Source organism: Archocentrus centrarchus, chromosome 7 (genome assembly GCF_007364275.1).
Source record: "Archocentrus centrarchus isolate MPI-CPG fArcCen1 chromosome 7, fArcCen1, whole genome shotgun sequence".
Taxonomy (NCBI): domain Eukaryota; kingdom Metazoa; phylum Chordata; class Actinopteri; order Cichliformes; family Cichlidae; genus Archocentrus; species Archocentrus centrarchus.
Window position 1 is genome coordinate 28,417,884 of NC_044352.1, and position 72,089 is coordinate 28,489,972.

At 41.4% G+C, this 72,089-nt stretch overlaps 1 protein-coding gene across 1 annotated transcript; it reads right to left on the reverse strand.

The window, feature by feature from the left end:
* Positions 1-10,180: 10,180 nt before the first annotated feature.
* On the reverse strand, positions 10,181-53,391 carry tafa5l (TAFA chemokine like family member 5, like). Its single transcript, XM_030732579.1, has 5 exons — positions 52,218-53,391; positions 39,490-39,639; positions 28,462-28,589; positions 13,853-13,896; positions 10,181-11,547 (listed from the first exon to the last, which is right to left on the reverse strand). The coding sequence occupies exons 1-4, from the start codon at positions 52,312-52,314 to the stop codon at positions 13,873-13,875; spliced, it is 399 nt and encodes a 132-aa protein (XP_030588439.1). The 5' UTR covers positions 52,315-53,391; the 3' UTR covers positions 10,181-11,547; positions 13,853-13,872.
* Positions 53,392-72,089: the final 18,698 nt, after the last annotated feature.

A 72,089-nucleotide genomic window follows, 5' to 3' on the forward strand; every position in this document is an offset into this window, starting at 1 on the left:
CTGTAAAATAAAAAAAATAAAAAAATCTATGTGTTGATCAGTGTGAATAAAAACAGTTTTACACCCATGAAATAAGGCAATCATGGCCTGCTGTGTAATCTTCTTTGGCTCAAATCTTGTACCTTCTCCATATGCTAATAAATCTCAGAGCATAACGACACCTGATATTCTATATACTTGTATCACCTTTAATACTGCAGGAAACCATCAATCATTCAAATTACAACAAATTAAACCAATCTACAAATTGAGGAAAAGATTAGAATGAGCAGTGTGACTCTTTAACACAACACATTGGGAGATTTATTACAATCATTATCATCTATTCAGACCTTTTCATCACCTTGGGTGCTTACCTTCTCAAGTCCCGACTAATACAGCTCTAGATGGTGATATAAAACGATTACGGCCGATATGGACATTTACGGTGCCCACATTCATACAGAGAACAGACACAGATACCTGAAGGTCAAGTGAAAGGGGGGAGCAGTCAATTTCAAGGAACCTTTTGTCAAATCCTTATTGAAATTCATCAATAAAAATGGGTTGCCCTAAGCCTTTTCAGAAATAAAATTGTCATGCTAATTCATTTTGATTGCCACATCGGAATGGCTAAACAAAATGAATGTCGGGGGCCAGATGCGCCCACCGAAGCGTAACTTTGGATATTTCATAGTAAATTACCCTTGATTGACTTGCCCATGATCTTGGTGCAAATTCTGATCAAATGCCCACATGTGAGGAATTCCAATCACCGCTTTGCTAACTCATTGATTTGCATGTCAAAGGAGCACATGTTAAAAAACTTCAATGAAAAGCAGCAGTGCTGAGTGAGATGGATTTTTTTTTTTTTTAGAGCTGACATTTGTGGTAACATGTGATTTTATATCAACACACCAAGGCTCTGTAGATGCTATTCTGGTTGGGATTATGGGCTTAAGAAGAAACACACAGCAAGTGATGCAAGCTCAGAGCGAAGGGCTATTGCTAGGATCAGATACATGATGGGTCATATAGATTAAAGTCTACAGACCTTGGAGGAACAGTGAAAAATAACAAGCCCTCTGTGTTGTATGACTCTTGTACTCTTGTACAAGAGGCTTGTGTGTGTGTGTGTGTGTGTGGTGGGGGGGGGGGGTTACTTTCCAATGAACCATCTGGACATGGGCCTCCCCAGGGGACAGAGATCAAAACATGCTTGATCTGTCTTTCTCTTCCTCTCAAATCTATCTATCTATCTTAGATAGATAGATAGATAGATAGATAGATAGATAGATAGATAGATAGATAGATAGATAGATAGATAGATAGATAGATAGATAGATAGATAGATAGATAGATAGATAGATAGATAGATAGATAGATAGATAGATAGAAAGAAAGAAAACACTGGTAGCTGTTGTTGTTTTCACCTTGTTACAGTAAATGTTTTATTGACTCATCCATCAACCCTAACCTAATTTATGGATTTTGTGACTCTATAACTATTTCACCTCACTGCCTACTTTGCTCATATCTTAATTACTGTGGCCACTGGATGGCACTGTCACAAACGACCTATGGCACAACTGTGTTAAAACTATGCATGGCATTGCTTCAGGTCCTGCAGAGATAATACATTCCTGTTTGAATAACAGATCTGGGCATTATTGTGGCAGCTAAAATTTAGTTTTGTGTTGCATTATTTAGTTATGTTTCAAATTGTGGATTTGCGTGTACTACTGATGGCCATGGTAGTGTTTCGGATACCATCCAGCCAAGTTAAGAAAAGCATGTCTGTCTTTTTATTTTTATTTTTCGCTGGAGCCTCCCTTTTTTGGCAAGAATGGGAATGTTTTTTCATGCACATTTAAAGTTGGTGTTTGTGCAGGTGTGGCTGCCTTCATGTATTCCGGTGTAGAAACAGCCAAGCTGCTGTGGATTTTTATTTTTTTTTAATCTGATCAGTTTTACCACAGGCAGTCCAAAAAATGTACACCCAGCAGTTATAGAGAATTAGAATTTTGTGTTTTTTTGCAGCACATATAAGTTTTGAACTTTTTTCTCTGTTTTTGGTCTGCAGCAGCATCTAAAAGAAACAGTAAAGTGGCAGTCCTGCAAAGAGTTTCATGTGGAGCTGGTGTGAGCAGGACTTGGGGGCAGAATGTTCTTTAAAGATTAAGGTTTTTGTGTGCATTTTCTCTGGTTATTGTCAGAATAGTGGTGCATTTGTCAAGACTAGAGCTCTGGGGTTTCTCTATGATTCAGGCTGTAGCTTTTTTTGTAAGTTTTTCCAGGTTTACTGTTATATTTCAGTACACAGTTCTATCTGTGCACCAAATTTTATTACCATGATTATTATTGATGCCATTTGTCCATACTTTGTCTTCATTATCCATTTGTTTGCTATAAATTCTATAGTTCTGCCAAAAAAAATAATTAGATCTGTAAATGAAAAGCTCGTAAGTGTGTGTATCAAATATAGGAAGATAAATGAGATGAAGAACAATTTAGCTGCAAAGTAAACATGGGCTTGAAGTCCTATCCATCACTGTATAAGTCATTTCTCCAGCACGCTCTCTTTATCTCCCCTTCTCACCCTTCCTCAGTCACCCTCTAGTGTGTCTGTCTCTCTCTGTGTCGTTGAGTTGCAGGGATTGGAGGCCCTCAGGGTATTGATTGGGCTCGGCTTAATGCTGTCAGACTGATGGGAGACATGTGATTCACAGATGAGATCTTGGCCCTGTACACTCAGCCTCCAACCACAGTCTCACACACACATTTTAAACAGCACGTGCATGCACTCACCCTGGCAGTATGTGGAAAGCAAGCACACAGGCTACTGTACACACATCATGATCATGCGCCGATGCACAAAGGCAAATGCATGCACATACACTGAAACAGCTATCCTGCTCATGTACGAGTGTGCACACTCCCACACACTCCTACTCCCACACACACACATACAAACACAAACACACACACACACACACACACACACACACACACACCCTTGGGAGTCCCTCCTGACACCCTCAATCTGTCATAGCTAAAACCCAGAGGACCTCGTCTTCAAGTCAGGATGGCCTGGACAGTACACTGAGCTCAGCAGAGTTTGAGTTAATCAAGACTGGCAATGACAGACTGCCTGCAATGACAGACATTTTTTCGCTTTTACATATTTCACAGTTGAGCATATCTTGTTTCTTTGGTTGGAGGCATGGAAAAAGGAGTTTGTCCTGGTGGGCAGCTATGGCTCGTGCCTAATCACCGTCACAACACTGAGGCACTGAAGTCTGAATGCACAGAATCCTCTGGGTTATTCAGTCATATTTAATGATAATATGTACATAAACAGTACAAACCATATTTTTATCACAGCATTCTTTCTGGTTCAGAGACAACAAAGGAACATATTTTATTATCACACCAGGTCAGCACCGCAAGCTACATGGTGTCATTTAATTGTGGGGAAAAAAGGGGAAGTTATGGGCTTTCACTAACAGCAGAACAAAGACCGATCATAATACATTCAGAAAAACATTCATTTATGCCAGTTAAAACAAAAAAAAAAATGAAAAAAAAAACCCTCAAGGCATATGTTACAATATACAACCAAGAGAAGAATGTTAGCACATAGGATAATAAATTACCATAACAAATATAAATATTTATGAATCCTATATTAGGCCTAGGCAACAAAAACAACATTTCATTGTTGGTTTAGGTCTTTCCATGTGAATGGATGCTTTGGGATTTTCATGTGAAATTGAAAAATTTAGAAATGGTCGGACTTATCTTCTAAGGGTCCTTTACCCTCCACTTCCTTAATAACTAATGCAATCACACAAACAATGCACTGCAGCTCCAGCGCCGCCTATTTGCCTTTATCCATAATAATATTCATCATGCATCTATTGTGTTTCATTTTCTAGAAAGAAATACATTTGCCTGAATGCTGTCCTTGAATAGAGTGTCGTGCTCCTGTTCTGCAGATGACTTTTGCGCCTCTCATGCTGCCCTAATAAAACATACATTTGTTCTTTCCTTGAGCGAGTACTGACCGTCCTCTGTGACATCTGGATGTTCTCGGTGTTTGGTCCCAAGGATGAGTAGCCGCTGTCAAGTCCAAAGGCAATAAGTGTTCAAATAAACAACAGGGTCGTCAGCGTTAGCTGATAATTGACTGGATGCAGAGCTTGGGAGCAGTGAGACAGATGTGATGGGAAGTAATCATGTGATGAATTGACCTCTGTGTTAAATGGTGTCACTCAACCTCTTAAAATGTGATAAACAAGTCAGTAGGCCTGCATAGAGATCTATAACCTCATCAGGGTGATTTTCCTGCTGCCTAAATAGGTCAATGGCGAAATGTGACCTCTGACTTTCTAATAAGAAGTACGCCTTTCACTTACAAGTTACCATTAATGTTGTATATCATAGCTCCACGGTGCTTTTAGATCTGACTTTGGACTGTTACTGTAATGTAAATTCTTTTTCTAGTAAAAACATATATTTAAAAAGTGAATTCCAAACCTATATTGTTGTTAAGTTTGCCACTATTTCTTTATGTGCATTCAGCTTTCTTTCATAGCTGCATCTATGCAAGAAACTTTGCAAGCCTGTAAGTAGACAAGGTTGTACTTTTTGCTTAATGGTAATAAAGCTAAGTTAAGCTGCTGTAATGTTTACCAAGTTTACCATATTAGTTTAGTGTAAATACTTTGTAATTGGTGATAAACATAGCTAAGCCTGGAGGGAATTAATTAAACTGAATGACGGTGAAATTCAAAGTCAAACCCTAAAGAGGACATAAATCTAGTCAGATCTGGCTCCAAATAGTTGCTGAGACATTTCAAAAAAAGCCAAAACATCATCCTGCCGGAGGAACTAGGAGATTACCTCAGTCATTAAGCATCATCCTCTGAGAGCTACAAAGGTCTGGCCAAAATTTCAGTGCAGTCCATCAACCATTGATTGGGACATTTTGTTTGTACTGAAGGTGCCATCAGTAGAGCCATTCAGCTAGCACAACACAGCAAGATACACCAAGAACACTGGCCATCAAGAGGAAGAGACTGAATTATGCGGCTATAGTGATAATGCATGAGAGTTATAATATGGTAGCATAATAACAGTCAAATAATATTAGATAACATAAAAGTTGGCGTGTACAATCTGAGCATGCAGCACAGCTCTTCAGAGGACATGAATGACTCTCATAACTTTTCCAATACTGTCAATATTTCACCTTACTGAGTGGTATTAGTGCAAGAAACTGATGACTCCATTGGTTAAATTTGGCTGCGGCCCGTCTCTCCTTGACTCACTAAATGAGCCGAGTGAAGGATGTTGTGCTCTTCTGCATAAATGCTCGCAGCAAAATAGAGTTTATTAAGACCCATAAAAAACAACATTAAAATTCACAACCAAGAGAGCGTCGCCTGACCCCTGGAGAATGATAAATTAGCTTGTGTTGCTCTAGTAAAACGACCATTTTATACCTTTCTCCCCCCCGCCCGGAGCTGCTTCCCCTTCAGTGTGGAAGCACTGCAACAGGGCCTGCACCGAGAGGCTTTGGAAATGAGGTTTTTCTTGGATGATGCTAATATCATTCTGCTGGCTTCTCTTGTAAAAGGAAATCAAGTGACATTTTATTCAGCTATATGTCTGCTACTCACATTCATACTGTAAGTGAGCAAAGTGAGCAAACACAGCATGTTTCTTCACAGTGTTAAATTAGAAACTAAAACGTCTGTTGCTGTAATATGGGAAATCTCTCAGTTGATATTATCTGCTTAGGGTTCATTTCAGTCATACCTTTGATTGCATTCTACCTTTAACTTACCATTGAGAAAGGGCTTTCTGCAGCCCGTTCTGCTCTGCTTACCTGGCACAAGCTGCTGAGTACAGCCACCTCCTCATCATTAGTTTGAGGGATGGTTAAATAGATTTCCTGTGACAGTAGCATGCCAATTTCCCACAAGCAAAACATGCAGGTGTCTGAGCACCATTTGACAGGGGATGGGGGAGAAAAAAAATTGGCTCTTAATATTATAAGTTGATTATATATAATAAAAACAAGGTTATTAGTAAGTCGTGTTATTCTACAGCCCTAGCAGTGTACTCTCTCAACATGTGGGAAGCTGTTATTTTGTAAGAGTCTACCTTTAATGACGATTCGCTTGCTAACCAAAGTCCCATGCGAGTCATCACTAGCAACTCATTAGCACTATGCTAAGCTAATGGATCAGTAAATGGATTTTTATGTGGGCATAAATGCTAATTCGCTACACTGCGACGCTGTTCAACAATGCTGTGTTTAGCAAGACAGTCTGAGCCTCGAGGGTGTGTTTGTGTCTCATTAGGCTCGGCCGGGGATCCATTGTGGATCGGGAAGACTCAGCAGCAAAACTGAAATACAGTGACGAAGGCCCGCAGTGCTGAAGCACTTATCCCCTGTGCTGGCCCTGATGGTCTTATTCAAGAGGAAAAAGATATCCCACAAGTGCTGACACAATTACTTTTTTAAAAGCAGAAAAACAGCCAGTAAGATCAAGTGTCAGGTATTATTGTGTTACATGATGGTTGCTGCTAGCCGGGATTCACACAGACACAAAGTGAAGGTGCTTGATAACACTCGAGCTGCTATGTAGCCCGGGAAAAAAATGCTCTCATACAAGCATGACAAGTTTCGCCCCTCCACTGATCCCACACTAGTATTATTCCATGATTGGCAAACATTTACTGTATGGTCGTCCAGCTGTAGCTACAGCATATAGTATCACGTCCTTTTATTTGTCAATTACTGTGTGATTCCCAGAGCTAATTGGGAATTGTAGTCATATTTTATGGAGGTAATCTGTGGAGGGCAGTGATCTTCTATGACGTTGCCCGATAACTACACATTTTAACACACATACAATTAGATACGTGTCATCAGATTTTCTTCAAATGTTTATAACACTTGATTTCTCTTTCTAACAAATGTTGGATGCCAGTAGAAGATGATCATAATAATAATGTAAAATTCAGATTTTTATATTAACATAAGGTTGAATGAACACTATGGAACACCAGAATTCACAGTACAAAGAGTTTGGTTTTAGTTTGTCATTGTAGCCTGCTGACAGCTCACTGACTGGTGAAGTAAAGGTTTTCTGATATCCAGTGAAATACCGTAGTGTAGATGGAATGGAGAAAAAATACTACGTTTGTTGATCCTGACAGCAGCCTACATCCAAAACCCTGAGACAGCAAGACATAAATTCAAAATGGAGCGGGCCTTGTTGAAAGAACATCTCTGAGTGGGAGTTGAGTGGGAGTACTGGCTCAGCAGCAACCACAAAAACCACATGCCTCAGTTTTTACAGCCAGGTGGAACACCCAATATTCCTGATGATACTAGTGTTATATTATGACCTAGAAATATCATTTGCTGTTATGTTCTAGAGACAGTGAACCAGTAAGAAAGAAAACATTGTCCGTCCATTAATCAATAATGGCAAGGGAGAGCATTTTATGAATACCTTACTTTAACATTTCCTGGAGAGAACTCTGTAATTTGGGAATTATGCAGGGAGGATACAGTAGAGCTGCCTGGCTCAGGAGACAGAACGGGGTGTCCGCTGATTAAAAGGGTGGTGGTTTGATCTCCTGCTCCACCTGTCCGCATGTCAAATTCCCCCTGATGCATCCATCACTGGGTGAATGAAGAATAAAAGTATGTAGGCAGTAGCGTAAAATGTTTTGAGTGCCCAATAAGATTGGAAAAAAACAAAAAAAAACAAAACAAACTAAATGAATGCCAGTCTAGAGCCATAGCAGTATAGTTTAATTAGTAGTTCTAATTAGCAGGAATGGCTCGTCTTAAGAGAGATTCACTATAAAAAGCTGTTACATTTAAACTTTACTCTCCATATATACTGAAACATACAGTACGGTAGACAAATTATCAAATAACTGGCTCTGCTCCAACCAGTATACTCGAGGTCATGCTGGCTTTGCAGTTAATTAAAAATACTTACAGTACAAGCACTAGAATTTCAGACTGTCTTTAGTTTTACATTAATGAGGACATTTTATAGACCTGTTAAAGAAAGCAAAAACCTCATGAAATTTATAAAACTGTTTAACCTTTTATACAAAATGGGTTAAGTGGCTCTCAGTAATTAAGTTAATTGAGTAGGCACTAACATTTGGTAATTATATATTAATCAGTGGTGTTGGGCAGTATTTAGTATAAGGGTATAGCCACACATCTCAGTAAATTGTCACCTAGAATAAATTATATTTACTCTGTACAGTATGTTTTAATTGTAAGAAGTATGGGAAAACTTCTGATGTACGTAGCAGTTATGTGCAATTATAACTTATATGTCAATACCCACATGACATATTGTGTAATAATACTTACATAAAGACCTAAGACACTTTTTGTAAAGCAATATACTGCATAATGCTATATAATGCATTACTCAGTAGTCCATAATGAAAGGTATCTTATACAGTGACTTCAAGAACAGTATTACACAGCTGCATTTCAGTCTGCACAAAAACTATTGTTTTTTTATTCTACTTTATCTCATATACTGTTGTGTGTATACTGTGTCATGCTTGGAGAATAAGAAGCCTGTATTTTTTCAGCTGAGATATGAAAATATAGTATCGATATTCAGTATAGACATGTGTCGCTGGGTGAAATCAGTCACAAAGCGGATGCTGCACCAAAAAACTCCTTGGTATTGCTTTGGCTGCGAGAAGGTTGTAGCGGTCAAAAGGTACAACTTTTACTTTGAAGAGAAATGGCCACAAAAAGGTGTACGGTGATGCACCAAAAACCTCCTCAAAATTGTTTTGGTCGCTAGCAGATTGCTGCAGTTGCCCATAGTTTGTATACACAACACCAGTTTGTCTGTAAACAGTTGCCAACTACTTGCTAAATGGTAGTGAAACTGTAAGAAGTGCAACACAATATGGAAATGGAGACCATTTACCATCAAAGTAAAAGCGGCACCTTTAGAAACATGTTGTTTTCAGAGTAAGGTAGAATTTTTACTTTGAAGGCGAATGTTTTCCATTCTGCTTTGCACTTTTTCAATGCTCACTACCACTCAGTGGTGAGTTAGCAAGTGTTTGCAGCCAAGTTGGCATCTTCCACATAAACTATGGGCGACTGCAGCAATGTGATAGTGACCAAAGCAATCACGAGAAGGCTTTTGGTGCAGTACCCTCTTTATGACCAGGGGATTGGCAACCGGTCTCCAGGCCTGTGTGACTGAGGACTTACTTTGCTGATATGTGATGGAATAAATACCCACCAGATGTGGCCATTTATCAGACACAACCCACTTAACAGACAGAGGTTTGTGTATCTCCAACTGTTCTTATCTCAATTTGACTAAAATTCAGCTATGCTACCATCCTGTTCAGAGTGACTGCAGCAGCTCCTGAACTGACAGTAAGTCAACTCAAAGGGACAATTTACTTACGCTGAATGCCAACCACAGAAGCGATAAATAAAGGCAGCGTGAAATCAAAAAAATGGGATCAGGTGGAAATTGGTATTTTCTCACAACACAGAAGACTGTGTACTAACCTGGAAAACACACACACACACACACACACACACGCACACACACACTCACAAATGCATGGTCCACAGCTTCCGGGAGCAGACGCTCTCTTTATATCCTCAAATGCATACATTAAGATGGAGATGTACAGACCTTTGTAGTACAAAGAAATGAAAAAAAGGGAGCAAGGAGCAGGCACATTAACCTGAACACCTGCACATTATAATGCAACCAACTGCAATCACGTTCAGTAAAGTATCACTGTGAGGGTTATTATTTTTGAGACTGACTCAGAGAGATATTAATTATTCTGCAGACCGTGGCTTGATGTGTTTGTAATGTGTTCTATTTTGTTTTTATACTTTCGGAAAAATATTACTGGTGTTCATGTTACTGTGTCCACCTCTTCTGCTTCTCTCAGACAAATGCTTTTTGTGCTACTGCTTCTCTATAACTCCTTAGAGTGAGACCCACAGAACATAAAATACATCAGTTGGATATATATCTATATATCTATATGTATGTATGTACATAATTTCAAATATATCAAGCGCTTATCTGCAAATAGCACATCCAGCTGGCCAAAACATTTCATATCAAAATATAGTCAGTTTAGACAAGGATTCGGAAATACATTTAATCACACATAAATTGATTTTAATTACAGAATTTAACTTATGTGACATACTGTTTCAATTTCAGTTTCAATTATATTTTATCTCCCATATAAATATCTCTATGTACTAAAGAAAAGACAAGAAGGAAAAAAGGAAAAGGCGAACCCAGGATTAAAATGAGATCCAACATCTGTAAAATCCCAAATGCTTCCTTTTGCCAGATGGTGAGCTCTGGTCTGGGCGTGTCCCAAAAATATACAAGAGTATGAATAATGCATTGGATATGACTTATTTCACAGTGTATCTCTGGATGTTCCTACCCACTCACGCATACAGAAACGCATACACGCATACACACACATACTCACATATTCACACATGGACAGATGCAATCATGCACCCACGTACCCCCCCACCCCCACCCCCACACAAACGCACAGTATAGATCATTAAAACAAGCCAGGGGTCCACATTTGCTAAATGCTCCCGGTTATGTGTACAAGATGTGTGAGGTTCATTGACAAAAACTACTTTTCTAGTCTATGTTGGCACCACATAAAAAAACAAAAAACAAAAACTAAACATAAGATATAAGCTAAGTCATCCAAAATGTCCACATTTCACCATCTTGATCTCCATTCAGTGAGCAAAGACAGTCAGCTCATTTGTCGTCTCTTCTCTGACTTTCATGCTTTGTCGTAATGTCTGTCCTGTGTGTGTATGCAGAGACATTGGCGGCTACGGCCTTGTAAAAATTTCACCCAGCCAAATGAGACAAAGGTGTTAAAAGCTAGAATCCAGCGGACAATATGGCCTGGCTCAACCTCAGTAAAGTCACGACTCGAGCGATGAACTGTCATTAAAGAAACTTGGCTGGAATATAACCTTGGATGGGTTCATGGCGGCGACTGTAAAGAAGATGAAGGGGCTGACTTTTGAAAGGCCTTGTGACAAGCCTAAATCAAGCCACAAAGGTATAAAAAGAATCTCGACGAGCCGTCCCCTGCAGATTGGGCAGTTGCAGACAAAAAAGACACACACACACACGAAAAAAAAAAAAAAAGGGCCAAATGCTGCGATGAATCTTCCGCTGCTTGTTCTGGGGTTCCTCACGGGGATTTTGTTCCAATGATTAGTCCATGAAGTTGGTATCGATGAAAGTCCAATGCTGATGTTACCATGCTGCTCCCATTAAGCTGTCAGGCGTGTCACTGGAGAAGGTGTGCGTGTGTGTGTTTTTCAATTACTATCATTATCATTATGATTGAAGGTCAGAGTCGATGTAAGTTTTGGGAGCCTCACTGGTGAATGGGCAAAATATTTGGGTGTAGTGAGTGGCCTCGGTTTCTTTATTAACACGGATGTCAGTGAACCTGCAGCAGAGGAAAGAAAGACAAAGAGATACTAATCATGAACTTTTCATGAGCTCCTCTCAGACATGCACCTTGTTATGCAAATGTAGAGACAATTTTCCATGCTGTGCAGTGCTTTGACTTTTATGTCAAATTTCAACATTTTCCATAACACCACTTCCAACTTAATACTATCACATTAACATACTACAGTAGCACTAAGCAGCCTTTAGTGCATCCTTTGCCTTCTTGGGAAAAATTAACTTTTTATTTTAATAACCTAAAGTAATTAATGGATCCATAATGTAGAAGTTGGCACATTTGCCTAACAAGCAAAAGGTTCCTGATTCAATCCCAGGAGGAGACACAAATCCCTTTGGGGTTGTGTCAGGAAGGGCATCCGGTGTAAAAAAAAAAAAAACCTGCCAAATCAAACATGTGGAGCTACCTGCTGTGGTGACCCCCTTGTGAACAAGCGAGCAGCCAAACGCAGCTTTAATTAGATCACGGTTCCCATCCACAAAGAAAAAAAATAAACACGGTCTTGTTTTTAATCGCGTAGCAACTCAATTAGCTTTTTCCTCTCTGGTTACTTGATTTACAGCCTAACTGTAAGTATCAGCAACATGTTTTTGTCAGATCCATGTAGCAGCTCCTCATTATTTTTTTAATCAAAAACAAAAGCAGTTTAATTAACCACAAAACAGCCAATATACAGATTTTAAGGTGCGGAAGGAAAAAAAAAAAACTGCTTAAAATCAAGACCAGCACTCCAGCCTCACACCTCCACACTTTCATTTACATTTGTATCCATGCCAGCAAAACACTTTACATACAGAATCTGAGCAAATTACAAATTAAATGAGAGACTTAAATTAAGGCCTTGTTATTCGTTGCTCGTGCACTGTCTGACATTATAAAACAGGCATCAGGACTCTGCTTTAGGCACACTTCAACATTTGTTTTGTTAATTCCATCAAATAAATGACAACATTAATGAGTAACGTATTAACAGAGTGCCCCTCACACTCACAATGCTAACTGATTTATGCTTTGACATCTATCACTACTGAAGCTTGTAAGAGAACAGGAAACACATCTGTACCTGCGTTACCTTTTTAAAGTTTCTGAATAAACGAAGCACTAGTGTGACTTCACTGTTAATCATGTGTCTAAAAGGCAAAAAAAAAATTTTTTTAAATCACATTTTACGAGTTATGTGAAGGAATGGGTTCATATGTCATATATTCTTTTCGAGCTGGAATACATTTCACGAAATCCTGCAGTTAATGACTAATTTAGCCATTTGATCATTTGATCAGAAAAACCATTTGAATGATAATAGAATTCTGCCATGAATATGTTATACGGATGAATCCATAAATGTTAATATATAAATGATTCAGGGTGACAGTGGACAAATGTGACACCCCAGGACTGACCATATAAATCATTCAGACACTTAAATACGAGTTGCCAAATCCACACAGGATTGCACAAATTCCCAGGACTGGCAAATAAATATTTATGACGCCCCCCAATTCCCCCTTTTTTCCCAGTCCTTGGTAATTGTGCGTGATTCATTTTGTTTTCTCGGAGGAAGAGGGAAAATCAATCTTAGAATATTGGCTACGAGACATAAGGCATGCAGATTCCAGATGCCTGTGGTTTTTGCAGGATATAAGAGGTTCACAGATATTCAGTCAGTGTTCTCCAGAGAAGAATTCAGTTTAGTCTTTAGTACATTTCCTTGTTTTTTAGAGGAGAAAAACATGTTTCTGGAAGTGAGGTTAACCTGAGCCAGGTTTACCTGCTGACTTTAAAACAAGTGGATGTTGAATTATAAGAATTTAAAGTGGAATTTTTTTGGAATCTGTTGTGGGATCTTTTGTAGCTTTTTAACAAAACATTCCCCCCCATTGCTGGCATGCTTTCCATTCGTGTCCTGAGAGAAAACTGGACTTGAACCTGAACCTTGAAGTATCCTCTCCGTTTGATGTAACTGCAGAGGAGCTCTTTAGTTTCAGTTCTCATGCATTTCAAAACTGCCAATAACCCACTGCATTGTTACATCAAAGTGACTTAGAAATTCTACCAGACCTGAACCTTTATTTAAGCTCAGTATTGAATGTAGTGCTGGAAAATACATGAATTGTGTTTGAAGCCGGGCTCTTTTAATTTGCTGTTTATTTTCAAAGTTAGCATTTCTGCTTTCTACAAAATCCAGCAATCCAAACATGCTTGGTTTCTTCAAATGAACTGGAAACAGGGTTATGCACTCAGCATGCAAATTATGCAAAATAGTAGATCATTACAAAAATCATACTTGCTGTTTTCCTCTGCATCCTACGATGGCTCCTTGGGCAAAGGCTGGAAAAGAGAAGCAGAAGGTCACCAAGGAAGGAGAGGGCCAGCCTTCGTTTTATTCAGCTTTCCCTCAGCATATTGGCCTTAGACGCAGAGCAGCATATGTCCATTTAAAAGCACAGATGGCACATCTTCCAATTATATCTAAGGCGAGACGAAGGAAGCTGAAGGTTATTTTGTTCTCTACCAGATTTTATGACCTCTGAGGACTCTGCTTCTCCCCTCAACCAGAAAATACGATCAAGTAACGGCCAACACATCATCTGCATTAACGAGCACAAGACCTCTCTTTTCTTCCATCAGTAGCATCACACAATTTTTTTTTTATCACATTAGCTGTGAGGCAGGGTGATAAACAGTGTTCCACTTTATTTCTTTGTGAACACAACTTCTAGCCGCCCACATTCATCTTAAGGAGGACAAAACAACATGCTGTTTTCCCCTCGACCGGAGGAAGAATACAGCTTCCTTGCTTTCTTAATATTGGTGAATGAGCCACTTTTGTGTAGATAATGACTCGGCTAATCATAATCAGAAAGCTAATGGTCTGTTTAGCCAATCAGAGGAGCCAAGGCAAGACGGCTGTCTGGGCTGTGCATTGGCATTCCCAGCAGCCGCTGCGCTCCCCTCGGCTGTGCCAGGCTCTCTTTCGCAGCACCGAGGCAGACTTGGTATTCCGCTGCCTGCTCGGCCCGTCCTTCTGTGATCTGTCTCTCTGTCTGTCCGACCGGCCGACTGGCCCTCATGCCGTCGAAGAAATTCAGTCCTCTGAAGAGGCGCTGATCCATCACACCTCTCCAGCAGCATGTCATCTAAATGCTAAGTACTTCCACTGCATCTTTAAATCAAAACAAGAAAAGAAATGAGCACAGGGGGCGAGTGGTTGGAGGGGATAAAAGCTTATAAGGGCACAATAGAATCTGCCAAGCAAACCCTTAGCTTTTTGATTACATTCATTTTCAAAGGAGAGGAAATGTGGGAGGTGAGAAGCTGAATGAATAGGCACGACAAACCCAGAGACCCTGTTATACCTTTAAATGTTCAAGGAATGTAAAGAAGGCACGGTTATTGCCCCAAAGATTCCTTCAAAGAATATAGTTTGCTGTTTGATTTCCCTCCAAACATCATCATATATGTGCCCGAGCTGCTCCCACAATAAGCACTCCCTCCTGCTCCCCTGTCTCCCCGTCTCAGTCCAAGTCTTAGCTATTGATTGGAGCGGTTCCTGAAGTCAGAGCAAGTGCTGAGGCGGCAGAAGCGGTCGACACTATTAACTGCTCCTACTAATTAAAAGGGTAACAAGGTGAGTTTGGCCCCACGGGACAACTGTGCAAGAGATGGAGCCGGCTGTTTGCCTGCCATGCACACCGGTAAACAGTGCTTAGCGCCTATGGTGTTTACAAGACAGAAATCCAAGGACATCGAAGACATATTCATCTCCCGCTGGCACAAGGGATGGGGGGAGATTTACAGATAAAGAGTGAGAGGGAGAAAGCACACTAACAAGCGCTTTGCTAATTGCTTATGTTGCAGTGAAATTGAAACATTTGGACCTTGTCTCTGAGCTTGGGGTGCCCTCGTTTCATCATCGCTTGTAAACACTGAGCTCTGTGCATAAATGATAAAGTTTCCCCGTTCAAATGAGGTGCACAGCGTGGATCTTTGAGAGGGTGCCAGTGGAGATTGGCGGAAAAAAATATTAAGGGATTCAATTAACGCCGTTCCTTATCATCAACACAACATATTTTAGGATCAAAGTATTTTTGAGATACAGTACACCTCACATTACACAAATAAAATCCTCAGCCAAGGTAGCATTACAACTCGCAGAAACCTCTGTAGCTGGGAGGAAAAGCCACTGCAGGTACGGCAGACGGCTTGTTTGCTCAGTGCTCAAGGGGAAACAATGCAGAGACTGCATATTTGGTGGCACTTCAAGCTGCAAAATTGTCACCAACAGCGCAACCTGCCATTAAAGAGAGAGGTGCTGTGCTGCGCCATCTCTGCAGTAACTAAAAATCTTTCCCCAGGGGTCCCTCTTAACAAGTGGACTCCTGCACAGGACTTAGCTGGATTCATCAACTGGAGCCTCAGAAAGGTCCCAGTCATAACAATTCACTAGAGCTGCTGCTGTTATTAGACTAAAAAGTAAAGCCACAGCTTACTGAAGAACCCGAGTGGATGGTTCACGCTCAGAGCATGAGCCTGATGCACCGAAGCGTCAGAGCATCACACCCAGAGCTGTCTCAGAGGAACAAAACCCGATTAGTTACCAGGCAGAAGGTTCTGTTTGCTGCTTTATTTCTGAGGTGGCATCTACAGAAAGAAAAAATCTCTATATTTCAAGTCTTCTAATAAAGTTTCTGCTCTTTAAAGCTGAATTTATTGATCCTATACACACTGGAGGAACAAAACAAACTGTAACCACAAAACTGGCATGATCCAGGAGTTTGAGCCATGAGTTTTTTGTATGACATATTCATGTATATCAATGTTAAATAAACAAACAAATAACACTTGAAAATACTTGAAAAATTATATTCTGTGCTACTAAATCAGCATTTGAGAAATTGTATTTGCTTTCTACCACTGGAAGCAGGCCTGGGGTTTGTTTTGAGGATGACTACAGCATTTTAAATTAGACAGAAATGTTAGCTTGTAGCTGGGTGCATCATGGGGCTGCAGCACTGAACAATTTATTAAAAATACATACACTAAAGATCCAAAGGGCTCAAAAACATCCCAGCTTTGAAACAGGACGCTGCTGAGCATGCATGTCTGGTCTACATAAGGGCTTTTCTGCATTATTATTACAAAAAAGCTGTGTTGGGAATGTGCCCTTCGGCTTTGACAAATTTACACCAGACAGAACTCTGGAGGCAAGCAGCATGCAGGCTAAAACACAAATGGCAGTTCAAAGCTTGGCAATGACAGAACTTCAAATGGAGGAACTGGGTACACTGTGCTGAAAGTGACAGCAGAAGGGACCACATTCACTCCGGGTCTCAGACTGAAAAGCGAAGGGGGCAACATGTGCCTGGCAAAGTCAAACTGACAAAAGAACTCTTTAATAGATAATGGCAGTACCAGAGGAGGCAAAAACAAAAACACAATGTGTTACTTTATTACAGCATGTAAATGAATACCACAGGAAACACTACAAACTGAAAATGTGATCATGGAGCTTCCTGCAGAATGCCCCTGCAATAACACAACACCTATGATAACACAAATGGAAAAGGAAATGGAATGGCGGGAATATATTAGCTGTTTCGCTGTTTTCTGAACATCTCTATCAATCCAACCTATTTCAATACATTTTCGGCATCACTCCCCATGCTATCTGCTCAAGACTGATGATCATGCAACAGCATGCGACAAACAGATGAGGAGAAACCAAAGAAGCACATTTTTCTTTTCTGCTTGATAAATAAGAAGATCTGCAAATGAAACTGAAATAAATAGTATATTTGCTTATCAAGTGTAACCTCTGTGTACTATATGCGTCTGCTCGGCAGGGGCACGCAAGCGTTTGAACATCAGTCATTTTATAAATGTGCATCCAAAGGCAAGCAGGCCGGCTACAGTATGTTATCCTCGATGATCCAGAGAGAGGCTGTCAGATACAATATGACGGGAGTGCTGTCAATTCACAAGCAGAAATGTGTATGAAAGCCTGGACGTGGGCCAGTAAAACATCAAAGCTGGACCCGTGCTCTTTTGTCTGACGACTGTATCAAAGAAATAACGGTGGTGCGTTCACGTCATTTGAATTTGAGTGAATTCAAAAGATAGTTTTAGTAAATTGCAGATTTGTTGTGACAGACAGCAGTACTACTACTGCAAAAAAACAAAAAAAAAACAGTAAAAGTTAAACCCTGTTTCCTTCAGCCGAGCACGACTACAATTGATTTCAACAGTTTGTTTTTGCATTATTGTTGGCATTTACTTGCTGGTGCACAGAAATTAAATAATTTCAGCTCTGAATGAGACTGAAAGCCAGCAGAGCAATGAGGGACATGGTGCACAGCATGCATATCTAATATCTGCAAATGTTCCGGGCTGGGTTTTTATGCATTTTGAAAATGCAAACATTTTTCTAATGACAACCAAATTGTGATTTTCTAGTCATTATTTTCTCTCTGTAATAGAACCAAGACCATTTCCTCTTTTTCTGGGAACATTTTACTGTATGCATCCTTTGGCACAAGCAGTTGCTATTAAAAAAATAACCTACTTTACTTCTCTTATTACGCATTTTATTTGGGCTAAAGTAATGCTGCTGGTCACAGTGCTACAGCACCTAATCAGAGATTTCATCATCACAGACAGACCACCTTTATCTAAAGGTGGTACCCCACTGAGACTATAAATCTGTTTGAAGAGATTCCAGAGGCAACAAAGAAATAAAACAAAAAAACAATAATTTACATAACCTAAAAAAAATCCAATCAAATCACATAAAATATAAGGGCAAAGTTACATGCTAATGAAACTGCAAGCAAAACTAAACCAAGAGAACACTAAAGGACCTCTTGAAAAGGAGTGTTTATTCTCAGTAGGGTTAGCAGTTTTGATAGAGGTTTTATAGAAACTAAAGAGGTTATAAAGAGGTCTTATAAAAATATAATCATATGTACAGATGAAAGATGGGCGGCTAATATGAGCCTCTACCACAGCAGCAAGCTCTGCAGCATCTACTTGTCTTTTCAAAACTAGTTTACACAGTATTATGGCATAATGCAGCTTGAATGTTTAACATACACTTTTTTCCACAGAGACGGCACTTCGGTATAATAAACCAGAACAGCCAATGTTTTGGGTTTGTTCTTGTTCTTATTAGTATCATTATTGTTCTGGAGACAGATATGACAATTTTAAAGAAGGCTACATGTAAAATATTCATTATTTTAAAAAAAAAAGACTTCTATAGCTGTTGGTTCCAAATGAAGACATAAATCTCAAAACAGTTCATTGTAGTTTTTAGAAAACCTTAACCTAAAACAGGAGTAAAACATAGACTGTACAGTATATTGAGGTTTTGCAGTCACATGACTTTAACTAGTTTGCTATTTTGGATGTGTGACAATGTAGAGTCAAGTGAATAACCACTCACACGGGCCTAGGACCATCCGGTAACCAACAGTCATGAGGGAAAAATGAGTACTCCCTGACCAGTTGCCCTTGTGATTGCATTGGTCTCTAGCAGATTGCTGCAGTCGTAGTTTGCATGGAACATGCCACCTTGTCTGTGAACACTTGCCAGCTACTCTCTGAATGGTAGTAAAACTGTGAAAAGTGGGACACAAACTGGAAAAGCTGATGGTTTGCCTTCAGAGCAAAAGTTGAAACGTGTTGGGGGCAGCACTAAGGCACAACTTTTACTTTGAAGGAAAAATCTGTTTCCAGGTTGCATTGCTTGGCTAGCAGTTAGAGACTGTTTGCAGACAAGTTGGCATCTACCATGCAAATTATAGGCAACCACTGCAATCTACTAGTGAACCAAAACCATGACAAGGAGGTTTTTGGTACAGCACATCTTTGCAACATCAAGGAACCACTCACCAACCAGCCAGGGAATACATATTATTTCCTTGCAACAGACAAAACTAGACAAATCTCTAGCAAAGTGCGCATGATGTCACGCGAGAAACCTCTATAGAAGATGAAAATGTGGCCATGGTGAGGTTATTCACTGGTTAGTTTTTTCACCATTCTGAGTTTGGAGCTAGAACTCACCACACATCAAGGAGAGCACGACATGCTAAGTTATTAGCTTACACTAGTTAGCTTGGACTGCAAGGTGCAACCATAGACTCCACGGGTGCATCACAAGCCTGCTAATTAGTGCTAACTAATTCTCATAAAATACTAGAAGTGTTCTCACCAAACTAGAGTACAAATTTCTTGGATGGGCTGTCAACTGCTCAGCAAGTGATATTAGCCTATGCTTCAGATAATTATATCAACAACTGCCCAAAAAGGCACCCATAGCACAACACATTAAAGAGATTCAGTTTTCAGATTAGTTCAGATGAAGACTTGCAGATAGCAGACTAGTTGTAACCTGCCTAATAAACACATAATTTGGGGACTATTGTCATTGTTGGCAATCTAGTAAGTATTTCTGGTTGTGGCAAGGTGGTGTATGACATGTTGACTCAAAACAAAATTCAATGTTTATACTTGTGATAATGAAAGAATGCAGTGCCCAGAAAAAAAAAGTGTGTGATAACTGACAAGTTGATCATTTTAGGACAACAATGGGGCTCTATGGCACAGATAGATGACACTTAGCTGACTTTAGTTTCACTTATTAGTGGGATAATTAATTTTTGGTGTTTATCACGAGATTCATCATGAGTATCACGTGCTGCCTGTGGGCCTGAGATGATCCCACCTGCTCTTTGTGTAATTTGAATAACTCACTAGTATAAATTAATTCTAATACACCCAGAAGAACTGTATTTACTGGAAAGGATGTCTCTGCAGTATTAGTTTTCACCAGCTGTTTTGAAAAAATAGAACACCATTTGAGATGGATGACATGCTTTGACATTTTTTTGGCAGTACACCTGAGGCTCAGTTGTACTATTTTCTGTTTGTTACTATTTGGACACAACATCCTTTCCTGTCCTCTTACACTAATGATTCCAAGCCATACAGAGAACTGTCATCTCTACCGTGGGTCTCCCACCTCACCAACTAATCAACAATTTATTTCAAGATGCTGCAGAGAAATTGTTGTGTCCCTGACAGAGCTTGGGAGTGTGTTGGGCTGCCTTTGAGAAGCAAGCTCATTAGAAGTCTGTCTCTGGTCAGATGGGCTGCCAGCACAGCAGTGACCATGGCGACACATGACTTGGCTGCCTGGTCCTTTGTCGTAGACACTGAAGCCTTTATAACTGAGGTGCTAGCAAGTGTTACATAATGACGCTGTGGAACTACATCATCTGTCCATGTAATTTTCTCACTTCTTATGAAAGAGGTGAGAATTTCATAACTTCTTCATAACTGGAAGGGAACATTTGCACTGACACGGTGCCATAAATTCAGTTTTTATCTGTTTCTTTTGCCCTTTGGTATCACATTTGGAATGTTTTCTATCCAAACACCTGTTTCTCTTTGCTCTATTTCTCATAAAGGTACATGTTTTATTCTTTCCTGTACAAATCAAGATTTTTGTGTCATGACATCCGTTCAAAAAGTCCGGAGTGCTAACTGGCTATGATGTCTTCATGTTTACAGCAGCACTGGCAGGACTACACAGACTCTACTCGCTTTTTGCCATGGCTGACGCTGGAACAAAGAGCACATAGCTGGAGGAGGGCCACCCGAGCAGAAAAAAAAAAAAAAGAAAATGCTAAAAAAGAGCATGATGCAAGCCTCTCTGACCTACTGCGTCGCTCGGTGTGTGTACGTCTGTGTGTATGCCGTTCATTTTGTAACCCTCTTTGGTTTGGCAAAAAATGCCCAACTACAACTGTTCTGTTCCCCCCCAGGCCACACACTAGCCCAGCAGTGGCATTTGTTGTGTGGGTGTAGGAAGATTTTTTAATTTTTTTCCCACCAAGCATCGAATATTGTCTGTGGGACGAAATGTGTATGAAACTGCAGTCTGAATATGATCAAATCAGGATTTCAAGTACTTACATTTCATACTTTAAGCTCCCTCTAGCCTGTGAAGTAACAATATTCAGGAAAATAGTCCTATCTTTTTCCGCACTGAAGGAGCATTTCTGATATGCAGAATTTCAATTTGAGCCCATCACTTTGCAAACTCAAAGCATTAGCAAAGGCTGATATTAGAGCTCAGTAGTGCTCTCCACAGAGCTCTCGCCGAGCAGAGAGCAAGTGATGCAATCTCACAAGCCTCTCACTTGCCTAAAAGGAGAAAAGTAATTTCACTGTCCTAAATTCTCCCTGTCTGTCTTGTCAATTTTCCACCTTATGAACATTTCCAGCTTCTGTTCAGTAACACACACCCAGCACACAACTGTGCTCTTGTGTAACCTAGCAATTCAAATCCACCCCACCCCCCACCCCCATCCCCGTCAAGTGTATGAAACCAACTTCATAACACCCCGCCCCAGCCCTCCTGAATTGCGCTTTCCACCTTGGAGAATATCATATGTAGACCTTTCAGCAGCTCACTAGTGAAGACAAATTGCAAGCTTGTTTGGAGGGGCCTCCAGAGAGTGATTCATATTAATGGCTAGCTGGCAGTGGAGAGCGGGCTGCATATGCAAACTCCATTAGCAGGTTAGGCTGGAGTGTGTGACCTGGCAGTGCCACCGTGAGCTGCACTCACAAGAGGGCGGGTGGTGAGGAGGGAGCTTGGGGGGGGGGGACTGTTTATAAAGAGCTCAGGTGCAGTGGCATGTGTCTAATATGGGTGTGTCTATATAATTCCTTTAGACTGACAAATCACTTAATCAACATTTATTACAATATTTGGAGTTTTTTCAAGGTTTTATTACACTTGACTCCAAAAATGTATTGCATATAAGGAGTATTTAAAGGTGTAATAAACAGTTAATTAACATACACAATAACTTTATAATCAGTTTATTTTGTGTCTATTAACTGCTGCTGTGGAGGCTTCTTTACATACAAGGAAAACATGTTGTCATAATGACAGAAAAGAGCCACAGGTCTGCATGGTTAACGACATTATAGTGTGTTGTAAACTGTTTATTACATATTCATATAGTACTTAATAATGCAAAATTGTAAGGTTAAAATAAGGTGTTACAAAGAATCAACTAGACGTAATCTTGCAAAGGGATCACCCCCTGCTGGGGTGGCAGTAATCTGTTGGAACGCACCCTCTTTGATAATATTATATGTTATTTCAAATGAATTTGTGCCATGCTTCTACACTTTTAAAAACAAGGCATGCACAGTCCAGCTCAGCAACACCAAAAGGAAGACCAAGGAAGAGGATGATCACAGAATTATTTCCTTGGTAAAGAAAAAATCCTTAAAGGAGGTAGACGTATCATTGTCGAGGTGTACCATCAAGAGACGCCTTCATAAATGAAAATACAGAAGATTGACAACAAGGTGCAAACCACTGGCTGCACTCAAGAACAGGAAGGTCACATTAGACTTTGCCATCTAAAAAAAGCCTGCACAGTTCTGAAAAAATGAATTCTTTGGACAGATGAAACCAAGATAAACTTGATGAGAAAAGTATGCTAAAACAGAGAAACAGCTCACGATCCAAAGCATACCACCTTATCTATGGGCATGTATGACTGTCAGTGGAAGTGGGTAACTAATGTTTATTTGATGATGTGACTGCTGCTAGAGGTAGCGTAATGAATTCTGACCTGTACAGGGCTATACGCTCTGCTCAGAAAGCAGCTGAAAGTAGCCACACCGCTAAAACAACCCAAGAGTTTCACAAAGCAGAGAAATGGGATATTCTTCAATGACTAAGTCAATCACCTGACCTCAACTCAACAGAACGTGTTTTTGAGTTGCCAAAGGTAAAGAGACTCACAAGCAAGCAGCGACTGAAGGCAGCAACAGTAAAAGCCTAGCAGAGTACCTCATGACAGGCAGCACAGCATTTGGGGATACCCACGGGTTGTAGACATCAGGCAGTCATTGACTGCAAAGGATTTTCATCCAAGTATTAAAAACAATATTTATATTTAAAATTATGTTAATTTTTCTAGTTAATTTTAAGTCTCTGAAAATGGAGGAGTGTATATGAAAATGGCTATAATCCATAAATAATTAATGCAATATTTTTGTTAAGTCTCTTTAATTAAAGCTGAAAGTCTGCACTTCTGTCACATCTTGATCGATAGTGGTGGTGTACAGAGGCAAAACTGCAAAAACTGTGTCATTGTCTAAAAAACTGTACATGGAGCATTTTTTTTTTATATCACAAAGTTCTTTTAAAATTATTATTATTAATAATAAATAATTATATCAAACAGGAGGAAATTTATGTTGTCTTTAGATACTGCACTCGCAGCAAAGAACAAAATACTCAACAGCTAGATGGCCCAAAAATTTCAAGTACTGAAAGCAGGAAAGGCCATGAGGTTGTTAAAATAAAAGGAGTTTATCCTCATGGGAGCTTCAGTGCGCTGCATCAAATTCATGGCAATTTGCCTGTTTGATTAGATTTCTGGTATGCAGAGTTTGTATTTTGGCCTGAGGGTGGCTCATGTCCAGAATAGATTATAACATTTATTATCTACATTTTGGCCTGATAGTGGAACTAGAAGAAAGGTCACAGAGTACACTCACACTCACAGAAAAAACAAAAATCACAGGAACTCACAGGCCTGCATAGACGCGTGACATGAGTCAAATATGTATTGAGATGTCTTTCTCTGGGCCACAGTGATGGGCTGACAGGTTGACATCTCCATTGTCAAACCTCCACCCAGAGAGATATTATTAGATGGTCTTGCTTTTATTAATGAAAGCAACATTCAATATAAACTAACTTATGCTGGCTGAGTGAATTTATATAGATTTGATAAGTCATTAGAAAGGGATTTCATACTGGACTTGGGTATGAAAAAAAAATCTGTCAGCTGCAGCATATAATTAATACAACCACATTGCCTTTTATTAGATACACGACTTTCTGCATAATTTGCCACCATCAGGCAGATTTGTCACTTTATTGTATCTGCTAGCTCCGCCTATATCAAACCTGTGCACCTCAGCATGAATAAAGAAAGAGCCATTATCAGCTTTCAGAAAACCACACTGTCTCACTGAAGGCCAGTGTGTAATATGATTATTAACCACGTGAAGACAGACTGTCGCACAATTAAAACCTCCTCTCTGCACTCGCTTTCTCCCAGCTACTTGCAGATGTGGACAGACAGGGCTTGGCCAGAGGCCGAGAGGCAGCCAAGTCCTCCATCCTGTTCCCTCTCTCCATCCTTCTGCCCACCCTCCAGCCTGATCAATCCTCTTTATAGATTTCTCATTTTCATTTATCTTCCAGAATGTGCTTTCCTCCCATTTTAGGTCTTACAACAAATACCTCTTGATATCTCCTCTTTTCTACTGCCAAATCCTTCCAATCCCTGCCCCCTCAGAAATACAAAACAAAAAAAAAAACCAAGCAAAAAAAACAAAGAAAAAACAAGAAACCCACCAACATCAATTCAGATTAACTTCTTCAATAAAAATCTGCTCAGCAACAACTAATTAAGAATGTGCAGAGGAACACATAATTTGCATTTTTGTTTATGTATGTACAAAAGCAAAACTCTAACCTAAGTGTGCTGTCAGGATACATTACAGCACGGTGGGAACGCATGCGTGAAATCTGTCACAGCTGCCCAGGGCTGCTGGACGGAGGAGGCAGAGGAGCGAACAAGATGAAGAGACATCAAATGAGAGATAAGAGAGAGCGAAAATCAACAGACCCAGTCAAAGGCTGACCTTTGGCCTTGTACCTGACGGCAAGGACAGCAGTCTCTCCTGCTCTGTCCATCCTGTCATCTCTTGCTGACAACACCAAGCTGTTTCACTTGCACTGTCTCTGTAAGTTATAGCCCTCTGTTTCTTCCTTTAGTCTTTTTATTTTGACATCATCTTACCTGAGGCGGATCCATGTATCTCCTGCCAATTGGAAATATCCATTCACTTTACTGACATGAAGATACAATCAAAATAGTCCTTTGGTTCATAAATATTAGGCCACCTCTTGATATATATATATTGAACCATTTCCATTTATTTAAATGATTCAGTGATTTCATGTATATTCTATCAAGCGGAGCTAGCCCATGTAAATTTTGCTGGGCCATGTTCTTATCGCAGGGTGTCAAAGCAACTGGCATTTCACAGATACAGCGTGTTCTTTGGCAGTGGGTTTATGGCACTAGAAAGACTTCCTACAGGCAGAACTAAAGTCGTGAAGCCAAAACAATGTTTTTTGATTGATGCCCACCGATAAAAAAGTTTGTTTGTTTTTTTAATCGAAAAGAGAAGCTATTTTTCTGTGAGTGCCTGTATTCCCTCTGTTTTCATACTTTGATACTTTGATACTGTTACAAAGTTTAAGAGCTAGATCTACTTTTTGAAAAAACAAACAAACATGTTTTCATCCAAAGCACTATCAAGCTCTGCTGAGTTTTTCTTGGTACCCGACGCTGCAGTCATACTTGGGAAAACAACAGTTGAGACTGCAGCATGACCAAAATTATTGCAATAATCAACTTGTGATCTCATTGCCTTTAAAATGGTTGCTTTGAACACAGGGGCCAGGGTCTGCAACCATTCACAGTTGCTGTCTTCAAAGGACTCAAATGGATTGCAACATGTTGACAAGTTATCTGCATTTATAAATTAAAATTGGCAGTTATTTGCAAATCTTCACCAATCTGAGAGCGGCTCCAGTCAGTCTGAGTCAGACGGCAATGATTTGGAGACAGGTTGTCTTCTCCCCCAGGCAACCTGTGCAATCGCCTTGCGATCACAAATTGTGTTGCACCCTCAACCTCTGGGTTACTGCAACTACTTGCAATCGGTCTCCGACAACAAAAAGATTTGACAACCACAGATTTTTTTTCTAGTCGCAAGGAGGTTGCTGTCCTATTTTTACTCTAGAGTGACTGAACCATTAATCTAACCCCAAACATGTCACAAACTCCAGACTAACAAACACACTTTTGTCTCCCTCCACCACCGTCCTTCTGTGGACTTTATCGCACATTAAAAGCAGAGTGTTAGCTCTCGGTGTGTATTACTGCTGGAGCCAATGTCATTAGACACCATGTACAGATCTCTTGACGGAAAGGTCGTATTTGACACCCTGGGGAGGCTGGGCAGGCAAGGTGATGTTGGTAACACAAATTACTAACACAAATTTAGTAGAGTTATAGTCAGCCAATTGGCTTAGTAATTTAATGACCACAGTTTGGCTTTTTGGGCTTGCTGTTCAAGGAGCAGATGACCATAACAAACTGTGTCCAGCTGATGTCCGTTTGTCAGAGCGGTCAGTAAGCCCCCTTGAAATTTTTCATGAACACGGGCAGTGAAAGCCTTTCTAAACAAAGGTACATGCTTGCAGCATAACAGGGATTGCTTGACATCTTCGGAGGAATTGTATTTGTTTCTACGACTTGTGAAAGGCAGGTTATCAACACCATATCACCACAAGTCATTGCAGGAAGGTGGCCACCTGCTGAGAGAAATGCATTACATTGAATTGTACAGAAAGAATACAAAATTGCTCCATTTCCATGGAGCATAGAGCTGCACAGTGTGAAATTGCCAAGAGGTATAGTGCGAAACACACAGTGACAGAGAGACCTGTATCCATGGTGACTCTGACGCTCACTAAACAAGCAGAATTATCTGGAGGGTTTTTTGTTTTTTTTTTTAACTCGTGGCTTTCAAAAACATTCATAATAATTCTTCTTTTGTACTGATATAAAAAAATATATGAAGTTAACCCTCATGGAGACCGGTAATGCTTATTGTGCAGTGTTTCACTGCTTAATCAAATGAGAATTAATCAGAGCTCAGTAAGCGCTGCAGCATTGGCAGCTCTGAGGCATTGGATGCATGTTGCAGTGTGAGAGGAGCCTACAGAGGACCAGATGACACCATATTGAGGGTTTTAAAAATTCAGCATGTTTTGTATTCATTTACATCTCTAACAAAGTCAGGGAGAGGTCAGACACTAATATTATCTTTCTTCACATTGCCTAATGCTTTAGTCAACATTATGCCTATCTGCTGTTGAAGTGTTGCATTTGTGGCCACGCACCAACACGTGATTTCACAGCAGATTTTGTATGATTCCCCTCAGCTTCTCCCTTGTCCATAAAAATGCACAAAAAAATCACTTATATATAAAATAAGACAGAAACTTCATTTGCAGTTCCCGACTCATGTGACTTGGTATCAGATTGTGCAGATTGGCTTCAAATGATTTGTTTTAGCTTTGAGAGGAGATAATTGTTAGTGTATTTAAGCCATTCTGAAAATAATCCAGGATATAAGGAAAGTAAAGGTAGCCAGAATAATATGGAATGCTGCGTGCTTTCGGTGTGAATGTGATACGGGCAATGCTCGGCTAATCCAGCGGCTCTGTAACTGAAGGCTTCGTATTTCTTTCTCAGGAACTGCATACCAAATGTAAGTGAGTAAAAACTGGTGATGATTTCACTATTTTCATGAGTTTTCTATTACTTCCATGTCTTCTCACCATTATTATATGTCACAGATTCAGGCTTCATTGAGTTGCTTCAGAAGTTTTAATTAACAAATTCAAAACTCCCATAAAACCACAAACCAGACTGTGGAATAAATACATATAAAAAAAAATTCTTCAAAGTTTGATCCCACAGAGAGCAGTGCTGCATGAATTTTCTGCCATTTTTGTTCCAGTATTGATGCAGTGTTTGAAACCTGGATGCTGACCTGCTGTTTGACTGAAATGTACTCCCTGTAGCCCAGGGCTCAGGCTTCACCTGACACTATCGGCTGGCGGGGGTTTGCTCATGCTGAAAATGCAGGCGCAATGCTGTTAAGTGCATATGGCGTATATTAATGTCACGTCTAGTAAATTACCGTGACGGTCTTGATGCGACCACTGCCCCTGGTGCAGGTCCAGCCGGATCTGTTGAACAGGAGGCTGCAGACCTCCCCCTCCATGCAGGGAGCCATCTCACACCACTGACGGCTCCGAACGATTCGCGCTGGGAGGGGGGGGGGACAACAAGGGCAAAGAGGTAAATTAGACAGAAAGACAGATTCACAGAGCGAGAGAAAAACTGCAAAAAAGTCAACTTTTTCCCCCCCTTAACAAACAAATCTGCAGTTTTTCTGCTCACCAGACACAAAAGTACCCTTATATGTTGATGTGTCTAAAAGTCTGTAGTATTTTAATGAGGTTCTTGTTGAACTAGCATGTCAGAATTGCCTGTGGTAGTAACCTTTACAGACCAGCTGGTGGTCCATAAATTACTCTCTTGCTAATGCAAGCTTTCACTGCAACTGCACAGAAAGATTGCTTTTCCCCCACTTTTTGTCACAATTAATACTCCTGAAAGAGTTTTCTGGGTTAAAATTACAACATAATAATGTCAGATTTCATTTGTTTAACTGTAGTCTTTATGCACCCCTGAGAAGTTGAGTGTCCAGTCCAGTTAGAGCTCTGCTGTGACTTTTTCTTTACACAAACATATATGTCTTCAGTTTGGTTGGCACCATCAGAGCGCTGATAAATCCATCTTTTTACCCCACTGAGGTCCTAATAAGGTGGTGGTTGCGGTGTAGACAAAATATTAGGAACATTTAGCAATTATTCATTTTTAGCCCAACAAGTATACTATAGATATTTGTGAGGACAAATGAGTAAATTATGCCTATCACCTATGGAGATAACAGTTTTTATATCATATTAGAAAGTGACAGTTGGTCAAAACACAGCAAAGGTCTTGACCAGATTTGAATCACACATGTCTTGATATCCAGTTTCTGTGGGAGGAGGGAACTGTATTCATTTAGCATGGACAAATGCATTAGTAAAATTGATGCTGCAGCACCACGGCTTTTTCAATCTACACATTCCTCTTGTCAAAACCTGATGCCAACAAATCCACAATGCAAATTGAACTCTAACAGATCAGTGACAGATTGGGAATTGTTGAGGCGGCGATGCTGAATAATGGAGGGGTAAATGGATTGCAGATGTCTGGTTAGACAGCTTTTTTTTTTTTTTTTTTTGTACCCAACACCCCCAGATTTACACTTTCAAACTTGTAGTCTTCAGCCCCGACGGACAGTGACGTAATTTGAGCACATTTCGCAGGTTTCACTCTAAAAAAAGAAGAATAAGATGTTTCTTTTAACGTAGGCACTTGGCTCTCCAACACTTGTAAACCCACTCATGGAGACATTTAGTCAACATGTTATTGGCTACAGTTATTATTTCTGATGTCAGTATTGCTATGCTGCTGGACTCATTGTTTTTTAAACTTTATACAGTTGTGATACAAATGACATCTGCATCGGTCTGCAAACCTTAAATACATTTTCAGGAAAATTTCATAGATAGATTAGAGGGTGCAATTTACATATGAGAAAGGCAATAAAAATAAGCCTTCCTGCAGCCTTCTTATAGTTATGTGTCGACAGAAGACGTCAGGCTGTCACAGCGCAAACTAGTGATGCTCTCATTCTCCCACTGCAGCCCGACTGCATGACATTGAATTAACATTCGCCTGTCGTCGAGGTTGATAAGCACTGATTGTTCTTTACACAGCCTGCTAAAGCAACACTGAAAGGTTATCAGCTCTCTGCGGACCTGGCTGGGGCCACCGCTCCTGCCTACCCACGATCCCCTGGGGCAGCACATTGTGGAACGAGGTAACATGGTGGGCAAATTGAAAGAGAGGAACTACAATTCACTGAATGTCCGGAGGAGAGCTGATGGTGGAACGGAGAGGGAGCGGCAGAAGGGAAAGAGTAAAGGGGTGTGGAAAGGGAGGCCTTGTGACATTTTGCTGTGAGGTATTCCTGGTCCAGGCCTTGTTAACAGTCTGAAATTGGTCTTTGGAGTGTCAGACCCCAACTGCTAGTCTGCAATAAAGATCTGCTGTCTTGTGGTATTTATCAATCTGGCCGAATAGCACCCTCATGTATGTAACACCACACACACAATCACTGCTGTGTAAATACAAAGCCATTCTCCCTCAGCAAATAATGGATATTATTTACTCATCGCAGAAAGAGCTGTGCCTTTTTGGTCTGCTCTCACAGTGTTGCCGTGCAGCCAGGGAGAGACAGCTGTTAAACAAAGCAATACATAAACCTGTCGTCGCATCGGGCAGAACGAGCTTAAGAAAATAGTTAAGCTTTGCAACTGGATTCTGAGACAAAATGGTCATTTTGGCATCACCCTGAGTGGGGAAGAGGGAAATCTAAAGTGACCTTCCTCCTGACACAGCAACGTGCCGTGGTGAATTTTCATTTTCACAGCCATCCGTCAGGCGCAACAAAACGTAGATTTATCAGTCAGTTGCAGATGTAGGTTTGAGTACATTACAGGGCCAGCAAAACTCAATTTCCAGGGCAAGGAATAAAAGCTGAGCTGGCAAAGCGGCGGGAGTGCTGACTAACCGTGGAGTGCATCAGGCTAGCCAGCCCAGAGTCATGGAGGTTGGCTAAAATAAATGCAGTTTTCAGCTCCTGCCATACTATCCAGGCATTCAATAGCTTGCCCTTGTTACTTTTTCAATGCCATCCATGACAGCATGAGTTGATCTATGATGACTTGATGAGTCTCCTGGTGCCGAGAGCTGTGGATTGGTCACACGGCGTTGGTTGGGATGAGAGCAGTGCTGTGATAACCTCATCCACAGCAACATCATGAATAACAAGCGGCAACAAAACGGCAGCACTGCAGTTTGGCTTCAGCCTGTCTCCATCCATCAAACCTATCTCTCCAAAATGCTGGCAAGCGCAATTGTAGACACATTAAAAAGCTTAGACGTTACAACCACCCACACACATCAACAGTATCCAGAGCAGACTTTAAGCTTCTGTGCTAAAGCTGTCTGAAAATATCTGTCTGCTGCTTGATTTCACCCTTCAGTATGTTTTACATGCTGCGGGTATAATAAACCTGGCTTGTTGGGTTAGTCAACTGGTGCAAATTGCTGGAAATATTGTGGCTATCTTGGCATTATAATTTTATCATGGTGTTTGAACAGATTTTCAGGCCTGTTTTGTAATGTTTTTCTGTTTGTTATGGTAACAGCACAGATGAAACAGCTGGCTGTGGTGGTTGGAGGAGAGGGAGAGAGAGCGTAAGAGAGTCTCTGTCTGTCTGGCTGACACCTGGGTGGCCCGTCCTGTCGCAGTCGCTGTCGGCGTCCCACCCAGGAACCAGGGACGTCGAGCCAGCCTTATCAGCTGCCAGCGTCCCTGTTGGGGTACGGCTCTGGACCTCCAACTAGATCACACGTAAGACCATCTGTCCCCCTGTGCACAGTGCCAAGCCCTGCCCAGCACAACACAACACCGCCAGACGAGACTCTGGCGGTGTTGTGGGGCAGGGCACAAGGCACAAGAGTGACTTCTAAACCAGACGCACTGTTAATCTGATGAAATTCTGCCACCGCGGAAAGACAAAAATAACATCAAATTTTTACTCAAGCCACAGGCAGCTCATTTAAAATGTATTTAGATGAAGTGCAACAAGAGAGAGAGATTTTCTCATCAAGGACACACCAAAGGATTGAATGCATTGAAAAAAAAAAAAAAAACAATGTGAAGAATGAATCACCACAACAATTAATTACGGGTGTCTTTTGAAATGTAATAATGGAACTAATACTGATGCTTCTTATGCAGCAGTAAGCACCCTACAAGATTACAGCCAGTCATTAAAGATGGGCACCAAAAACACTGTAACAGGTTTTTACAGGCTTTCTGGCTCATGTTAATTACGCTTCAATCACGAATCAGTTTGCAGCGGGGGCCCTTTATCCTGACAGCAGAGGCCTGATGATCTGATGACCATACTTAATCATATGCTGTACTGTAAGCTGCGTTTGTTGAGAAAGCAGTTATTTTCCTGTTGTATTTTTTCAGGGGGGGTTGCTTAGTGTTTCTGGTGGGTAGTGTTTTCTTTGTTTCTGTTGACAGAGATGGGGAAATTTAGGCTCCGTTGATCAGAAATCGATAAGCCATCTGTAGAGATGTGCCAAGTATACTATAAATTCTTTTAAAAAAAACATCAAATAATGAATGAAAAATTCTATTTCAATTCAATTTTATTCATATAGCACTAAATTCACAGTCCTTTAACTCTGCAGAGGACAAGGATACAACAGGACTTTTGTCAATTGTCAATTTTGTCAGTTGCCTTCCATCTTTTTTCTAAAGCTGAATTTTGCCACTGCTGCAGGAAGAGACAAGACTGCACTGGATCTTTCTCAAATTTTTGACAGTCCTGTCGAAAGCAACGATACATAAAAATTTAATTCAAAAGTAGTAAATTGCACACTTAGGTGAACTTACATTCAAACACTTATATACTGGAGAGACTCCATTTCCAAAATTCTCCTGAATTAATCTGTAAATCATTAAATAAAAATCCTTCAGGAAAAGTTGTTTCTACTCTGAACTGCCTGAAGGGCTTTTAATGTGAAACATCTGCACAGTAAATGTTGGGTTTTATTGCTGGCACATTAATTGCAATTGCAAATAAAGGAAAAATTTGAACTCACTACTGAATAAAAATAATATTCCTCCTGAACAAAAAGAAAAACAAGTACAACAAATTCCATGAAGAATAAATTCATTTATCCATTAGGAATTTCTTTTGTGCCTATGAAACACAGAACAGGCATGAGTAAGACATGGCTGTGTTCCTGTACTCAAGAAACTGTTGCTGTGAAATGTATATTCACTATCAATTTAAATGATCAAGACAAGGTAAATATGGAGGGAGTATTGTTAGTATTGTGAGCAAAGAATACCAACAACACCAGCAAATGATCGTCTGATCAGACTCGGGCATATTTTTCAAAGTCATGCATGTTTAAAATGAGGGCCTGTTTCTGTCTGCAGTTAAATTAAAGAGTACATCTAATCCTCTCAGCTATGCGTCTGCAAAATAAATCTGAAAAAAAAAAAAAACTCCTCTGCTATTGTTTTTGTTTTGATGTCGCTTTCAAATCACTTTTTTTTTTGCTCATTTATTGTCACTAATGATTTGACTGAGCTTGCATCCAGCATATAAACAGTCTCCCTGCAACCTCTTATCATGGTAGCCATCAAGCTTCATACGATTACAGTGTGATGTGGTGGCATGGCAACAACGGGCCAAGCAGAGAAAGGGAGCAGGAGAGACTCGGGGAGCAGATTAGAGTGAGAGCGGGGAGACAAGCAAGGAAAAGCACATAATCCTCCTGTGTACAGTGCGGAGACTAAACCTGCACAACAGTGACATACAGCAGCACAAAAAGAGGGCAAAAAAGCTTGAAATACACCTAAAAAAAAGACTAACAAAAGAAGCAACTTGCAGAAAAAAATGCACTGCCCTTGCCGCATCGTGTTCAGTGAATTAAAAAAAAGAAGAAGAAGGAATAACTAGGTAATGTGTCATACTGCACAAGCGATGCAGCTGCCATGTAGGGTAATCAGCTGATAAATTCACAGGTAACAACAGACTCTATTCACTTTGAGGCTTAGGTAGGCTTGTAGTTATGTAATTACTGAAGGCAGAATACAAGCAGGATGGCAAGGGAGAGAAGAAAGACGGTCCAATTGTCTCTGTTAAGCCATCAGCTGCAGATTGTAGTAACTTTGAAAATCTCTCAGAGGTTACATCAGACTAAGCCGTGGATTTTGGTTTTGATTCATTACAGGAAACAGCAAAGGCTCTTAAAATCCGAGAGCTTTTCGTGGTGATTACAACTGTGCACATGACTTTATCCAATCTGCGCTCACAGTGTAAAGTTGGACGCGTACACTCCAAGAGGTCAGCTGCTAACATGGTCAAACATCAAACGGTGCACTTTATCAGTGTGTGGTTTTGAAAAGTCAATCTGCCAAAGTTCTGTTCACAGCAACCAAAGCTGACTGGCATCTGTTCTTTGAAAATCCAATAAAACATAAACACAAACAAATATAAATGACCCTTCTCAGTGATTAAACCTGTAGGGCAAGAGGGGATGTTTATCAAAGTTTCAGTTCTGACTATAATCACCTTACCAGACTAGAACTTACTAGAACTGACAATGGACATGGAAAATCAGAGTTTTATTTCCATACTTTTTTGAGTGCATTTAACTGTCACTTATCCAGTATTAAAACACTATATATAGAAGTTTGTAAAGGACACATCTAAAGGCTGAATTCACTCAATAAAGCTGCCTTGACCTCTGTCCATGGTGCTGATCTTTGAGTCTTGTTGGGTGTTTGAAAAACTTAAGAGGACTGATAGCTAGCTACTCATATTACCTCATCTGTTTAGCTCCCTATGTACTGTACACATCATATTATGAATATCCTGGTACTGTAGCTGAATTTTTGGAGACATCCAAGAAACCGGCCTTTGTTCTGTGAGGTCAGTTGCCGAACGCCTGCAGGATCTTTGGGCCTTCCATAGAAAAACTCTGTTACTTGTGTGCTTACTTGTGCAACAGCTAAAGTTTTGAAGGCATAAATAACATTTGTAATGCCCTCTCCATACTCTGGACATATTTAGCAAAGCTAGAGATACTGTAGCTGACAGCCTCTCAAAAAATCTGATGCCTTTACCAGCTTTAATCACACTGCTGCAAATAAAGATGGACTGTGCAGACTGTGACGCTATTATAGTATCTGTCATTGTTACACCTGTGACTCACAACTTTACAAAAATGCTCTATTACTTCTGAAAGATACAAATTATTTATTATTTATTTGCTTGTTAGATAATGACCATGTAGATCCAGCTGCAGAAACCAAGGGAGCTGGAGATGACTTTAAAATGGCAAAAATATACCCTGCCAGAAGTGTACCAGGGGAATTGCAGTTATTTGGTAATCATAAGTCAGCACACATTTTAATTCTTGAATCCTTGGTCTAAGCATTTATTATTAATCCAGCCATAGTGAGTCATGGTTTAACTCACACATAATAGCTATTGGTATTATGCATGAGCATGCTCTTGATCCTTTTACTTATAAAATGAAGAGTTACATATTCAGTTCAATTCAGTTTTAACTACAGTACATACCACTGTTCACAACAACAGCCATCTCAAGGTGCTTTATATTACAAGCTAAAGACCTTACAATGTTAGAAAGAGAAAGGCAATGATCCGATGATTCTTTATAGGCAAGCAATTTGCAACAGTGTCCTCAAGATGAAGAGGCCTCTGCTTGTTACAAAAGGTACCATCCAATCTGTAACACAGAAATGCACACTTCTGCCTCATTTAGTGGCCTCCTTTAAGTGTGGATCCACAAATATATAGAAATTAATGCCATCTCCTCTCTTAGCCACTTGTCCTCCACTCTCCCTCTGACTGTGAGCGCAACACTCACAAGTTCTCTTGCAAGACGAAGGAAGACACAGCTCCAGTCTGGCCAGATATCAGAAAACAGTGCTCAGCTTCGCCATCAGCAGGTTCAGTCATAAAAGGTGCACAGTTCACACAGGTCAGGGGAAAGAAAAAGGTATGAAAAAAACATCCAAACAGTGCCTGGAGCACACTGGATGATGGACAGGTGTTAGCTGCTATCAAAAGTACAGCTTTATAGTGATTAATACGTGTTGGGAAGCTTTTATTGCACATACAGTAACATAATTAGTTGAAATCAAGTCAAGTAACCTGTCTCTCCTCTCGTCTGCTCTGTGTGTGTCTGTTTCACGATGACGCACAGACCATGACATACAAATGCTGAAACAGAGAGCAGAGGATAGCAAAAAAAAAAAAATGCAGCACACATAAATAGCACAAGCTTCTGATTTGACTATGTAATCAAGCAGCTAAAAATGCGCCAATGTTGGATAAGCCTCGTTCCTGATTTCCAGCTCTACCAAGCTGCATCCATACGACTGGTTCCTTGGTTTTGTTGTTTTTGAAACCGCACTGATACACTGCAGCTTGCAGGCAAAAATGCTCAGCAGTGCAGCTGATTGCTTGTCTTCAAGCATACAAAAGAAACACCATATGGATATGCATATAAACCACAATACTCCTTCACAAAAAGGACTATATGTAGTTATTCTTTAACCTGAGAAGCAAACATGATTTTGTGCTTCGTTTACCGTATGTTTCCAAAATTAGTCATAGCTGTAAACATCCACTATCAGCCAGGCTTCCACGCTTTTGTTTACATCCCACAGACACTGAGTCAGTGATGGTTTCTACTTTCATTAAAGGTCACTGTTCTATCACAGGATCACAAAAGGGCAGTGATCCCCTTCTTTTGCAGCTGTGGAAGTATTATATTAAATTGATCAAAAAGAAAGTGGAACAGTGAAAGTGTACTCCACAGCCTCGTGAGATACAGAAATATATTAACGTATTTATAAGTCAGTGAATTGTTTATGTGTTTAGAAGGGCAAAGGAGGATTTATGGGAATGCCCATAAAAAGTGAATGTAAATGAATATGCTCTCAGCTAAAGGTTAGAGAGGGTATGCGAGCAGAGGCATCATTAAATCCACTGCATTTTGCTGCAAATACACACAAACTCCACTTTAAAACCTGGTAATGATTGACAAGTTCCGCTGCCAGGAGCAAATCTTAATATGACCCTGCAAGCAACAGGTTCCATCTTTAATGTGCTGGCTATTAATGGAGCATAGGGTGTGGTGCGGCAGGAAGCCAGTAATAATCAATTTCCTGCTGCTGTAATCATAGCTCTCTGTAAATTAATTAGCATCTGTTGAGTGTTATAGAAAAATGTCTGCAGAGAGGGAGAGGTGGTTAAAAGCAGTGCGTGGAGAGGAGGACGACACGGACTGTGGGACTCTGGGCTTGTGTCAGGGATATTAGATTAAGGCCAACATGACTCATCGCATGATGGAACTAATGGTGCATCTGATTGTGATATTGTGAGATCCAATCACACCCCTCCCATCCTTTCATCTTTCTTATCACCCTTCGCTACTGTCCAATAACACAGAGGGGGCTCTAAAGTATCAAATCTTATCTACAAAGTGGATGAACACTGCAGTCTCCATTACAAGTGATCTTTATTAAAAACCCAGGTGGAGGAGGAGGAGGAGGAGAATTCAACCTGTTACACGCTGGAGACAATGAAGGAGGCACAAAGCAATTGCTAATTTGCTGATGTCACAGTGGCTGACTGAAGAAGGCCTAATGCAGACAACCGATCACACAGTTAGGAGTAAAACAGTCTAAAAGGCATCAAAAGTCAGACATGCAAAGTGATTATCGATTGGCTGGTTAAACAACCAAATTACATCGGCACTTACTTTTAATGGAGAGAGAAGGAAGCCCATACATTTTGTTCACTGGACTTATTGAGGAGAGGTTGCGCTCTGATGGTGTTGTTGAAGTCTGGCTTTTTTTTTACCCAGTGTCGAGGGGGGAGATGCTGCCTTACATAAGGGTATTTTTTGACATAAATAACTTATCCGTAAAGCAGTTAATGGCTCTTTGTCCCCCTTACTTCCATTCTCCGTGGGTTTGACGGCACTTTTTCTGACTCGTACTGCAAAGTTTCGTGACTGCATGCTGCAAGGCTGCAACCCTATCATCTCGACAAACAGTAGCCAAACTACACAAACGCAGTTCTGCCGTAGTTCCTGCCACAGCAAGTTTCTCCAGCAGCACATTTGATCATCACAACACAATCGGACGGACAGAAAATAGCAACTGCATTCCACTCAGGAGTACTCGATGTAGGGCCCGGCTACCGCGCATTTTGCTTCACTGAAATGGGACTCCTAATGGAACAGAGACATTATTGTTAATAGTTACACCTGTGCTTTTCCTCTCATAATTTGTCATGATGTTCCTGTTATGTCAAAATGTCTGCCATGAAAAAGGTCTGCGGATGCTGTTGTGGCAGAGGAAATGATTCCACGTGTCATTATCAACAGATTACCGCATGTATTATTGGTCTTGGCTATATTTTAACCTGAGTTACAATAGTTTTGTATTTTTTTATGAGTTTTCCTTTTTGTTTGTTTGTTTGTTAGAGTTATTTGAGTTCATTTGTATATAGAGAACATTGTTTCATTTAGTTACTTTATTTAAATAATAAAGTAACTAAACTAAAGAAACTGTTTTCTGGGAACAGATTGTTTTCTGGAAGAGGCCACGTACATCCTGGAGGCTCCTCTGGTGGTCTAAGCTAAGCTAACCAGCTGCTCGAGTTGGCTTCATATTTAACATACATCTCACTTCACTTTGTCAGACAGGTTCTGTTTAAGTGATTTCTTGATTCAGCAGGTTTGGCAGTAATCAGGCCTGGATGTGGTCAGTGAAACTGAGCGCAATTGTGGTTAATCACATTTAATTCATGATTTAACAAGGCGGGGAATTTCGCACAGGGCCAGGAAGGTTTGGACAGCTCTTTTTCCCTTAATAAATGAAATCATCATTTAAAAAACTGTATTTTGTATCTTTCTCTAATATTAAAATGTTTGAGGACCTGAAACATTTAAGTGTGGCAAATATACAAACAAAGAAAAAAAGAAAGAAATCACAAAGGCAGAAAATACTTTTCACAGTGCTGAAAATGCTTAGAGAATATTTCTACTTTAATACTTTAATTACAGCAGTTTAAATTATGGTGGTATAAGAAAGGCTGCAGGCTTCATGTAGAGAAATATTAGAGGGTTCTGACCAGCTGACTGAGTTACACAGTTGTTATAAGTGAAATACAGGTGCATATGACATGTGTAGCAATAGCTGTACTTCATATATATAGGAAAATTCCACAGTATTAAATTATAGAAAAACTGAAATTACTTCTAACCATTTTTTTCATTAAATTGAAGTAAAGAGCAGGATGAACATCGACTTCTCAGTGGGACTGTTTAACTATTTGTCTTGCTATGTTGAATCATTCCAGCTAAAATCTGCTCTCCATCGGGCTAGAGAAGTCACTGAACTCACCATCTACACAGGCCGGCCTCGCCCTGGTGGTGCCGGCGATCTGGCCTCTCCTGCAGGCGCAGCGGGCCGTCTGCCTGGCGATGGTCCGCCTGGGAACGCTGCTGTCTCTGTTGAGCATCACTATCTCGCAGGTTCCCACCGCCAACTGGCCTGCCAAACACAGCAGTGAGGAACAAAGTACATCACATTAGCATAATGAGACTGTAATGAACTTATTACAGAGGAGCAACTGGTGTTCAAAGGTGAAAACGACAGGCTGGCTGTTTGTGCAGTCTCTTCTTTTTTTTTTTTTTTTGGCTCTGTACTGCACTGAAGAGTTTAATATTCTCATTTAACCACAGAACACTAGCGTGAGTTTTATAGCACGGTCCATGTTCTGGGGTTAAAATGTCAAAAAAAAAAAAGTTTCAGTGCCTTAAAAGCAGCAGGCTAGAATGCTTCTTCAGTTTTAATACAGCTTGGCAGAGTGCTCTTGATAAAAGTGCCTTAAAGGGATCATGCAGAAAACAAAGACCCCCTTAAAATATCAGTTAAAAAGAGCATCTTCTATTTGGCTAGTCATAACTGCAAGATAACACACCCACAAGTCAGAGGCTCCGAGATATGAGAGCACCATAAAACAACTTATTGATTTTCTTCACGTAATGGGAAAAAAATTTAAAGACTTCTTCTGACTGTGAGCATGAATGTCCTCTGCAGATTTCCTAGCAGTCGGCCCATTAAATAATGAAACATCGGGATCTGAAACCATGAAATTGACAACATTGGTCATTTGTAGGTAGCTTATGTTTGCATGCACCTAAAAATAACCACTTTAGAGGCAGTCACGATAATTAAACACAGAACCCACGCCTGAATGTACATCTTGGCGGTTAACACTCTCACTCCCTGTTTGAGGCCAGTATTTTCTGGTTTTTTTTTTTTGGTCTTTTATATTTGACTATCCAAATGAGTTGGACCACTGACAGAAATAAAATGTTACTTGGTTGACGGCGTAGAGGCCGCTCGGCACTGCTCCTACACCAGACAGCCCAATTTCCAAGCCAAGCTAAGCTCTACTGAGACAGCAAATGGACAGAATGTCTTAAAGTGATGATTACCTTGCTCAGAAATCTCTGCGATGTGTGTGTGTGTGTGTGTGCGTTATTCTTATACTCCTATCCAAGCACAGAGAATTACTTCAGAGTTCTCCAGGCATTACAAATTGATGGATAACTCCCTGGCTGGGGACACGTGTATAAGCAGCTTTTCCAAGTTTGCCAGAGTGTTATCTCTAAATTAATTACACAAATTGGTGAAATCTACATTTTGCAAGCTGCAAATGGACTACATGGGAGGGGTAGGAGGGATTGTATGCAGGGGAAGTTCTCCATTCTTCAAAACATCTAAGAGAAAATCTTTTTGGCATTCTCATGATCAGGGACTTCAAAGAGCCAATAAATAACTTTTTAAATTTCTTTATTGGCTAATTGCGTGATGAAATTAACATTACTCCAATAGGAATCATGCTCATTAAAAAATATTGAATGAGCTTAAATAAATTCATTCAATTGCATCGTAAGCCATGAATTTATAGCAGCAGGCGCCTCTCGGGGTTCAAACCACTGCCGAACTGCTCTTAAGGTGAAGAGATGAGCTTTGCGAGTTTTGCGTTTCCAATATCGAGATTTATTAATTGATCCCTTTGCGTGGTATTTTGTAGGCGTTTCACTGAAGCATCATTTATATTAGTACAACAGATGTGACTCAGCTTGAATCCAACGCTTTTTTTCCTAATTAATGTAATATAAATACAGTGAAGGTCTGAGGAATACTATCTGCTCTAGGGTGAACGATGAAGCCCAGAAACAGTGGGAGAAACTTTCTTCACTTTTGTAATGATCTGGAAAAAAGTAACATAGTTTCTTCCTTCTTTTCTCTGTTAAATGGAAAGCTGCCAGGGAAAGCCATTCAGGCTGAGAGTGAAATAAAAATCAGCTCAGGGAAGGCAGATTAGAGAAGAGTGCGTACCGCAGTTCCTGTAAGGTCAATCCTTGGCATTCACCAACCATAGCTCCTTTATGCTGCTGCTTCTAGTTGCTTCCCACCACCCTCAAAGGCTCATTAAGTGAGACGCTAACTGCTATGTAGCATGAAATGAGTGCAATAATGGCAAAGGTTGAAAGGGTTGTTGATGAACACAAATGACTCATAAAATTACCTGAGCAGTGATGAGTCATCTGAGTATCAGAGCAAGATGTCTGGTGAAGATTTAAGGTGACCCTGTGGCATTTCTTTTAGCATAATTCACCAAGTTCAGATATTTTCTGTCCATAGCAATGATAGGTAGGTAGGTGATAGATGAACTCACTAGCAAAAATGAACTCGCCAGGTTGATCGAGTAGCACGAGAACTTTGCCTTCAGGGTTTTCTGGCATTAAGCCTTCTTTTTTCTTTTATATTACTTACAGTTTGTGGTTGCAGTTTGGTTATGTTTAAGCAACAAAAATACTTGAGGTTTAGGAGGAGCTATCGCTGACTTTTACATTAACGTTATCATCTGGTCAGTTCCTGGGTGAGGGCTTAACTTATTGATATTCATGGTCCACAGAGGCAGAACTCTTCTCCTACCTTTTCACTTCTGCATGCAGGAATTTCCAAGCCAAAATGATCCAATCAAATTATGAGACATTTGTTGAAGTACAGTACTTTTCACTTGCAGCAGCGTTACTTGAAACAGGCTTACAGGGCGTCTTTGCTTCTCGGTTAATAGATAGTGAGTGAATGGGCTGCTGCTCTCAGAGGCAGCCGTGCTTTGTTATTTAAGCTGATGAGACTGGTTTATTTTTTTACATAAAATTACCTCAAGAGGTGTTGGGAGCCATAAAACAAAATCACAGAAGACTGCTATGTAAATTTAATTTCATAACATCAGAATTGCTGGCCACCCTCCACCACCCACCACCATCAGTCAGCCCCCCCCCGCCCATCTCTTTTTTGCTGAGGCAAGATCCTGTATACTCGGTGGTTGCTTGGAGGACAGAGGTGCCATCAAATATTAGTGCTCAAGACCGAACAGATGAATGGGCTTCATGTAATAAGCCGCAAGGAGGACAAGAGTAAGGCACTGGGGGAGTTGAAGTGGTGAGTTGTGTAGTGTGTGGGTGGGGGGAGCTGATTCGTAAAGTGCTCTTAGCCATGGCCAGCACTCTGTCATATGTACAGGAGTTAATTCGTCTGACTGAGGGTTTCTGTCACTCAACGGTGTGAAGACACTTTGCCTCGTCTCTGCTTCACATGATGAAATGCACATATGGCCACGGCAGCCAGGAGTGTGCCGAGTGAAGGATGGTACAGGCCCCGGATCCTGTCAAAAAATAACAAGAAGTCAGCGATATAGAGCGCAGACTGGCTTTAAGCACTGACTGGCAGTTTGATCACCTCATCAACGAATCATAACACTGTACTAGTGCTAACTGGCAGCACATACACACACAGGGGACCAAACGCACACAGCTTAGAGCAAAGATGTGAGTGTGTGCTCTACATATCAGTTCTTTGATCAGACACGCTGCAGATCACCAAAGTACAGACGCACAAATATCTTAATATCTCTGCCTGAAACAGGCTGCCAGGAGTCCACATTGTTATTCTGATTCAGTGTGCATCGCTGCTTGTGATACACTCTAGATACACCACATTGGTTGACCTCAGCAAGGGACAGTGACTGTACAAAACCACCAATTATCCTCATCCCTGTTAACATCGCATCTGATTGCAGCAATTTGCATTTTCTTAGTTAGACAGTTGTACTAACCAATAAAAACTTTCAGTCCATTCTAGCATATCTTTTTTCTTGTCTCTTTAATTAAGACTGTGCAGATACATCAGAGGTCTTAACTGTCTTTAAAAAAAAAACAAAAAAAACCCCTTTATCAGATTTAACAGGCAACTGCAGGAGATGGTGCTGTGCTGCTTTTATACAAGTGAAACCACATTGGGAGCTTGTGTTTCTCCTCAGGGAATTTGCCATAAAATTATATGAGAGGCTGCACTGAATGAACTATGACAAGGATTCCATTTCCATATTAAAACAATCTTCCTTTATAGATTGTAATTACTTGTGCGCTGCCATAGATGGAAGTGAGGTTTCACAATGTTTTATTGAAAAGTGTGCCTTTCCAAACTATAGTTTCACGCCGTTTATTAAAAATTCCACATCTTGTAGAGCGCTGCAGTTAATTATTTAGGACAACATGTATTGTGTTTGGAATTATTTCCCTATAGAGACCAAAGCTATAGCGCGGAGCTCTTCTGTGCCAGTTTGGCCTAAACATCCTGGAATTGATTCCAACCAGTTTTCTAATCTGACTCTAATCACCACGCTCACATACAGTAATAAGTGTGAGCGATTATCTTCATTCCATTGTGCGTTTCTTTAGTTACAGAAGTGGCATTCTCAAGGCTGAAAATGGGGCTGGCAACAAAGCGCTAGTTTAGAGAGCATGACAATCATATTAGCATGTATAGAATCAGATATGAATCCAGCAGATCTTCTATGGGAGATTTAAAACAGTGCAGGCAAAATTATAAATGCTAATGATGCAGGTAATCTGTCATAACTGATTCGTAGTGGCTGCCTTTATCAATTTTTTAAATGTAATTAAAAGTGGCTGAAACCCCCATTCAGCATCAGCCAGCTATCTCACACAGCAGATTTATGCCTTTCTTGGTGAACGCCTTGTGTTTAGGGCCACACTAATGATTGTTTTGATTATGGATTAATTCAGCTTTTTAAATGGACTGCTTTTATAAAGTGCTTTCCAAGTTACTGAGGACAAAGCTCTCTGCAAATCCTCTCATTAAGTCGCACACACACACACACACACACACACACACGTGCACACGCACACATGCGTGCTGGTGTCAAGGTGAAATTTTTGGGACTGGCATCTTCCTCAATGACGCTTAGTCAGCATTTGGGAAGAAGGAAACAAAGACAGAAACAATTAATGGCTGTCCTTCCACCTGAGCCACAGTCACTGCCACGTGTCACAAAATGTGAGAACAAACAAACAAAGGTTTGTTCTATGAGCAGTCCAAGGCCCCCAATATAGCAAAGACAGCAAATCACATTGGAGATTGTAGAACAATGGGCAGGGTCTCACGCAAGAACAATCAAAATGAAATTATTATTTAATATTAAAGGGCACAGAACATGTCATGGTGACCCATTTTCTCTTATTTTAGAATCTCTTTGGTATGATCAAAGTTCACAAGAGCCATTAATGGTGCTGAAAACAACCAAAGCTACACAATAAAGTTCTACTCATCTGTTTGGGTGATATTAATTATGGCCAGTTTACTGAAAGATGCAACCACACTGAACAGTGAAATTTGGTCTGATAACTAGAAGTAGATTCCCATGAAGTTTACAGTGTCTTTATATAGCGTACAAGTATACTGGACTTTATATTCTTGTGCATCTGACTCTTTTCTGCCTAACACCACATTCTGACCCAAACTGAAAGGTTTTCAACAGGAATGAAAATGGGTCCCATCGCCTTCTTCCCGATTATATCTCGTACACTATGAAAGAGATCAAGAACAATTAACCGAGGAACAACATGCACGTTTTTAAGTCACAAAAATCTGACAGTGACTACTTTAACAAAACAAAAAAACCCACAATGCACAGTCATGTAAAAAAGGAAGTACACCCCATTCAAAGCTTGTAGAACCACCTTTAGCAGCACTTGCTTGCAGTGATCATTTTCTGTACGTCATTATCAGTCTCTCACATCATTTTGGCCCACTCTCCTTTACAACGCTGCTTCAGTTCATTGAGATTTGCAGGCATTCATTTATGTACAACTCTCTCAAGGTCCCACTACAGTATTTCAATCAGGTTGAGGTCTGGACTTTAACTGGATCATTGCAGCACATTGATTCTTTTCTTTTTCAGCTTGTTGTGGAGTTGTTGTTGTTGTTGTGCTTGGGATCATTGTCCTGCTGTATGATTGGACTTCAGCCAACCTTTAGCTACGGGACAGACTGGCCTCACATTTGACTCTAGAATAGTTCAGTCTACAGAGGAGCTCATGGTCGACTCAGTGACTGCAAGTTGGTCAGGTCCCACAGCTGTACAACAAGTGCATATCATCACCCCTCCACCACCGTGTTTGATCATGTTTGGTCGTGTTTGTGCTGATATGCTGCATTTGGTTTTCACAAAACATGGTGCTGTGCGTTATGGTCAAACATCTCTAAGTCTTGTGGTTTGCTCAGATGCAAATTTGTAAACCTAAACCATGCTGCCATGCCCTCTCCTGGCAGCGCTTCGAAACAAGCCATCCTTGTTCAGTCTTTTTCTAATTGTGCTGTCGTGAACTTTAACATTTAGCATGCTAACTGAGGTCTGCAGAGTCTGAGATGTAGCTCTTGTGTTTTTTTGCCGTTTCTCTGAGGACTGCATGGTCTGACCTTGGGGTGAATTTCCTGGGACATCCACTCCTGACTAGATTGTGGCATTGTGTTAAAACACACCTGAATGCTCCTGAGCAGAAAACTACCAAAACTTTTATAGAGGTGCTCACACTTACTCATGATCAACTAATCAAAGCAGTATCTGGCTGCTACTTCCCCTCTTAATTCCTATGAAATCAGTAAGGGTGTACTTAGTTTTTCACAAGACTGCAGAGAGACCTATGAAAACTATTTTTCACATGCCTGTAGTCTGAGCCTGGCAATGGGCTCCCACTGTAAGTCATGAAGTACTTTGTCTTAGCATATAACTTTATGTTAACCCATCCCGTTTTTACTGCTATCACAAAAACCTGTGATGAGAACACCTCGACTAATATTCTCTCAGTTTTTTCTGATTCATTAATATGGGTCAAAGACTCCCTTAAGTCCTGTGAGGGATTTAAAAAATTTTTTTGCATAGGAATTATTGTCGCGTAGGGCCAAGCTATTTTCTTGTTCACAAGAGAATTTCTGCAGTGTGAAGTTCTTGCTTTAACTCTGACATTTTGTGACTGAGGTTTGCTTATAGTCTCAGAATAAGCTAATGATAAACCCTCACAAACATGCATTTAATCAAACTGATGGCAGTCATGAGTTTGAAACAAAAAGTTCAGAGACAATAGACTTGAAACATGGGAGCGAAGAAATGGTGTGGGTTCATGAGGGCCACTGCTTCAAAGTCAACACAGTTTAATTCAATTTTATTTATATTTTGCCAAATCACAACAGTCACCTCAAGGCGCTTTAAATTGTAAGGTGAAGACCCTACAATAATTATACAGAAAACTCAACAGTCAAAACAATCTCCTATGAGCAGGTGCTTGGCGACAGTGGGAAGGAAAAACTCCCTTTTAACAGGAAGAAACCTCCAGCAGAACCAGGCTCAGGGAGGGGGGGTCATCTGACATGACCGGTTGGGGCTGAGGGGAGAGAGACAGGACAAAAGACACACTGTGGAAGAGAGACAGAGATTAATAGTAACTAATGATTAAATGCAGAGAGGTGTATATTGAATCCATAACAGCAGAATAATTATTTCACCACCACTCGTGGCACATATAGGCTCACCTGACCCAAGTGGGAGATCCCTCTAAAATACTGTTACTCTGCTTCACTACCTAATAGTAAACTAATAAACTCAATTCCACAAATATAAAGGTAATCACTGTGGGTTTCTCTGGATTTATTCACTGCTGCAGTCCTAACTTTTACAGCAGGGCTAAGACTCGATCTTCTGCTCATGTCCATTCTGATCTCACAGCTCCGGCTGCTATTAACAACTCAGGATGACATCAAACAGCAAGCTTATTTGACTGTGCATATGGTAGTCAAGGCAGCCGCAGCCAAGTCCATCTCATTACCTTAACACCACTTGACGCGTGCAGTGCAGTAGGTAGCATGTAATAGGACACCAGGTGAGAGAGGCAGATGTTTGACTGACCCCGTGCTATATGCTTCCTGACACCACCGTGATCTTCTGCTGCTAAACAAGTAGGGCAGCAGAGCAGTGGAGCGTAACATGTGCTTTATATTAATGGGTTTACCACCACTTAATTTCACCTTGTATTTGAATACTCTATGATATTTATGTGGGTGAACAACTCCCTGCTGATGTTAGAGGGCCTGTAATGGTAAGTATGCAATTTAATATAAAGCAGTGAGAAAGGAATCGGGCGTGATGGCAGGGAAATGGTCGAGCATTTGGGGTGGAATGAGTTCTGTTATCAGATGAAGCACATTTTTCTGCAGTGTGCTAGCCCTCAGCCAGTCCGCTCCTTGTTGTTCTGCTCTGAAAAGGTGTTCATATTTGAATACTGAGCATTGCATTCAAATGACAGAATTTTTTAAGCCGCTTCAAGTGTGATTTTCAAGCAATCACAAGCACGCACTGAAAGACACTGTCGCCCTGCCAACTGAGACACCAGAGATGGGCTCTATTTGCTCAAATTTAATTCCGGTGTCAGGTGTGAACACCACTCCACCCACAGGGAATGACAAATTGAAACTTCCCGTAGCCGCCGTAGGAAGGCACTCCCTTGGGGAAAGCGGGGATCAGTAGCTTTAGATTGTTTCCTTTCTCACTGGAAAGCAAAAGCATGCTGTGTAGTCTGCTAACATCATATTAGAGAACTTCAAGATCCCTGAAGTTCATTTTTTTTTTGTGTGCAGCGTGTCTGCAACCTTTGTGTGACATTGCCAAGGGCAGCTTTAAAATAGAAAACATTCCCCTTACATACATCCCCTGCCAGGACTAACAGTGCATTTCAGGTCTGTCCTGTGGTACAGTTCACGTGACTGTGGTGGCTTTGAATACATTTCTGTTGCTGTCGTACAACATAGCTGCAGAATATTACAATACAGAGTACACTCAGACAATTTGCTGTGGATGAAAACAGGCTAGAGGGATGTAGAGTGAATGTACAATATGCCTCGCAAATGCAAACAGTAGCTCTGCTGAATGTAGCGCAGAGATGACTGTATAAAGCCACAGTGACTCACTTCAAATCCCACCCCAGATAGCCTTCCATGATGCCCTCCTTCTTTACTGCAAACACAGAGAAAATGGTGAACATCAGAGGACTATTATGACCTCATAAGCACTGTACAGCAATGTGAGATTGTGTGAGCTTTAACACTCCCTCTCAGAAAATATGATCATGGCATCAGCCAGAAAATAGAAAGGGACAGAAGTCCGAAGGAACATAACTCAAATCGTTTACACCATTCTGCCAATGATGGAGCAGTTTCAAGGCAGGAGATTTCCGCAGAGAAAATAACAATGCGGAAATACACTGAGCAGTGCACTACAGTCAACCACAAGGGAGGTCAAAGCTGACGGCTAGACTTCATATTCAAGGAGCTATGAAATATGAGCTTTGTGTGCTGCCAAATTGATTTAGCTGTAAAAATTCTTTTCATTTTGTTCCATAAAGATGCTCATACTTTTAAAGCCCCACCGCCTATAGAAGCAGGTCTCGATGATTTGCTTACAATTTACAGCCAAGGTCATAATCAAAGCAGGTCTCCCTTTGCATGCTTAATGCCGCCTTGAAGAAGACTGGAATGGAAATCATCCTTTTCACTGCAAAAAAGTCAGTAATTCTCCGGTACTCTGATTAGTTTAATGCTTGGATGGATAGGCCCTGCTCCCTGAGTTAAAAGAGAATATCAACCAAAGATTTTTAAATTTATCTCTCTGGTGCACCATGAAGACTTGCTTTCTCCCATACAGGAGAGGTTTGATCAAAAAAGGAGAAAAAAAAAGACCACGATAGGATGCAGAATAATTTATCAGGATAAAATCAGTCTGGTTTAGACATTTGGACTGTGTGCGTCTGTCATCAGTGGATCTCTGTACTGACTGTAAAGTCTCAGTGAGTCACTTCAAAATGTAGTGACACAGGCTGCAGACATGGCTCATAAATGTGCTGTCAGCCCCATCGACAGCAGAGCAGGGTGACAGGATAGATTGTTGCCCTCACTGGATTATTCAAACAAACCAGAATGACACGTTAATTATGACATGTCACATTTGCTGTCAGGAGAAGCCTTTTCTGCACCAACAGAACAACAAGATCCGGATATCACCTCAGGGATTACTTTATGTGGTTTGTCCACCTTTTCTTTTATTAACTGTATTTTTTTCTCCACATTATACTGAATGCTAAAATGTGAGCTAACCAGACACTTAAAGTAGCAGTCATCGTCTTTTTAGCCACTTGAGGGCAGCAGAATAGCTCATGTGTCATCGATTTAAATGTTTTTAACAAACAACTGCCCATTTAAATATTCAGCAAGCATGGATAAGCATTAAAGTGATTTTCGAGTCTCCTTTTAACACTTTTTAGAGTTCCAGCAACTAATAAGAAAAAGAGAAGTTCCACTTTCTTCACCAGCAAGTTGCTAACTTTGTCTGCCGGGCAGTGGTGAGTGCTGTCATCAGATCTATTTATATGAGGGCAGCCACCAACTGCTATTTGAAATAAGACTGGTGTAAGAAAGATTCGTGGGCTTGAAAAGCCAGAGAGTGCAGTTTAAGAGGCCAGAAAGATTAGTAAAAATTGAAGCTCAGAACTGCAAAAACGGGTTGGCTACTACAGCCCTCTCAGATAGTTATCGCCGCTGTGGTAAAATGAGAAATTACAATGGCTTAAAAAAAAGGATGCGACACTGTACAGGCTGTACAGTAAGTAATCTATGGAAAGCGCAGCTGAGAAACACAGTAATGATTTTTGTCTTTGCATCAAAGATGAATAAAGATTTAAGAACGGTCTCATCTGAGAATTCCAATTAAGGATTTGCTGCCATGGCAACAGAATTCTCTCAGCCGAGTTTAGAGCAAAGGCCAAATATCCGTTCACCTCCGACGTACAAATGTGAGGAAAAATGCACCATTCTCCCCCTCCCTTTCACACCAACTCCGAGGTTTGTGGTTGACAAAGCAGAGAGGAGTCGCCGCTGCTCTCTGACTGCACCACTGAACCGGAATAAGAAAATCCAGACATTTCCAAATTTATCGTTGAATAAACTGACAACGTTGAGAGTAGTTGACAGGCCATTTATCGCGACCGACGGTGGCCCAGCGGTGTGCATGGACAGAGCTGCTGGGCTTTGATTTCCTGTCCTGGTTGCCATGACAGATGGGCTATGAAGATGGTGGAGGCAGCGCAGCCTCTAACCTCAACAAGGCCTCAGCTCTCTGCCCACCAGTTCACCGGCACCCAGTGTGGCTCTCAGGCCCTCAGAGGCCACACCTTTCGAGCTTTTCATGGAAATTGAGCAGTGTTTTGACTCCAACAGTGGTCTGTAGTTATAAATATAAAATAAAATAAATACTGAAAACTGAGCCATAAAGTATTTTTAGTCTCTAATACTAAAAATCTGCTTTTACAATTGCAGTAACTGGTCAGTGCAGCCAGTTTCAAAGGATGATTTCAGTAGGTTCTGAAGATTACATGTATGGATTTAAAATATATATTAGACACTTTTTTTAAACAATCCAATTGAAAAATGGAAAGGGGAGTCAGACTGCCCACCCCAAAAATCATATCCAGAGGTTTTAACTACCAGGCCATGCACGGGAGAACCCACTTACCCTGGGAATATATCAAGGGGAGCAAAGTTCACAAGAGATTGATTGAGCGATTTGTACAATAATGTGCTAATGAGATCACTTTCAGATGAAAATGAGTCAATAATAAATGGCTGTGGGGAAGGGAAGGGTAGCTGTGGCTCCTTAGATAATATGCAGAGGCTTGAGAGGGGTGGCAATGAGATTCTGGTGACAGCAGCATTTTTTGGAGAAAACACTCCAAATTAGAGGCAAAGGGAGCACATTTCAACGCACAGGCAGTTCATTTCTCACATCAGTGTCTACTTTTGTTCCCGGCAAGCTGCCAAAGACATTGATGTAGGCACTATCCCTCCTCCACAGTGGTAATTATGCTGCCGGCCAATGCTTGATTAAAAGATCTAATCTGCAAACTTAGTGTTCAGCATCTCCCAACAAGTTCCAGTACTTTAAGCCTGTTCTCTGTCTTTGACAGCGCTGGAATCTGTAATGTTGTGTCATGGACAGCAGCCAATGAAGTGCATGGAAACATCCTTTTGCTTTCTATTCTGTGTCGGGGTGAAGGTGTAATTGCACCAGGGAATGCATTATTCAAGATGAAAACATGACATGGAAGGATATAAAGGCCTTAACCTCAATGAAAAAAAAACAAAGCACTGAAGGCTTTCTGTTGTTCTTTTCTTTTTTTTTTGCCTGAGGCTCAGTCATGGATTCACCAAATTACTATCCCACAAGATAGCAAAGAGCCTGATTTATGTCACGGCATCAAAATCTGAAAAATTATGAGGGTAGTTTCGGAAGAAGGTTACAACTATTCTAAATACTTTTCAAATTATAGGGAAAATATATTTTTAAATGTGGTCCAGGCTCCTAGGTACATTCTAGTGCTATCAGACATGATGAAACTGTATAATAACGTCACTATACACTGACTGGGAATATTATTAGAGATACCAAATGGGACTGCAAAAAGGTTCAGCAAGGTCACCATAAATTGACTTCTGCATAGAGGCTGTTTAATTGGGCATAACAGGATTTTTCCCCCTCAGAATGACAGGATCTGACCACAGCATGTGCAGCTGCATCCCAATAAAAAGCCCTGAGAGACACTGCTGCTCCTGGCAAAGTAATAAATAGCTGTAAGTGTCCTTACCCTCTCTGAGCAGATGGGAGTAGATGAGCCAGAGGAGCAGTAGGCAGCAGAGTGACGCACCTCCACCTGCGGAGAGCGTCTTCACTCCAGACTGCATTCTACACCTTCAGCCTTTTAGATTATCCAAACTTTGAACACTTGCGCCGCTCAGATGTCAAGCAGATCAGCGGAAGAGTGGCTAATCCAGTTGCATCTCCAAAGCCTGTCGTGGGCATCCATTTTGAGGTTATAACAGAAGAGGGACTGATAGTAATCCCCCCTTGCTTTTCAAATTCCCTCGGTGAGCCGCATATCCATCCAGGCTGCTTATCACACACACACACACACACACACACACATACACACACACACACACACACACACACACAGGCTACAATGTCACCAGATCTGGCCAAGTTTACGCAGCTGTGCTTTCACGAGCAGGAATTCACTTGGATGCTTCTGCAAGAGAGAAGAAAAAAAAAAAAAACCTGGAAGTGTCCAAATGAAGAGGAGTAAAGAGCAGCAGTCCCCCCGCAGTTTTGATTCCTTACACGAAGATGCTGATGATGCTGGCAGCAAATTCAGCTGTTTCGTCCTCTTTCGTCCTCTGCGCTACGTACTGTTATTATTATTCCCAACCAACTTCAGCACCGAGCTGAGCTCTGTGTCACTCTACAGAGAAACGCGCAAGTTATCCCATGCGTACATGACGATCATACCAATCAGTACCCAAACTTGTCCGAAAACGCGACTCTCCACACTCTTAAAAATATATATTACTATTTTAAAAGGCTAAAGGCGCAAATGCGTCATGCTGCCACACATGCACAGTCTATGCATGTGCACAGCAGCGCTGCGAAATGTCAGAACAGGAGCGGCGGGTCTCACGCAGCGAACTGCCTCTGGACAAACGCACTCTGTGCGCGTCAGTACGGGCGGTGCGGTGAAGTTGGGCGCACTTGTCACCTGTATGAGCCTTTGGATGTGATCTGGAAGATTCTGAGTGATGAGCTCTTGCTGCTCAAGTTCGAGGGAAAGCGCCCCTCCGCGCAAAGTCAATTGTTCGGTTCCAGTTGAGTGTGGTAAACCAGCCTTTTTCTGTCACGGTCAGGTCTATTTGCATGCAGGCGACGCCGAAGAGGAGGTTTCCTCCTTTCTCTCCATGGCAGAAAACGCTGCTGCTGCTGCTGTACCCTGACTTGCCTTCAGTTACAATGTTTCCATATGCTCACTCTCTCCCTCCCGCGCGCGCTCTCTCTCACGCGCACACTGTCCTAATTCCTTCCTCAAAGTCTGGAAAAAAAAAAACAACTTTGAGGTCCCCGGCTATAAATCGCGAACTGTAGATGATGATGTTGCTTATTTATGCACACCAAGTAGACCCATCTCGGCCCACAGGGAGGAAACAGAGCGGTCCCAGCCTACCACATTCTGACATGTTACTTTTCTCTGTCCTTTTGCCTCCTTTTGTAGGTGGAAAACGCCCTTGAGGGCCTCGTTGTCGAGGGACTATGGTTAACATTTAGCACACTGGCATTCTGGGAAAATGTGAGAGGTCTGTTCCTTGAGAGGACTGCGTTATAGCATGTGCGGTGCCTCAGAACTCTTTATAGCAGTTATTATATACTGCCCAATATTATATCTCACAAGTCTCAAGTGTGCACACGCACATGCTTCCCTGAGTGCTTATAGATATGTGTGTGTGTGTGTGTGTGTGTGGGGGGGGGGGGGGGGGGGGGGGGGGGGCGACGGTGTTAAACTCCTGCAGATGCCAGTTTATCTTCGGAAAGACCACCATTTAGGACTCCCTTGCCATTCGAGGACCATTACTATAACTCACCTCCCATACACGCACACATTCACCAGATTCCATGACCAGTGAATGTGCGCTTTATTAGCAGATGGAGAAGTTCCCCCTGTGTGCTGCTGTGCTATCAGCCTTTCATTGAATGGCTTTTATGATGACGTATTGGCTCGGGCCGATCCCTGTCACATCAGCGCCGTAATAGATGAAAAATGACGGGGCCCCACAATGCTAAGCCTATGCATTTGTTAGGTATTAAAGGGACACTTTTCCACCTGAAGTTTTCTGCATTACTGAAACCAGCTGCTGCAGCTTACTTTACTTGGCCAGTGGTGGAAGAACTACAGGGTTAGGCCGGCTGCTGAGGTGAAATTTATTTTCTTCTCGTGTCTGCAGCAAGGCTCATCCAGCTTTCAGAGTTAAGAACCACGTTTCAGTCTGTTTGAGTGACGTCTCTGCAGGGGTTCCAGTGTAATTAGTCATAATCCATCAGTGTGACTGACAGGGTTGCAAAATTCTGGCAGTTTATTTTTACCCATCATATTTATTTTCTTTTTTTTTTTTCAATATATACAGACTTTTTTTTAAACTGAATTTGGGAATGTGTGAATTTTAATAATTGTAATTGCAACAATGACACTAATATATATGTACTTTAGAAGAAAAATATGAAAAGATTTAAAAGCTGTGACTGATTCAAGAGGATGTGCACTTGATATAAGTGATTATTTTCACAGACTTTTTACTTAATGCTTCTTCTCTACTCTAGCTGATAAGCTTACTCATTAGTCCATTGAATACTAAGTTTGCATACAAAACATATGATCAGTATGATGATTTAAACTACCCATTATGTAGTAATGTTGATAATATCAATAACAGAGCTCCAACCATTCACATAAAGGAGGCTCTGAGGGGCCATTCTTCTGCATTTTGTTGATAGTATGCCTACACTTGTTCTTTAAGCTGCTAATGAATGTTTCTTTATTAAGTAACTTTCAGTTACGTGCTCATTTGTATGTAAACAGTGAACTACACAACTTTGTTTTGGATTTATTTTTGGAAGAAGAAGAAGTCTGTTTTCAACAAAAAGCCAGTACTGGTGGAGCACAGCATGTGCCACTGGCAGATAGAAGAAGTGGCTGACATTGAAAAATCCTACCAATGGCTGGACAAAGCTGGGCTGATGGACAGCATAGAGGCACTAATCGTAGCAGCACAGGAACAAGCTCTAAGCACAAGATCAATAGAGGCTGGGGTCTACCACACAAGGCAAGACCCCAGGTGCAGGCTGTGCAGAGATGCCCCTGAGACAATCCAGCACATAACAGCAGGGTGCAAGATGCTAGCAGGCAGTGTATACATGGAACACCATAACCAAGTAGCTGTCATAGAATACAGAAACATCTGAGCCCCAAGTGGAAGAAAGCCGTGGTGATAGATGTAGCAATATCAAGTGATGGCAACATCAAGAAGAAGAAACACAAGAAGCTCGATAAATACCAAGGGCTCAGAGAAGAACTAGAGCGGATGTGGAAGGTGAAGGTAACAGTGTTCCCCGTGGTTGGAACACTTGGGGCAGTGACCCTCAAATATACACACTGACTTCACTCACTGATTGTGGTCTCATATTTTTATGCAGGTATCTGGTACTTAGTGCTAAACAGCATACAAAAAAATAGTACAGTTTCACTCACCAAACTGTAATATAGACTTCAGACTTCTCAGACTGTCTGTTAGTATAAATGACACCATTTCTTGTGTAAACGGGAGGCCAAAACATATCAAAACGACACCGTTTCCACTGGAAATGTGTAAACAGGGCCTGGGAGTGATGGCTCACACTTGGGCTGGTGTGATTGCTTGTTTATACAGTAGGTGTGTAAGTGGTCAGTCTTTCTTCCTCTCTCCTCCAGGTTACTCGGTCTGATAAACTTTAGTTGCTTTATTTTTGTTTCACTGACACAGCAAATGTCCATACACTGATACAGTACTCATGAATTGATGCATATTTATTAATTACAAGCCATGTATGGTCTCAAGTTTTTTGCCCTAACCTTTGAGTCAGGGTTGTGACAACACCCACCTGTCATTTGTACAGTTAGGTCCATAATTTGGACAGTGGAGTATAAATCAACCACCTGACACATGTTTAAAGCGTAGACTTTCAGCTTCAATTAAAGGGGTTTTATACAGGTATTGCATTAACTGTTTAGGAATTAGAGTCATTTTTATACATAAGCCTCCATTTTAAGAGGCTAAAAACTAATTGAATAATTGACTGACAACCAGTCAAGGCCAGGTGAGACCTGTTCTCTCATTATAAACCTTTCAGAGATCTAGCAAAAGTTTTAGGAGTGGCCAGATCACAACATACTGCTACATTATTAAAAAGTAGGAATGCACTGGTCAGCTCATCAAAACAAAAGGAGACAGCTCAATTAGATGACTAAAGAGTCTTTCTTAAGTTAAGAAATACTGTCATGTCCTGGGTATATGGTATTTGACCCAGTGTTTTGAGTTTATTCTTGGTCCTTAGTTAAGAGTTGTGTTTGGTTAAGCGACCCATTGTCTTGTTAGTTAGATTCTGTTCACCTGTGTCTGGTTTTCCCCAGCTGTGTCCTATATGGAGAGAAACAGCTCATGATCCAAAGCATACCACCTCATGTGTCAGACATGGCAGAGACAATATTATGCCCATGGCATAATATTGTCTCTGCCATGTCTGACACATGAGGTGGTATCCAAAGCATACCACCTCATGTGTCAGACATGGCAGAGACAATATTATGCCATGGGCATGTGTGGCTGTCATTGTAACAGGTCACTGGTGTTTACTGATGATGTAACTGCTGATTGAAGCAGCGGGATGAATCGTGAAGTGTACGGGGCTGTACTCTCTGCTCAGATTCAGCCACATGCTGCAAAATTGATTGGATGACACTTTACGGGTCAAACAGAGAAAGAGCCACTGCAAAAGTAACTCAAGAGTTTCTGGAGGTAAATAAATGGGATATTCTTCAAAGTTCATCAACTGATCCCAACCCAATAGCGTACACTTTTATTAAATACAAAACTGAATGCGGAGAGACCCACATGGGAGCAGTAACTGATGACAACTGCAACAAAGGCCTGGCAGAGCATCTCAAGGGAGGAAAATGAAACCTTAACTGAATTTTAACTGATGACTTAATAATCCCTCTGTATAGCTGTCACAAAGGGGAAAATCAGCAAGAGAGATCAAAACTTACTTTTTGTAGCAGGTTGTGAATACTGTATGTTTATTTTCTACTGTAAAATTAGGCTTTCTAGCATGAAAATCTATGGGGACTGACTCCATTTTGGAGCCAGCATCAGTGGCCATTTGAGGAACTCAGTTTTTTGGCACATCCTTGTTTTCAGCCCTTGAGGCTGTTTGTAGTTTGTTTGGTTTATACAGACTGTAGTAAAATTTAGAAATTGGAACATTTATGAAAAGTTTTAAGCCAAAGTGTTGTTTTTCTGATAAAGTGAATGATGTTGGTACACCCTGTGTAATTTGATTCTGGCTTTGTGTTTGTTTGCTTGTGATTGGCTTCCTGCACAGCTGCTCCGCTGCTCCAATCAATGTGAAGATGGGAAGACTAAATTTCACAAATACATATTGATCTGCTTGTTCATTTTAGCAGCTGTGAAGTTGCTTGTTATCCCAGGAAAGCACAGGTGTACATCATGACTGAATGATGGCTGCTTAAGTTTCAGGGTCCGAGTATTGTTCATGCTGGGAGGCTTTGAGTATAACTCAGCTAATGGTATTGTTTCTCCATTATATTGGCTCTTTTATGCATATTTACACACTTTGGAGGGTCAAAGATCATCAGAGTTTAAATGCAAAAAAGTTGGATGGAAGTCAGTATTTTGATCGAGGAAACTTCCTACACTGGCATGAACCCAAAACTTAGAACTTTATTGATAACGCCTGCTCACAGCTTTTCACATAAATGTGGTTTTACTGGAGCAGGTGGAGAATTTGTTACAGTTCACTTGCAGCATTTGTTAAATCACTCAGCCAAAAGAAACAAATTAGGAACCTTAGAACTTATAAGCAGGAACACCGGGATTGTGATTTGTTAGCTTGCATCAAACTAAGACCGGTCACAACAATGTGGACTCATATCTCAAATTCTTGTTTTCCGGCCACCGGCTGTTCTCTGAATCTGCTTAAAGAGAGGAGAGCATATGGCAGCATGTGCTGAGTGGAAGATTCTTCTAAACGTACTGTATATACAGTGTGGCTGTAAGGAGAAATCAAAACTTAATAGTTTGAAGTTGTGACTTTGTTTTTGCCCTGCACCCTAAAGTATAAACAAAGTATGACCAGCAGGTTTTAAACGCAGCTCAGAAATGTTTGTAACTTGCTCAGTTGAGGAGAACGGTGGCTGTTTTCTCCTTGGATTAACAGCAGATGTCATTTTTTTACTTGTCCACTGTCCCTCTGTATGTTCACTCATACTCAGGGGCCTGTTTAAAGGTGTGGCTTCAGTTCTGTCCGTTTCCTGTTGGACCGTATGTTTGTTTTTTCTTTGATTTTGTTTTGTTTTTTTCTCCCCCAGCGTTTATTTTAAAGGCTCTATTTACTAATTAGCTTCCAGAATGACAAAAATATCCACTAAGATTAAAATATAAGTCCTCTGATTATTGATACTATATTAATACAGAATGAGCTATGCAGCTTAAAGTTATAAAACTGGCTCCAGCTTCAGCATTAAAGTGAATTACAATGTGCCATTTTAATTCTTTTCCTTTAAGTACTTCAAGTATATTTTTGTGCTTTCATTATTTAAGTAAATAATGCTACTTAACTGTTACCAGTTATTTAATACAGAAAGTTTTTTTTTTTCTTCATTTTTGGCCACAGTGGCTTTTATCCACAATAGAGAGACAGAAAATGGGGGAAGGGCACAGGGAGGACACACAGGCAAGCTAGCACCAGGCTGGGACTCGAGCCTGCGCCGCCCGCACCGCAGCACGGCATATGTATGTGGTTGCCGGGTTCACCACTAAGCCACCTGAGTGCCCCAAGAAAGATTTGTGTAGTACTTTTGTGTAGATACACTCTACATCTGATACCATGTATTAGGGCACAGGACTCAGGGTGCTGTACGGTATAACCAGTCAACCAATTTAGATATTAATGAATAATAATGAGACACTCCCTCTTCTCTCAATCTTTTGCCAATAACAATCCCTGTAACCAAAGGCAGCTGCCTTCCCTTTGGAGTGTTTGACCTTTACACTCTATCACCTTTGTTTTACTTGTTTATGGCTTAGTTTTTGACTGTTTCAGCCTATTGTTGTATTCCATCATACCTTTTGTTTCTGTTTAACACCCACATGTAAATCACACTTTCCGCTAATTGTTGTCCACACCCATAAATGCCACGCCTTTGGATTAGGATTGCCTTACTTTCTCAGACCCACTCGCTGGGCTGGTAAAATGGAATACTTAACAAACACACCACCATAGCAAACCCTGAGAATCAGGGCTTGGAGTCATTTCTTCAGCAGTTGCCGTCAGCAGGAGCTATCTGTTCTGAGAGAAGCAAATGAAAACCAAAGTGAACCCATCTAAATGGCAGTTTTTGAAATTGTGATGAAATGAGATCAAACAAAATGCAGTGGGAGCTTCATTTGCTGCAACATTAAGATAGCAGTTTAAGCTAGCAGCACTTAACTGCTAACAGCTTGTCATGTGCCTGCATGCTAACGAAAGAAAGCATTATAAGAAAAAAAATGCTATTAACAAAATATAAAAGCCACTCCTCTGTGAATCACCACCATATCGTGGTGGAGGGGTTTGTGTGTCCCAGTGATCACAGGAACTATGTTGTCTGGGGACTTGTCCCCCTGGTAGGGTCACCCATTGCAAATTGGTCTTGGGGGAGGGGCCAGACAAAGAGCAGTTTAGAAAACCCCTATGGAAATGCCAACAAGGGAACTGTTTACCCTGCCCGGGGTAGGGTGACCGGGGCACCACCCTGGAGCTAGGCCTGCGGCTGGAGCTCGAGGGAGAGCGTCTGGTGGCCGGGCATTAGCCAGTGGTGCCCAGCCGGGCACAGCCCGAAGAGACAACATGGGCCCACCCTCCTGTAGGCCCACCACCTGCAGGAGGCATCGTAGGGGTCAGGTGCAGTGTGTGTCGGGCAGTGGCCATGGGCGGAGGCCCTGGTGGGCCGATCCCCAGCTATCAAGACTGGCTATTGGGACATGGAATGTTACCTTTCTGGTGGGAAAGGAGCCTGAGCTAGTGTGTGAGGTTGAGCGATACCAACTAGATATAGTCAGGCTCACCTCAACGCATGGCCTGGGCTCTGGAACCAGTCTCCTGGAGAGGGGTTGGACTCTGTTCCAGTCTGGAGTTGCCCTCGGTGAGAGGCGAAGAGCTGGGGTGGGTATTCTCGTATCCCCCTGGCTTGCTACCTGCATGTCTGAGTTTTCACCGGTAGATGAGAGGGTTTCTTCCCTGTGCCTTTGGGCCAGGGAACAGGTCCTGACTGTTGTTTGCGCTTATGCACCGAATGACAGCTTAGAGTACCCACCCTTTTTGGGGTCCCTGGGCGGGGTGTTCGAGGGTGCTCCATCCGGTGACTCCATCTTTCTGCTGTGGGAGACTTCAACTCTCACGTGGGCAATGACAGTGAGACCTGAAGGGGCGTGATTGGGAGGAATGGCCTGCCCGATCTGAACCCAAATGGTGTCTTGTTATTGGACTTCTGCAAACCACGATTTGTCCATAACAAACACCATGTTCGAACTTAAGAATGTCCATAAGTACACGTGGCACCAGGACACCCTAGGTCGCAGACTGATGACCGATTTTGTAATCGTATCACCAGATCTGCAGCAGTATGTTCTGGACACTCAGGTGAAGAGAGGAGCTGAGCTGTCAACTGATCACCACCTGGTGGTGAGTTTGATCAGGTGGTGGGGGAAGATGCTGGACAGATCTGGCGCACCTAAACATGTTGTGAGTGTGCGTTGGGAACCCCTGGCAGAGGCCCCAGTCTGCAGGATCTTCAATTCCCACCTCCGGCAGAACTTCAACAGCATTCCGAGGGAGGCTGAGGACATTGAGTCCGAATGGACTATGTTCCACACTTCCATTGTTGAGGCTGCTGCTCAGAGTTGTGGCTGCAAGGTGGTTGGTGCCTGCCGTGGTGGTAACCCCCGAACCAGATGGTGGTCACCGGAGGTGAAGTGAGCCATCAAACTGAAGAAGGAGTCTTATCGGGCTTGGTTAGCCTGTGGGACTCCGGAGGCAGCTGACAAGTACTGGCAGGCCAAGCGGAACGCGGCTCGGGTGGTGGCAGAAGCAAAAACTCAGGTGTGGGAGGTGTTTGGTGAGGCCATGGAAAAAAGACTTTCGGACGGCATTGAAGTGATTCTGGCAAACCGTCAGGCGGCTCAGGAGGGGAAAGCAGTGCTCTACTCACACGGTTTATAGTGCGGGTGGAGTGTCACTGACTTCAACTGAGGCTATAGTCAGGCGGTGGAAGGAATATTTCGAGGACCAGAGGGAGTTTGACAGGGAGACCGGAGGACTCGTTTCCTGTGGGAATTGGACTTCGCCAGGGCTGCCCTTTTTCACAGATTCTGTTCATAAAAGACAGAATTTCATGGCATAGCCATGTGGTGGAAGGCTTCTGCCTCGGTGGCCTCAGAATCTCGTCTCTGCTGTTTGCGGATGATGCGGTCCTGTTGGCTTCATCAGGTGATGGCCTCCAGCTTGGAGTGGAACAGTTCGCATCCAAGTGTGAAGTGGCTGGCATGAGAATCAGCACCCCTAAGTCTGAGGCCATGGTCCTCAGTTGTAAAAGGGTGGAGTGCCCTCTGGGGTGGCTGTAGCTCAGGAGGTAGAGCAGGTCACCTACTGATCAGAAGGTTGGCAGTTTGATTCCTGGCTTCTCCAGGCTGCGTGCCAATGTATCCTTGGGCAAGATACTTAACCCCAAGTTGTGAATGTGTGTGAATGTTAGATAATAAAAAAAAAGCACTTAGCTCAATTAATAATGGAAGTGCTTGTATGAATGAGTGTGAATGGGATAAATGCAAACATGTTGTGTAAGCGCTTTGAGTGCTCAGACAGAGTAGAAAAGCGCTATATAAGAACTAGTCCATTTACCATTTACCATTACCTCTCCAGCTCAGGGATGAGTTCCTGCCCCAGGTGGAGGAGTTTAAGTATCTCGGGGTCTTGTTCACGAGTGACGGGAGAAGGGAACAGGAGATTGACAGACGGATAGGGGCTACGTCTGCAGTGGTGTAATGACGCTGTACCGGTCTGTCGTGGTGAAGAGGGAGCTGAGTATAAAAGTGAAGCTGTCGATTTACTGGTCAATGTACGTTCCTATGGTCACGAGCTTTGGATAGTGACCAAAAGTATAAGATCATGAATACAAGCGTTAGAAATAAGCCTCCTCCAAAGGTTGCCTGCCTTCTCCCTTAGAGATAGAGTGAGGAGTGCGGCCATTCGGGAGGGGCTCAGAGTAGAGCCGCTGCTCCTCCATATCGAGAGGAGCCAGTTGAGGTGGTTTGGGCATCTGACTAGGATGCCTCCTGGGCGCCTCGTGGGTGAAGTGTTCCAAGCATGTCCTACCGGGAGGAGGCCCCGGGGTAGACCCAGGACATGCTGGAGAGATTATATCTCTCGGCTGGCCTGGGAACGCCTTGGGTCCCTCTGGATGAGCTGGTGGAGGTGGCTGGGGAGAGGGAAGCCTAGGCTTCTCTGCTTAGGCTGCTGTCCCCGTGACCCAGCCCCGGATAAGCGGAAGAAAATGGATGGATGAATATAATGGCCACTCATACAAAGAACTGTAATAGGGAATGAGTTACAGAACTTACTAGACATGTTAAAGATTATTCATGCATTAGTTAATTGCCATTTATAGTTTGTTAAAGGGGAAATGTAGTAACTGACAATGTAGAAGATGAGGGGCATGTGTAGTGTCCTTTAAAAAAGGTACCATAGGGAACCCGGGTGGCTTAGTGGTGAAGCTGGCGCCCACATGCATATGCCACACTGCGGTGCGGGTAGTGCAGGCTCGAGTCCCGGCCCGTCGCCAACTTGCTCGCATGTCCTTCCCCCATTTCCTGTCTATCTACTGTGGATAAAAGCCACAGGGTTTATTTATTTATTTATTTTCTGGATTTAGTCAGGTTTACCTTTAAGACTCTTAAGTATTTTTTTTTTTTTTGCACTTTCATCAGTGGCTAACATAAATATTTAGAGTACATGCACACAGGATAAATTAATGGTAATGTTGCACAATGATGGATTTCACATTTACGTGCCTTTTTTAAGAATTTGAAAGATTACCAAGGAGTCGGCTGCCTGATCTCTCTTTCTGTTTGTGCTTTCCTGGTGCAGATGCAGTTACCATATTCATTCTTGCAGACCCAAACAGAAATGAGGCTGGATGATAACTGACATGACATGCTGATAACAGTAGTCATAATGGCTGCTTTGATAGGTCTATTAGTTAGCAGTGGCATTATTTGTTGTTTCTTTGTCCTTTCATTCATCATCGTGACTTCCTCTTTTGTTAAAACCTCCCTCATCCTCTGTGTGCACTTTCTTTAAAGACTTTCCTCATCTCTTCAATCTCCTCTATTTCTTTCTCTATTTCTCCTCTTACATTTAACTTTAAATTCTTTATTGAAGCCTTTTCTTTCTTTTTTACCTTTCTCCAGCTGGAATGCTCTCATCCTCTGGATCTTTGTCTCCCCATCAGCAACAGCCGTGTCCAGAAGGACAATGTTTTCAGATTGTCCCATTCTCATGAAGATGATGCCATTCAAATGCCTTGAGGGAATTTCCTCAATGACCACTTTAAGTCAAGGATGGACTCATTAGATTGTGGTGGTCCAAATTGTGCAAACATTCACTTGGACTTAATAAACACACATCACAGAAAACCCTGACAAACAGGATGAGGATGAGATGAGTACAATTTTATGGTGAAGGTCACAGTGACCTCACAAAACCATAACTCCAGTCATTATTACAAAATATCTCACAAATCTCTAATAGGATAATGACTACGTTTTATATGAGTCTGGCATGCATAGAAACTACAACTCGACTGGCAGAGGCCAGGTGGCATCAAGTTTATTGGGAGTCTTCCTTTTCAGTCTTGAAGGGTGCTCCTCATCAATTGTGGCTTAATTTACATAATTTTCAAAATTATATGCTCTAATCTTGATAAACTGGGCCATTTTTAAAAAAATCATATTTTCTTTGTCCTTTGGGAGAGCTGCATGCATTCTCTGGATGCCTGTCCTTGTATACAGGCTTCTCTTGTCATGGCAATCTCTTTGATTGCTATAATCCATAGCTGTCATATAACAGACTGACAAAGCCACTGTGATGTCATACCACTGGTTTGCGGACTAATGTTTTGACCCCTTGACTTTGGCATTTTGTGACCATGACTGGACCAACAGATAGTTATCAGCTAAAGCTACCACTGGCTGGCTTGGTTAGCAAAGTGCAAATCTAATTGACTGCTATTAAAAAGGAATGCTAAATTTGGCAAGCACAAAAAGGCTCATAGCAAAATGTACTCGAAACTCATCTGATTCCTTTTACATACCTTTAAGTTTGTTGTATTCAGTATGACCTGAAACTATCAGGAAACTGTTTACTGACATCACAGAGTAAGGCGGCTACTATTTTCAACACAACCAGAAATATTTTTGCAACTAGAGGCCCCTGCTAAATGCATTTTTATACTACTTCTGAACTATCTCCACTTTTTAGACAGGGAAGTCATATCATAGAAGTGTCTCGTATACAGTTTTATACACAGATATACAGGTTGCCACTTGGTCAAGCACAGACTCTTTGAAGTGTTAAAGGCTTTCATTCTCTTCTGTGTGTCTGACCTCTCTCTTGAAGTTACCTTTGATTTCCATGTTCTTTTCCCAACCCCCCCCCCCCCCCCCCCCCCCTTTTTAAAAGCAAAACAGATTCTGTGTTTAAATCATTCAAACAACTGCTTAATGTCATAGTGTGACCTCAAAACAACATGTATTAGCATTTCCTTCTGGCCACGCATGGATTGTGATTTGTACTCTTGGGAAATCCTTGTTCTATAAGATGCGCTTTGATATATAAGAGGAAGTACATCATCCAAACTGTGTACATAACACTTTATGCTGCAGATAAAAATGTTTGGGAGAAGAGACTATTAACCTCGTTGTCCAGATATCTGCCTCCAAATCTCCTGGGTACCATGTGCCAACCACTTTAACTGTCTGTCCTCTGTTTGTTGTTGAATCACAAAGGGTTCACGAAGAGTCATCCAGACGAGCACAAAAGCAGCATTTATTTGGTAGGGGAAGTCATGGATTGTGGAATATATTAACTGGACTTGTTTGGTTTAGTTCAAACAAATTTTATATACAGTGAAATGCAAATGCATGTTTCAGACACTGCGGTGTGACAATAACCAAACACATAGCCAGAGTTATAAAGAACTATTTCCAGCAACAAGAAGAAAGCAATTCCTGCAACAAAATGGTAACACAACCCTGATTTGTTAATAATATGGTTTCTCTTTTTTATTAGTGAAGTTGACTCAAATGGGCTAAATTAACATGAGAAACCTTGTTCACCATCTCCATGTACTCTATAGGCCTACACTGAGTGCTGAGTAAAATGTGAGCTGTTACGCAGCCCGTGTGGTCAGATTGAATGGTGAAGGAAAAAAAAAATAAAGATGGGTGAAATCTCCCATGTTTACAAGTAACCTGCATTCATTTGATCAGATATCTTAAGGCAGCAGTTGCAGTCAAGCCAAAATGCAGTGAAACAAACAAAAGCAGATCAGGAGCAATTAGAAAGTATTTCTAATGTTTCTATTTTGCAGCTGGTGGAGTTTGTTCAGAGGCCTCCGACACATTTTCCAGAACCTCGCCCTGACACACTTGCTGGATTAATTGGTTTCACCAGTGTGTTTGCTGACTGTCAGTAGGGGTCTACCTCGCCTCCGGCTACTTTTTCGCTGCAGTTTTTAAAATTTATCAGTTTAATGTTTACATTTCCCATCCGCCATGAATTTCTGTGGATTGCTTACCTTCCTGATTGTTGGGGTTTCCTCTCTAATATTGCAGGGTCTTTACCTTACAATATAAAGCAGCTTGAGTTAACAGTTGTTGTGATTTGACACAAAATAAATAAAATTTTATTTAATAGAAAATTTAATTAGAAATGTCTCAGTTGAAGGGTGGCTGACAAGAAGTCACTCTTAAGGAAAGGAAACAGGGAGGAAAGGCTGAGGTATGCCACATTACACAAGAAGTGGACTGAAAATCAGCAGCAATAGGTCTGATGGAGGGATGAATCCATGTGAAATATTTGGTTCAAATCATCGTCAGTATATATGTAAGGTGTATGTGTATATGTATATGTAACAGTGAGTGTCTACAGGCATCCGTAACACACAGTGGAGGCTCGGTCATGGTTTGGGACTGCATTTCAGGCAGTGGTGTTGGAGGTCTTCTCTGATGGATTTATGAACGTAGGAAAAACCGATTTTGATGCACCAGGTAATATTGATTGGCATTGGCTTAGTTTTTCATCACCATAGTGATCCCAAGCACACTGTCACTGTAGTAAAAGCATACCTGGAAAGAAAAACACACAGTGGAACACTTTCATGGACTGACCTCTCCAGAGCCTTGACCTCTACATTATTGAAGCAGTGTGGGATCATCTTGACACAGAACAGAACAAAAGACAGAAATATCCAAAGAAGAGCTTTAAATGTCCTTCAAGAAGCCTGGAGAACTGTTCCTGAAGACTACTTAAAGAAATGACAAGAGAGAGTTCAGACTATGCCGAAGAATAAAGGTGGTCACACCAAATATTGACTTTCAAGTACAAACTCTGTTTTTGTCTTTCCATTTATGTTTGCACGTTTCAGCAAATCACTGCACCTATTTCCCATTTTCATAGCAAAATATAGTGAAATGAGGGGTGGCTCGAGTCTTTTGGACAGTACTGTATGTCTAAACTGGAATCTTTGGAGGCCTGAACAAACTTTATGTACAGATGACCCCGTTACACTAGTACAACAACTCAAAGCTGCATTCAGTCAAGCTTTTTTTAATCACAAAGCTTTAGCACAAGCCAACAAGAGTTGAGTCTTCATTATTAAAAGCATTTGTTTTGGTGAAGTAGGCTGTTTTAAAGAAAATGTAAGTATTATCTGAAGGTGAGTTCAAACAGGAAGAGACATTTGCATGGCTTTGACTGCTCTACTGTCTGTACAGTCTACCAAAACAACACCCGTCCCTTGTTTGTGGAAGTTTGTGTTCAGCTCATCCTCTGAGTGAACTCAGAGTTCACTTAAAACTCACCTCACATCCTCTCCTCTCTGTATTTATGCAACAGAGCAACAAGCCCAAGTTAAAATATGTTAGGTTGGATCTTTCCTTTAGCAAATTTGTGTATTATTGCACCATTCCCTTAACTCTGTATGCAGTCGCATTGCCTCTAAAATGTGTATTGTGTTAAAATCTACATGAATCTCAACAATATTACTCCAAAAGGGGCAGTAGACTGTATTTTATATATTGAGTTTCAAACCTGAGGATGTATTAAATCAATTTAGACCACATAAAATTAGAATACTGATCAAAATCAGTGCAGTGGCTGTCATCTTTTGAAGTGCTCAATGTTGCGCAAGCATACTGAGCTTCTAGCTGTGCTTTCACTATCTCAAAATGATCAGACTTTGCAAAGCATCTGAGCCCTCAGGACGGTGGAAGCATGATACAGACTTGTGACCTGTGCAGATGGTCGAAGCAGTCGTCAGCCCTGCCTCCTGAAATAACTCTCCTTGTTCCACATGGATGTCTGCTTGGTTTTTACAAGCATAACTTCCTTTCTCGTTCCCTCCATCCAGACAATGTGAGTGACATGCCAGTCAGATGGGACGTGGACTGGACCCCTTTTTCTGCTCCGCTGGACAGAGAGTCATGTTGACAAGTCACTGCAGAAAGGCAAAAGAGTGGCTGTCCTTTTAAGGTGCAGCGAACCTTGAAAGGACAACACAAACAAATTTGGGAGCAACAGCATGGTCCCTCACACAATTACTGAAGATGCAACGTGCTCCCCATAATGATTCAGGAGTGGAGAGACTTCTTACACATGACTTCTTCCCATAGGGGATCTCTGCGTGACATCAAGAGAAAATAATCTGATGCAGCATTCACATGCGTGTCATAAGAAAACACAAGGTTAAATTAACAATGGCATTTTCACATAAATGAATGTCTGTTTTGCTAATCTGATATGCTGATGCAGTTTGTGAGGTCGTTTACACATCCTGTTCCAGACACCAAGGGCCAATAATCTTTTCAGCACACCATAAAAGCTTAATAGGTCTCAACAGATTTGCACATAGTAACATTTGCATGCATTAAAATATTTATTAGCGTGAGTAATATGGGAAGAAGAATAGTTCACATTGGATCATCAATTATGCATACTCGTAATGAATCAATTGGATATGAAAGTAAACAACAATGTGAAACCATCAAACAGCTGTTTGGCAGATGCAAAAAAACTTCTAATTTACAAAACATCACAGTGCACAAACTTTTAAATTTACATATCCAACTTGATTTAGAAGTGGAGTCATTTCACTTCAGTTTGACGTAAACCGCACGTCACGTCCGTCAGAGCTCAATCAGAGGCCATGCAGGGTTAGAACTGTTAACTAGTATTGACCTACCAACTTCATATGAGCTGTAGTGATACTGGAGTCAGATCAATGGAGCTAAGTCGATAGAGTGGCACTGATTTCCAACACCACATAACAGTCACTATAAGTGATTTACTGACCTGTTTGCATGTAGAGTGGATCCCCTGGGAATGTTTCAATTACATCTTTTTTTTTATTTTAACTTCTCTCTCCTCTCAGCTGTTTGGATGGTAACACTAACTTGGGAAATTCAATTTGGTGCCATTTCCTGACCTGTCAGATTCTGGACTGTTAGTGTGCCCCCCCCCCCTGTAGATGAGGATAGATAAAGAGTTTCTTTTTTTTTTTTTTTTTTAGGTTCCAACAACCATGCTTCCATTGTCATCACTGATTTTGGCTCTGCGGGAACTGTGGCTTTGGAGTGTTTGTTTTTGATTAGGAATGTTTAATGGCCTCTACACATTCAATTATCAGCAGCCTGCTCCACCAGTCGATAGTCATCCTCTCATTAATGGCCCAGAACTGATTACCAAGGACAGAGAGAGAAATGGGTGAAATGTTATTCATTCAAGGCACTAATTAAATCCTCCTAGGTGGGACGTTCAATCCCACTAGAAACTTTGCCCACATTGAAAGCATTGCTTATAGTGAGCGCGTGCCTAAAAATAACAGCAATCATGGAAAAACATGCTTCTTGAGTCCTCTGCAGCCTCATTGTCTATGTAGGCTTGATGCTGATAAAGCTGAAAAGTCATGTTGTTCACACATTTCTGGCTCCCTCAGATGTAAACCTTTCAAACTGCCACTGAAACTTCCTGTCGAGGAGCGTGGCTCAAGCTGTAGCCCTGCGGAGCAAAAAGGGAGACGTCAAGGATGAATATTGATGTCAAAACCTTTTGTCTGCCTGTGTTTGTTCTTTTTGTTGAACAGTGTGTAGTAAATTAATGCCAGAAAAGTATTTTCTGCCTCTTTTTTCCCCAAGTCAAAGGTGTGCGGCTCCTTCTGCTTTCTCTTTATACCAAGTGGAATTACAGAAGTTGGTGCCAAACAAACTGAAGGACCTGCGCTTGATGAACACTTTCCTCTATAGTCTGGATCAAATAGTTCTCTTCACATCCTCAAAGAGCGCATCAGCAGAGCTGAGAGGAACCGCTCATTTAGACTTTCAAAGGCTGAAGTAGGCATGTTGCCAGGACTCTATTCTTCCTGAGCTGGGACCTTTGGTTTTCAACTCTCCCATCAATAGTGGGAGGTGGGGATTCACATGGATCTATGTGTGCAATGTTTCTGTGTTAGAGTTGATACTTTCAGTACACTACACTTTCTCTGCACAGCAGAGGTTTAGCTGCTACCTGTCTAGTTGTCTGTTGGGGGTCATTGCGGCTAACTGTAGTCACTGAATGGGACCTCTTGATGCCTTCTTAAAGCAGTTATCTGACAAATAACACGGCTTCAAAACTCAAGACTTCAAAACGGGGCTTCATAAACCTCTGGGTTGGCTACATTGATCGTTTATTGATTGATGCATAGAGCTTGAAATAAAACATAAATCAACCATAGTTAGAGCACTTTAGTGACTTTTCAATTTCTAAAATTGTAAAATAATTATTAAAGGGCAAGTTATGCAAAATGATGCATGCCAAAATTTTTTTAAAAGATCTCAAATTTTTTTGAAACACATTATTGTTATCGTGTGTTATCATGCTTTTTCCCCCCCCATTCATCCATCTTTTTTTTTCTGCTTATCCAGTTCAGGGGCTGGAGCCTATCCCAGCTGTCATAGGGCGAGAGGCAGGGTACAACCTGGACAGGTCGGCAATCTTCTGTTTGATCAGTGATCAGCAAATTGGGGAGATTTTAAACACATTTAAACCCATCCAACAAATTCAGGCCATGAGCAGACAGTCTGATGCAAAAAGAGGGCTTTAAGAACCCAAAAATTTCAGCACAGGATCTGCAGGTAGCTCCGGTTCATGCGTCTGTATTCTGATTATACAACTTGGATGGGAAGTCTGGCAGGAAAAGTCTCTGCTGTCTGAAAACAACATTAAAGCACTGCAGTTAACCAACGAGCATGCGCACAAAGGTCAGGCCTTTTGGGATGATGTATTCTAGGCAGACAAATTGAAGATAAACGTATCCGGCCGTGTTTACAGCTCAGAGAGCAAACACAATTTATACACGTTAACTCTTTGTCATACCACCTACGGTCTTGTTCTGGTTTCCTGTTTGTGGAGGGGATGTTGTGACAGTCAGCAGTACTTGCTGCTGCATATGCCCGACTATCACTAACGCTCAACCCGAGAACATCTACTGCCTTCTGTCTACAAGGCAGCTGTGAACGCATCCTTTGCTCATCTTTTCCCTTATCGAGTCACGTCGCTTTAGATTTCCATCAAGGCTCCTTTTAATGGGTGTTGTAATCACCGCCTGTAAGCCTACGGGCGTCTCTGGTTTAATCTTGGTTTAAAACTTCTCAGGCCCCAGGCTCTCTTAAGTGTCAGTCCTGCTTATATCACATGGGGGAAAACTTAACATGGAGGAATACCTTCAAACCACTGAAATATGCATAGGTGTACCCTGACGACAAATGTGTGCAGTTTGTGCTGGTTGAGTGGGTGACTTGGGTGCCTTGAATTTCAACACAGCGCAACAGCACCTACATGCCGTGTTCCACTTTGGTCTTCACCTCTAACAGAAGGGGAAAGAGATGTGTGACAGGGCTTACTGTCACAGCCGAGAAAAGCAACAGGGACAATAAAGAGTGCAACATTACAGTAACAAAGTATCTCAGGCTTGTTTTCCCCCTCCCGCTCTCTCTCTCACTTCTGTCTATCTTTCAGCTCCTTTGATGCGTTTCCATGAGAACAGCGAGACAGAGCAGGTAGGTGTTGTTGCCCTTGGTGTAGGAACAACCAGACTGAACAGAGAGGAAGCAGTGCTAAAAGATTTTTGCTATCTGAGTCTCTCCAGCCCGAACACTGGATGCCAATTCAACAGACGGCATGAGCCGTGGCCACTGCATGTGTACAAAGTGCAAACAGATAAATGCAGCATTCATCTGTGATGCACATTATTTCCTCTTAATTATCGCGTCCTACTCTAAAAGATAATAAAAGTCAAGTGTGTTGCACATGAAATGTGGGCTCACATTTCATGCATTTTTTTGCTGAAGCAACAGTACCCACAAGAGACTTTATATCTCTTGAGAGTATTTGCAGCAGACAACTTTAAAAATTCAGCCTGTTTGGTACATACAAGGTTACACAGGGCTGCAGAGATCCCATTTGTGAGAGCCTGAGAGTCTCTCAATGCCATTTAGAGCCTTCTTGGACA

Bases quoted from the DNA above. Each gene is read 5' to 3' on its own strand.
- tafa5l (XM_030732579.1), bottom strand. From the start codon at position 52,314: ATGCAGTCTGGAGTGAAGACGCTCTCCGCAGGTGGAGGTGCGTCACTC. The intron at 28,590-39,489 runs GTGAGTTCAGTG...CCCCCCTCCCAG, and splicing joins GAGGCCGGCCTGTGTAGATG to CGCGAATCGTTCGGAGCCGT. The intron at 13,897-28,461 runs GTAATTTACTAG...TCTCTTTTCCAG, and splicing joins GTCGCATCAAGACCGTCACG to CCTTTGCCCAAGGAGCCATC.